At 35.4% G+C, this 51,082-nt stretch overlaps 5 protein-coding genes across 12 annotated transcripts; 3 read left to right on the top strand and 2 right to left on the bottom strand.

The window, feature by feature from the left end:
- The first annotated feature begins 9,381 nt into the window (after positions 1-9,381).
- LOC109003773 (mitochondrial uncoupling protein 2-like) lies at positions 9,382-16,203 on the top strand. Of its 4 annotated transcripts, none has more exons than XR_004801563.1 (10): positions 9,394-9,682; positions 9,961-10,179; positions 10,270-10,348; positions 10,424-10,471; positions 10,542-10,675; positions 10,757-10,855; positions 10,951-11,055; positions 11,805-11,879; positions 12,439-12,525; positions 15,827-16,203. XR_004801563.1 is itself a non-coding variant. In XM_035690295.1 (10 exons), exons 3-10 carry the CDS (start codon positions 10,069-10,071, stop codon positions 15,854-15,856), a joined length of 720 nt encoding a protein of 239 aa, XP_035546188.1. In that variant the 5' UTR covers positions 9,592-9,682; positions 9,783-9,853; positions 9,961-10,068; the 3' UTR covers positions 15,857-16,203. The 4 variants fall into 4 exon arrangements, 2 of the variants coding, with proteins under 2 accessions (XP_018837603.1, XP_035546188.1); XM_035690295.1 differs by lacking the exon at positions 10,424-10,471 and adding an exon at positions 9,783-9,853 and having other exon boundaries at positions 9,592-9,682; XM_018982058.2 differs by lacking the exon at positions 10,424-10,471 and having other exon boundaries at positions 9,382-9,682.
- Positions 16,204-18,181: 1,978 nt separating this feature from the next.
- Positions 18,182-22,253, top strand: LOC109003772 (zinc finger CCCH domain-containing protein 40-like). Its single transcript, XM_018982057.2, has 4 exons — positions 18,182-18,482; positions 19,636-19,905; positions 20,445-20,668; positions 21,099-22,253. Exons 1-4 carry the CDS (start codon positions 18,378-18,380, stop codon positions 22,048-22,050), a joined length of 1,551 nt encoding a protein of 516 aa, XP_018837602.1. The 5' UTR covers positions 18,182-18,377; the 3' UTR covers positions 22,051-22,253.
- Positions 22,254-23,730: 1,477 nt separating this feature from the next.
- Positions 23,731-31,616, bottom strand: LOC109003771 (alpha-glucan phosphorylase, H isozyme-like). Its single transcript, XM_035690294.1, has 16 exons — positions 31,311-31,616; positions 30,981-31,215; positions 30,138-30,317; positions 29,300-29,476; positions 29,134-29,219; positions 28,755-28,944; positions 28,258-28,350; positions 27,587-27,771; positions 27,342-27,459; positions 27,132-27,260; positions 26,760-26,978; positions 26,440-26,643; positions 26,191-26,349; positions 25,603-25,866; positions 24,657-24,847; positions 23,731-24,137 (listed from the first exon to the last, which is right to left on the bottom strand). The coding sequence occupies exons 2-16, from the start codon at positions 31,191-31,193 to the stop codon at positions 24,011-24,013; spliced, it is 2,535 nt and encodes an 844-aa protein (XP_035546187.1). The 5' UTR covers positions 31,194-31,215; positions 31,311-31,616; the 3' UTR covers positions 23,731-24,010.
- Positions 31,617-35,373: 3,757 nt separating this feature from the next.
- Positions 35,374-37,257, top strand: LOC109003770 (protein OCTOPUS-like). Its single transcript, XM_018982052.2, has one exon. It carries the CDS (start codon positions 35,566-35,568, stop codon positions 37,156-37,158), a length of 1,593 nt encoding a protein of 530 aa, XP_018837597.1. The 5' UTR covers positions 35,374-35,565; the 3' UTR covers positions 37,159-37,257.
- A 2,042-nt stretch (positions 37,258-39,299) lies between these two features.
- On the bottom strand, positions 39,300-44,464 carry LOC108979135 (protein NRT1/ PTR FAMILY 8.2-like). Of its 5 annotated transcripts, none has more exons than XM_018949729.2 (6): positions 44,244-44,464; positions 43,567-43,883; positions 42,679-42,878; positions 42,382-42,599; positions 40,908-41,461; positions 39,300-40,427 (listed from the first exon to the last, which is right to left on the bottom strand). In XM_018949729.2, the coding sequence occupies exons 3-6, from the start codon at positions 42,782-42,784 to the stop codon at positions 39,593-39,595; spliced, it is 1,713 nt and encodes a 570-aa protein (XP_018805274.1). In that variant the 5' UTR covers positions 42,785-42,878; positions 43,567-43,883; positions 44,244-44,464; the 3' UTR covers positions 39,300-39,592. The 5 variants fall into 5 exon arrangements, with proteins under 5 accessions (XP_018805274.1, XP_018805275.1, XP_018805277.1 ...); XM_018949730.2 differs by having other exon boundaries at positions 43,567-43,688; XM_018949732.2 differs by lacking the exon at positions 43,567-43,883.
- Between the last annotated feature and the right edge of the window lie 6,618 nt (positions 44,465-51,082).

Raw genomic sequence — 51,082 nt, 5'->3', positions numbered from 1 at the left:
CCGAGTAGATCTTCCTTAGATCGGTGTGTATATATATTTATCTCTCTCTCTCTCTCTCTCTCTTTGATCGGTAAAATTTACGTGGATTAACTTTCAATTGTGGATATGTTTTATATTTTGTTGTTTTTGTTTACCAGTGTGGATATGTTTTATTTTGGTTGCATTATGGATATGTTTTATTTTATTCTACATACGTTCTGGACAAGTTTGATCTGCAGTTCATAACGGTAAACGACTGATAAGTGTTTAGTGTTTACCTATCATTGTAAACAAATCAAATGCAACCATTGCATTGTGGGTATGGTTGAATTTGATTTGTTTACAATGTTTTATTTTGTTTGAATTTAGTTGAAGTCAGTGCATGATAGGATCTGATGTTGGGGATTTTGAGGCCATTGGTGGAGGTTGGTTCAGCGAGTTGGATTAGTTCTAATATTGGTAGGAGTGTGGAACTTTTCGGTGCAGGTGGTAGGGTTGGATAGACGACGATCTTCTTTTATAATATTTAAGACTAATCCTAAAGTTATTCACCACAACCCACAATCTTCTCTTCTTCTTCTTCTTCTTCTTCTTGAGTCTTTGTCCCTCTCTTCTTCATACATTCCTTCATTATTTTTAGCTCCTCATGTATCGACACTATAGTTATAGAAATAAGTTCATCGTGTCTCATTCGATCGAGGCCATGCCACAACTAGTGCACAACGCCGACACCATCATCATCAACTCTTAGTAGAACTTCATCCACAAAACTTCAAAACATGATAGTTAGCTTCACTACGTGATCTTGCAAATCATATTTGGTTGGATGTCCTCTCTCATACCTTGCTGGTCGAAATTTGGTTAATAATGTCCACATGCATTCACTATCATCATTCATTGCATCACCACCATCCCTATCACTGTAAAAAAATCAAATGCAACTATATATATTTTGTATAAATTTTGGACCATGTCACCGTGATGTCAACCTTACATTATATAAACAATAAATTGGATCCCATGTTACATAAACAATGTAATGATGTAATGATGATTATTTATGTTAATTGCTACTTGCTCTTTAGGCCAATTATGTTGTGCCCTCTTATAAGAACTTTGTCTTTACATGCATATGGATCATTTTAGTTTCTATCATTTAGATTTGTAGTTTGATCTTCACCATTTATATATTCTAAGAGAAATGATGCTACTTATTCAAAATTTATCATACTCAGTTATCATCGACAAATGTGCTACATTTTAAGTAATTTTCTAGTCAAATGGTTGACATTGGAGGTTATTTAAAAATACTACATGTCAATTGATAACACTAAATATGGTCTTAGATCTCACGAAGTATGAGTATTAGTTGGTAGTTGGTAGTTGGCAGAGACCCTTGTTTGGAGTTGTATCCTTATTAACTAGAAAATATATGGGCCAAATTAACCGAGTAATCTAAAATAGATAACAATTTTTTTTTTCTCCATACTCACTCAGACAATTAGATGTAGTTGTTATGCAGTTGTTGTAACTCCTTGTGACAGAATGTCATCATCAGTTTCTTCATTTTCTCTTGTTAATCGTACTTCGAGGAACAACCCAATGTGCACTTGTGGGAAGCAAGTTTCACTTAGAACATCAAATACACTAAGAAATTCGGGGTGATCATTCTTTGGATGTCCAAAGTACAATACAGAGGTAGAAACAATCTTCATAACTTTGACGTGCATTTGGGTTTGTACAAAATTTTGATATTTTACATACCTGTCATTTATTTCTTTATAATCAGGGGTTACTACACTATTTCTTTATAATCAGGGGTTACTACACTGCAACTATTTCAAATGGGCAGATAGCAATGAAGAAAGAGAAAAAGAACTTGTGAAGATAGAAATTGAATTGTTAAGGAATAATAAAGAGATTGTAAAGAGAGAGTTGGGAGTTTACAAATACCAACTAGGTATTCAAAGGCAATAAGCAGACATTTGGCATGAACGCACACTTCTTCATATCTTGGGTGGTTTCTATATTAATTTCATTATACTTGATATGATCATAGTAAATCCCCACTGAACAGGAAATTTGTACATTGTATTTTTTAAACCTTCTTGTGTATAATCTTGACCAACACATCCCTCACTTTGTTCTAATGGGCGTAGTTTTTGTGTTAAAATTTGTTTGTTTTAATGCTCCAAAAAGCAGCATTTTGTTTCCAAAATTCATCTTATGTTTAGCATATCAACATGTAATGGAAGTAGTCTTTGGAATCTCTTTGTTTTAATGCTCCAGAAAGGAACATTTTGTTTCCAAAATTTAAGTTTGTTAAGTGTTGCAAATACCATAAATCCATGTACTTGCAGAAAAGTTGTTGGGAACATATCCTAAAAATTTTAATTTTACTTTGAGGGGTCTTATTTTTACTCATTATTATTTGAACAAAAATAATTGGAACAATAGAAATTACAAATATTGTTTGGTTATACTTATACTGAATATGAAGAATTCTCTTCATTGGAGAGTTATGACATATATTTGACAAGCATGAGACTCAAGATCAGCAGAGAATTTTTCCTGCACAGTTATATTTGTTGAATGTTGTACAATTCAATTCAAAAAACCTCTTGATTATTTGAAAGAATAAGACGTCTCTTGCATGATTTTTGTGGCTTACTACCCCCAAAAGGGATTAAAAAAAAACTTCACGCCCATAAATCTCTCGCACTAACAAGGGTTGTTGATTCGAGATTTTTTCCCATTAATCAACATGTTCAGAGTGGCTCAGCCACTGAAGTATATATATTGAATCTATAAAACAAGAGGTTCTCTAATTCCAGAAATATATATCGCATAAAACAAGGGGTTATTTACTTCTACTCATGAACCAGATTTTTCCCAACTACATTGACTTATAGCCACGATTGTGTCCCAGACAAACTATTCGGCTGGGTTCCATCCATCCCAAGTTGCATTTGTGAATATAATATAACAAAATCAATCACTTTAAAAAGAGTGACAGAGTTAAACATAATTAATTACACTTTATTGAGTCTCAATCACTGCAACGTCAAACTGGGTTCTACTAGAGTCTAACACTTCGGTAGTGTTTTGGGAAGGCTAACAATAAATAAAAAAATTAGACCAAAATTACTTGTAGAGCAAGAAGCCATAATAATATAATTTAGCCAAATATAATAACACAATATAATTTAAAGGCAGTATGAACTATGAAGTATGTAACCTAAACATGAACACTCTTGAATCTCAACAACTGTTTGGCCAAATTAATTCCTGCACATGTCAACAACTTTTCTATCCATTCCATGCGACTACGAATCAATATAAAATCATATTACATCTAACAAACAATTACACAAGATAAAACTCAAACTGTGATTGCAACGTTGCATTGAGTTTACCTGTTTATGTTTTCCCTTCTGAGTAGCCTTCTTCTTCATGGGTTTGCACACTCTCAATTATTGGTTTTTTTTCCTTCTTCTGAAAGATGGTGGGCTACCTTTGCCTTTTACAACATGGGGGCTGAGTACTTTCTTTGAATTCCCAGTTGTACTTGTATCGACAGTTGTAACTGCAACGTTGGAACCTATTAGTGTAGTAAACCTCGTTCATTGCAGATAACTTGGCAATCATATCCTCATCATGGTCATCACGTGATGTTACATTTGCTACCACGTCGTAATACATCTTGATTATAAAGTGCATATTCGCTCACTTATAGCCTCGCATCAGCTATGTCATAATTACTTCTCATAACAGTGTATCTCGTTTTTATGTCATTCCTCTATTGATCCAATATGTACTTCTCCGGCACATAATGGACACGATTAGTTTTAAAAATGACTAATACATGTCTACACAGTATCCTTTTCATCTCTAACAATCCGTAGGAACATTTGGCCTCATAAAAGTACGCGTAATAGGTAACCTCCTTGAGAAAATCATTAATACGAATTTTATCTTCTACATGGTACGTTGCAATTACACCATCTTTTTTGTGTAAAGTTGGAAGACAGTCAAGCATCCCTATTATCTCTTGCTGAACTTCTCTAAATCTAAAGTTTGTGTACAACTCCTGAAATATGTTCTCAAGTAGAGAGATGGGGACCAGAGAATTGTAACATTGAATGAGTAGAAGTCCGCCTCATTTTCATTTTCAATCTTCTTTCTTAACTCATTATTGTACTGATTGACAAACTATTTTCAGTTTGTCTTAGCATGAATATGCACATCAAAGAAGGCATTCATGTTATCACTTCATTGTATTGTACTCATTCCAGTCCAGAAGAAATCTTTTAGGAATAACGGTGCCCAATACGTATGCTTCGTGCATAAATTCTGCAGCCAGACATTCTCCTGCAAGTTTACGTCGTAATTAACTCTTCCTAACATGTCTCAAACTCGTCAATTGTTTGAGAGTCATACACACACTTTAGCAATTGACTTTTCAACCCGATTTTGTACGCACCATGGGAACCGAGCTTCTCAAGTACTTTTTTTAGTATAAATTAAAAGTAAAATCTATATCAGGTATTTGGAAAAACGAGCTCAATGGCATTTTTCATTGCTTTATTTTGATCTGTAATAATAGCCTTCAAAGTTTTACCATCCATACAATTTAGGCAAGTTTGAAACAACTATGTAAATGCTTTTGTATCCTCATTAGAAATCAACCATGCTCTCAACAAGATTGACTGACCATGATGGTTTACACCCAACCCACAAACGATGCAAATGTCATCCCATACCTGCTTGTCAAATATGTAATGTCGAATGTCAAGACATCACCAAAATATTTGTATGTTGCCATACTTCATGCATCCGTCCAGAAAACATTCTACAACCTGCAGTCATCATCCAAGTCCATCATTGCAAAAAACCATCATTCTTGTGTTTCATCTGAACAAAATAATCACGAAGGACTCCAACACTACATTTTCCAAGTCAAATGTGACATGCCTTGTCGACGTAATAGCGGAATTGTAAAGTAAAGCAGTGGGGTCCAACTAGATTTGACAAGTACAATGATTCGACTGTATATAGCGGAATTGTAAAATAAAGTAGTGGGGGTCCAACCAACCAGATATGAAGATGGCGAAGAGCGGTGGTGGGGGAACCCAGGATATGAAGACTCAAGAATACTTACAATCTGAGAGAAAGACATGAGTGCCAAAGGAGGAGAGCACAAAAACTCAGATCTAACGTGAGTGCTAGTGGTGAGTGCATAAATGTGGAGACATGGGGGAAAAATGGTGGTAGAGACGAGAAAGACACCAACAATCGGCGACAATGGATAGTGCGTAAATGCGGGAGAAAAATGGAGCTTGCTGTTTGTGGGTTTGCGACGTTGCTTTGCGTCCGTTGTCTTCTTCTCTTATTCGTGTTTTTCATTAAAAAAAAAATGTTCCACCACGTTAGCAGGGGCGTGCAAGTTTGTGCGTGAAATAGACTGCATACAGTGGGGGTGAGCAAGTTCGTATTATGACTTATTTCATTCAATATTTGTCAGTTTTTTTAATTTAAGTTTTCAAGTTTTCGATTATTTTTTTATATATTTTAAAATGATTTTATGTTTTTTATAATAATATTTAAATTTAAAACTATTTTTATTAAAATCTAACAAAATATTCTTTTTGAAAAAATACAAATATGATTATTAAAATGATAAAATTAAAAAAAAAACAATTAGCTAAAAGAAAACTACATAAAACTCAAGGATTGATGATGCATTTAATCCTATTTTCCTAAAAAAATAAAGTGTCTTGGGTTAAATACACAATGATTTAAACTCATTGTCTTGGGCTAACTCATTGTCTTTGGGTTAACACAAAGATGATATATTTAATCTTATTTTCCTAAAAAAATAAAATATTTTAGGTTAACACAATGATTTTATTTTCCTAAAAAAATGTCTTGGGTTAACAAAATGAAAAAGTTACAAAAAATTTACTTATTTATATCTCAATTATTGATATGCTGAAAATTACTAAATTTAAAATTTAAAATTTAGTTTTCAAAACTAAACTAATAAAATGAGTATTTTACGTAAAATTATAAATGCATATAACACTACTCTTTTATTTATTCTTTCTATACACAACTTAAATAATCATTAGAAAAATTAATTATTTTAAATATTACTTTTAACTATCAAGAAATTTACAATATCTTTATATCTTTCAACATCTACAATATTTGTCGTATACAAATGTGATTAAAATTTATTTATTTACACAAATAGTAAAATTAACCCAAATAAAAATGAAAAAAAGGAAGTTAAAAGATAGGAGTATATTATAAGAATATTCTCAAGCATGTGGATAGGGGGCTGAAAAGAAAATAGATGAAGAGTGAATATGAAATGAGAGGAGGAGAGAGAAATCAAACAATAAAATATTTTTGGATTAGCAAACAATATAATTTAGGTATAGTTTGGTTATGCAATTTAAATGAAATAAGATGAGATAAGATATTTTATTGAAAGTTAAATAAAATATTTTTATAATATAATTTATTATTTTTATTTTTATTTTAAAATTTAAAATTTTGAATTATTTATTATATTTTATATAAAAATTTAAAAAAATATAATGATTATATAAAATGAGATAGTTTAATTTTGTGTGGCAAAACTTTTTCAAAATGTTAATGATATTGAGAACTGATATGACAATGTAGCTTAGCAGATCCAGCAAAATAAATGATCAGAGGACGGTTAGAAATTAGAATTATTTAAAATCCAGGCTTAAATTTCTATAGTTTCAGCAATGTCGGATGTCATTGGCCATCTTCTTGAACTCAATTTTCCTTGTGAAAGTGGGGATGGAGGATAAAGAGACAATAAAATAAGAAAAATTATATTTATTATTTTTACATATTTATATATTTTTTTCTTATTAAATACGTGGTATATGGATGATAAGTAGAAAATTTTAATAAATTTAAAAAGAATAAAATTTAAAAATTCTTTTTAAAAAAATACGATGTGTTGTTATATATGAGAATGACGAGTAACAAAACACATAAAACAATATCTGATTGTGACGTTCGGTCGAACAGTTGGGAGGCAAGTTAGAAAACGCGTTGCAGTTACACCAACACCAAATCAAAGTAATTCCTGTGTTAATGTTGAGTTTAACTCTTCGTGAAATCTATTTAAAAAAAAAAAAAACTCTTCGTGAAATATAATTTTCAATTTTACTTGCATAATTATACATGCTAATGTGTCGGTTATGGAAAATAATAAAAATTTTAAAATTCAAGATTTAAAATTTAAATTAAAAAAATACTGATAAAATGAAGCTATAATATTGCACATAAAATTATAGTTACATGCAGCTGTATTTTTTAATATAATTTTTATTTTAAAATTTGAAAAAGTTAATTTTTATTTTTTTTGTTTGAAAGTTTGTGAAAATTGTAATCATTAGATGAATAAGTTGAAAAATTATAAATTTAAAATTGAAAAAATTTTGTGTTTAAATGATGTTTAGATATTAAGATGAGATAATTTAAAAAATTTGTGAAATCAAACTAAGTCTAAGTAATAATTAGATGAAAAAAATTAAATATTTGAAATTAAAAAATATTTATGCTTAAGTGATGTTTGAGAATGAGATGAGATGGGTTCCTAAACAAGCCTGCACAAATTATTTTTATTTCGAATATTCTTATCCATTTTTAGTTCTAGGGTGTGCAAATCTTAAAACTGTAAATATTTACATCACACGATTTTACATGGTAAATCTTACTTTTTTTCGAAGAGAGTGTGTGAGACTTGCATACCGAGCATTCTTAACAACTTATGTATTATACAATAAATATAAATTATTTGAAGAATTGTTCAAAAAAGGAGTTCAATCCAATTATGTAAAATGAAATGTAAAATAATACAATTAGCTACAGTAACCCGCTACATGTAGCGAGTATTGTTCATGCTGTAAATATTTTTTTATTATTTATATTTTATTTACTCCCTCGTTTTCTTTTACGTTGATTTTTACAATGTAAGCAAATTCTTTTTATTGTTCATCATTTAAAATATATCTATTTCATTTTTTCTAAAAAATATCTTGGTAATATTTTTTAACCAATTTTTTCATATTTTGATTTTATTTTTAATTTTGATTTGGCTTATATATTTTTATTTTGTGTGTATAGGACTGAACTATATTACATTGTATATAAAAATATATTGTAAATATAAAAATATATATGAATATTGCAAATTTATTGGTATAAAAGAAATATTTAAAAAATAAAAAAAATATTATTTAAATGATATGAAGAAAAAAAATAGATAAGTTGATATATTATAAAAATCATCATGTAAAAAAAAAATTGGTGATATATTTTAAAAGATAAGATAAATAAATCACTGTGAATGCTCTAAGACCATATAGCATTACTCCCAATAAAACCCCAAAATTTTCATAAAAATGTGTGATGTAAGCATCGAGCATATTACAACATCTCAAATTGAAAAACCCTAGGTGCCTCTTCCCTCTAGCTCTCGTAAAAAATTAAGGGCTCCTGATTTGATTTTCGTTGGAGGGAGAGGCTTTGGCTTCGTCCTTCTCCTCCCTCTCATTCTCTCCTTCATCCATTCACTCACCCTGTCTATTAAGATTTATTTGCTTAGTTTTATTTTACTCGAAAAAGATAAATCTACAGTTTTCCAGTAACCTTCTAGAGACATACGCGACATAAACAAATTCACAAGTCGAAAATCATTCGGAAGAAAGTGACAATTTTGCATAAACCACCGCACGTGGTTCTCACGTGCCACCCCTTCCGACAACTCTTCTCGACACACACACACTAAATCCGGACTCACCACTACTAGACCTTTCAAATATGACATTTGTGGTTGAAAAGAGACAAGTGTATTTCCTTCACAGACCATCATAGATTTTGAACTCTACCAGAGTTGGTTTAAACTGTAACATATCATTTTCCGCATCTATCTTACTGCTTTCATTTTTTGTTTCTTTTTTATTAATTAAAATAAAAAGAATAGTTCATCTCTCAGACTTTTATCTGTAGAGGTTGAGTCATCTCTTCCTATAAATAGTGAGGTTGAGTCTTTGTTTAGGCAGATAGTATTGTCTTTTATACGTTTGTCTGTAGAGAGTATCAGTAATAGTAAATACCAGATCAATCACAAAAGAAAATAGTGTATTGATAGAGCTCTAAATGTAATATTTTAGTTTATGATATCATGTTTGATATGGGGACATATCAAAATATATCCGGTCATAGATATAAATTTATCTAATGAATGAACGATGATAATTTTCTTTTATAAAAACCAATTAAATATGAAAGAAGTGATATTAACAAATGAGATTAACAATTAAAATCAGCTTAAAAAATGATTAAGCATCCACCAAAATAATTGAAACGATGGTCACGAGGAGGACGTGTGAAAAACCCAGTTGCACGGCCATCAATGGTGGCCAGCCATTGTCGGCGTTTTTTCACGTCCCTTTCCATTCATTATGACTATTGAAATCATTCCATAAGGCCCTGAATTACCCTTCAGCTGTACCGAAACTGACTCTCCATTACCCAATCCCTGCTTTCCAGCCTTTCTTCGTAGCTTTCAATGGCCGATCTCAAGCCCCAGATCGAAATCTCGTTCGCTGAGATGTTCCTCTGCAGCGCTTTCGCGGCTTGTTTCGCCGAGGTACTTTGATCTTTCTGGTTTTGCTCAAGTTTAGTAGATTTGTTAATTTGATTCGTATTGTGGGTTTGTTTAATTTAGTACAATTATTTTGCGTGCTAAGCTCAAAGAGTTCACCTACTAATCCTTTAAGACTAGCCGGAAAAAACTCGGAGGGATGTTGGATAGTTATAGGTATTACTTATCAACCAGCAATGCCATAAATTTTTTGATACTCCTGGAGAGTTTTAGTTAGTGAATACTGTTATTATTCTACATTTGTATTCGTGGATCTTTTGCAGTTCTGTACTCTTCCTTTGGATACTGCTAAAGTCAGGCTTCAGCTTCAAAAGAAAGCAGCGGGGGTAGATGGAGTGGGTGTACCCAAATATACAGGCTTGTTGGGTACTATGACTACTATTGCTAGGGAAGAGGGCTTATCAGCACTCTGGAAAGGTCTTATTCCAGGATTACAGCGCCAGTGTCTTTATGGAGGCTTAAGGATTGGCTTATATGGTCCTGTGAGTTTATAATAGGTTATTTTCATGAATGTGATTAGTTATTTAATAGTTTTTTGGTGAAATTTTGTAATATTACTGCATATTGGACAGGTCAAAACATATCTAGTTGGCAGTGAATTTATTGGAGATATTCCTGTATACCACAAAATACTTGCTGCTCTTTTAACGGGTGAGTATGTTTGGTGACTACCCTGCTTGCTGTTCAAAATTTTATGCAACCTGATTAGCTTTTTGTTTTGCCTAGTGCTCAAACTATTGCCACAATTCCCTTGCTGCTATATTTGCTAAGTCGGTATGTTACACATCAAACTCTTATTTAGAGTCTTTAATTTGAAAATTTTATTCTATTTTTACCTTGATAGGTGCTATAGCAATTGCAGTGGCTAATCCAACTGATCTTGTCAAAGTTCGACTTCAAGCTGAAGGGAAATTACCAGCCGGGGTTCCTAGGCGTTACTCTGGAGCTTTGGATGCATATTTCACCATAGTGAGACAGGTTAGTTTGCATGCTATCATATATCCGCTTTCATATTTAGAGTCTCTTCTTATCAATTTCTAATTATCTTCCAAAAAATAGGAAGGATTAGGGGCCCTGTGGACTGGCCTTGGCCCCAATGTAGCACGAAATGCTATAATAAATGCCGCTGAACTAGCTAGTTATGACCAATTTAAACAGGTAATATTGTAATGCTAGGTCTTTTAAGTTGAACTTATTCTAAGTGGTTGTGTTAAGTTAACTCCAAAATGTCCTAATTTGCTATGCTTATGCAGATGATTTTGAGAATTCCAGGGTTCATGGACAATGTTTTAACTCATGTGCTGGCTGGTCTAGGTGCAGGTTTCTTTGCTGTCTGTATCGGTTCTCCCGTTGATGTTGTAGGTGTTCTTTTTCTGCTTCATTTCAGTTTTAGCCATGGATTATAAAGCTTGAAGTCCTCAAATAGTTCATTATCACCTTCATATACCTTTTAAATTTACGCGTGTAGATTGTAGGAAATCACCTTGCCACAATGTCTTTAGTATCCCATTCATTTCCATATTTCTGGAAGATCAGGCTTTTTTTCTGCTTTTATATCTGGCTCAGTCCTGCACATCTGGTTTTGTTTCTGAAAAATTACATCAGGAGTTTATTGAAATTTCGCAACTCTTAGGGGAAAACATAACATCATAGACGCGCTGCATATTTTGGATATTATATATTGTTTTAATTTTGAAAAAGCACTACACAATCAGTGTACATAACCAAACTTTTTGGGCTGGACTTGGGATGGACAAATTAGAGAACAAAAGTATCATGTGCTGTCTCTTGTGCATGCAACCTTGTAAACAGTATCAATAACTTCCAGGCATTCTAATAAGTTCATGTTGATGGTGGTGGTGATATTGTCATAGAAGTGAATCTGTTCAAGTTATCTATGCTTTTCCAATTTTTAGTTGTCGTTGCATCTGGTTTCCAATTGTGGCATAATCTGCTAAATTGTTCGCTGCAGGCTTTAAAGCGGCTGTGCTAGTGAAAGATTATGGTCAAAATTTGTTTCTTATCGTATGAAGAAATTTTTTTTATAGTTTTAAGGACAAGTTAGTCAGTCAATGTTGGCTTGGATGCCATGCTTATTATGTTCCAGGTGAAATCCAGAATGATGGGAGATTCAACATACAAAAGCACGTTTGACTGCTTCATCAAAACTTTGAAGAGTGAGGTATGTTGATTTGCCTCAGAAAATAGTACTTCTATTAACATACTTACAAATAATATTTGTTCTCTTTCGGATCTACAGAGCAGGAAAACACTTCATATTGACTTGTAAAATGATTGTCTATTCCTAGAATGAAGATCACCTAAGAAGAAAAAAGAAAGAAAGAAATAAAATAATGAGAAAGCTGTATTCTATCTTGTTAGAAAAAAGAAAGAAAGAAATAAAATAATGAGAAAGCTGTATTCTATCTTGTTAAATTAGAGCACAGGCATTTGCTATGGGCTTTTAGTAATAGGCTAGAAACAAGCTTCTGACAATAACTTCCCTTGGGTTCTAATAGTTGTCTTCCAGATTGCATCTTCTCCCCTTAAAAACAGGATGGAGGATGAAGTCATGAGTTCCATCCACTTTGAGAGTGTGTGTCATTTACCCATAAAAGAACTAGTTGAATTTGTGTTTTGCCATAATCTTGGTGAAAACCTTTACATAAATGTTTTAAAGAAAGTTAGAAACTGTCAGCTGCAGTGATAACTACTTACTCATGGACACTAATACATTGCAGGGATTTTTTGCCTTCTATAAAGGGTTCTTCCTTAACTTTGGTCGGCTGGGAGCTTGGAACGTGATTATGTTCCTAACTCTTGAGCAAGTAAGATATACAGAAGATGCTCATACTTGCATGTTGGTATTGAATTTTTGCTAAATGTTGGCACTTGCATTCAACTGATTCTGGATATCTTGTTTTACTTCCAGGTTATAAGTTGCTATAGAGTATACTAGTTCATTCTCTTTTGCATTGGGAAATGGTACTAAAATTTGGAACGTTGAATCATTTTATGCTAGATTAAAAGAATTGCCTATGCATGCTTAGCTAAATGCTAGCAAGGTTATGGTAGGTTTCATTCTTTTGTACAAAGCCAATCACTTTAGCACACTTGAGAAAGTAACATTAGTAGACTCGAGAAATTAACAATTGAATAAGATGAATTTGCCTAGATTTTGGCAAAAATTTGACCATGGCCTCGTGCTTTTCTTATTCGCACGCCTGAGAAAGTGGTCCGAGAGGGATGGAGGCCAAAGATGGATGGCCTTGGTTTTGATACTATTGAGCCTCAAGAAGCGGCGTGGTTAGAGAGGCCCTTTGAAGAAGGGGAAGTGTATGAGGTAGTGAGACGTATGGTCAAAGATAAAGCTCCCGATCCATATGGTTTCTCAATGGGCTTTTTCCACTCTTGTTGGGAAGTGGTGAAAATAGATTTAATGAATGTGTTTCAGGAAGTTTCATTGGTTGGAAAGTTTGAGAAAAGCATAAATGCCACTTTTATTGCGTTGATCCCTAAGAAGATGGGGGCGGTGGAGATTAAGGATTTTCGACCCATCAGCCTGGTGAATGGAGTGTATAAAATTATTTCAAAGGTTCTGGCTAACAGATTGGGGGCGGTTCTGGGGAAGATTATCACGAAAACACAAAATGCTTTTGTTAAGAGGCGACAAATCTTGGATTCAGTTCTTATTGCAAATGAGGGACTAGATAGCAGATTGAAGGCTGGATCTACAGGGATTTTGTGCAAATTAGATATGGAGAAGGCATATGACCATGTAAACTGGGATTTCCTCTTGTATGTGTTGGGTAGATGTGGCTTTGGGGTGAGATGGTGTAGTTGGATCAGCTGGTGTATCTCTACGGCCAGATTTTTAGTCTTGATAAATGGCTGTCCGACTGGCTTCTTTAGTAGCTCTCGAGGTCTCAGACAAGGAGATCCTCTGTCTCCACTCTTTTTGTTATCGTTATGGAGGCATTGAGTAGGATGATATCGGCGGTGGTCACGCATGGGTTGGTGGCTGGTTTTCCAATTGGTGACCCCAATAGGGGTACTATTATTTTGTCTCACTTACTATTTGCAGATAACACCCTTTTATTTTGTGAGGCTGATCACAACCAGTTGAGGACATTGAAGGCTCTGTTATTATGCTTTGAAGCAGCGTCAGGCCTGAAAATTAATTTTGACAAGTCAGAGTTAGTACCAGTGGGGAATGTGAACAATACTAGGCAGTTAGCTAACATTCTTGGGTGTAAGATAGCTTCTCTTCCCATTACCTATTTGGGATTACCTTTGGGGGCTGCTGCTAGGGCCTCATCCATTTGGGATTCTGTTATTGAAAAGATAGGAAGGAAATTGGCAGGATGGAAGAGATTGTATTTGTCGAAAGGTGGCCGGGTTACTCTCATTAAGAGTACCCTTTCTAACTTACCCACGTACTTTCTATCTTTGTTTCAATTGCCTGTCAGTGTAGCGGCTCGGATTAAGAAACTGTATCGTGATTTCCTATGGAGTGGGATAGGGGATGAATTCAAATTTCATTTAGTTAGCTAGGACAAGGTGTGTAGACCACTCTCGTCAGGTGGGTTAGGCATAAAGAATTTGAGAACATTCAATCGGGCTTTGCTTGGGAAGTGGTTATGGCGGTATAATTTGGAAACTGGAGCTCTATGGAAACTGGTGATTGATTATAAACATGGAAGCTTATGGGGGGCTGGTGCACAAAAGAGGTAAATGGGGCAAGTGGAGTGGGGATATGGAAGCACATTAGGCGCGGGTGGGGGGACTTTATTACTCATTCTAAAATGGTGTTGGAGAGGGGATCCCGTATTAAGTTTTGGGAGGACATTTGGTGTGGGAGTGAGGCCCTAAAGGAGGCATTTCCAGCTGTTTTCCGTGTGGCTCGCAACCAGGAAGCATCCATTGAGGACCTCATGATTATATCAGGGGATCATGTGCAGTGGAACGTGACATTTAGTAGAGCGGCACAAGATTGGGAAGTAGACATTTTTGAAGCCTTTTTCAGCCTCATATATTCTGTGAAGCCGAATAGACAGCAAGCTGGTAGCTTATGGTGGAACCCGACGGGTAAGGGCATCTTCTCAGTTAGATCCTTCTATAAGTCCTTTTCCCACACCACAACCATTCAGTTTCCATGGAAGAGACTTTGGAGAAATAAGGCGCCTCCGAAAGCGGTTTTCTTTACATGGACAGCAGTATGGGGGAAGATTCTAACCACTGACAACCTGAGGAAGCGACGGTTAGTTATACTAGACTGGTGTTGCTTGTGTAAGAGATCAAGTGAGACAGTGGATCATCTATTGTTACATTGTGAGATAACGAGAGCCTTGTGGGTGAAAGTTTTCAGTCGAGTAGAGTTACCCTTCGTGATGCCAGAAACTGTGGTTGATCTGTTGGCCAGTTGGACACTTCCGAGAGGCGTTCAACAAATTAAGGAGGTGTGGAAAATGATCCCGATCTGTATCATGTGGTGTATTTGGCAAGAGCGCAATGATCGGACTTTTGAAAACAAGGAGCGGTCGCCGGGGGAACTTAGAGCTTTACTTTTCCGTACTTTAATGTTATGGGCCATTGCTATAGATTTTAATGGCCTGAATATACATGACTTTTTAGCTTCCCTTTCGTTGACTTAGATAGGTTTTATCTCCTGTATCCATCTTGTGTACTTGGGTTTTTGCCTATCTCTATTTATAATATTATCGATTACTTATAAAAAAAAAAAAAAGTGGCCCGAGCTTAGCTTTTCTGTTTTGGAGGGTATCATTCATAGAGTATGGATCTGCTACTCGAAAGTGTGTCCATTGTGTCTGCCAGTGAGTTTCATTGGTCCAGATTTGCACACTGGTCTTCCATTTTTTTTGCAGTTTTGAATTGGACCGATGAGGCTCATACATAGTGAGCACAATTCTATAATAGCATGCCCATGTTTACATTTAAGTTTTAGCTGCCCTTGGAACTTATAAATGGTTCCCAAATTTGAAATATCCTCTACTTTTAACATTTGAGGCTTTTGTAGTGGCTTATACTGTTAAGCTACCTACTTAGATGTCATTTAAACCACTCTATAATTGAAAATTGAAAATGCTCATCATTTTATCTGCATGACAGGCCAAGATATTTTTTGGAGGGGCAGCATAAATCTATGGCTTTCCTGGTTGAGATTTAGCAAGCGAAAAGGCACAGCTATTGCTCGGAAATTGGAATTATTTTTTTACCTGAGAGATGATATTTGTCTGTCTCTCTGCATTTTTTGCTTCCCACTCAGTTATATACGAAGTCTTTTTGTAACAGTGAACAGATTGGCAAGCTATATTTGCGTGAAAGGGTATTCATCATCATTAGATTCGTTACTACAACAGACCCTTTTGTTGTTAGTACAAAAGCTGCTTTCCTCACCATGTCCCCATCAAACAACATATTAGTATATGATTACGTTTTGAACTGATTGAAATCAACCATTTTCCTCTCCAATAGATTCTTATCCATCTTTGAACTGATTACGTTTCAAAGATGATTACGTGTAGATCTCATCCATCTTTAGATTGATATTTAGATTGATAGAATTGTCTATTCATTAGTCATATTAGCCCAATGGTGATATCTCGAAAGTGCATTTCCTACATTTATCTCATAATGATTGGTGCAGGTCTAGGGAATTCAAGCCATTTGAATATATATATATATATATAATATATATATATATATATATACGATTCACCTAAAACACTTTTTTTTTTTATAGATATATACATGGGGTAAGGGGATTCGATCCTTATTTCTCTTTGAGAAATTAAAGTGTTACCAATTGATCCAAATGATCTTAGCACCTAAAAAACTCATTTATTTTATAATGGGTCTCACATTTTTTTCCCCAAAAAGACTTACATATCTTAGATAAATAATATTTACAATCGCAGAATGTGCGTCGTGTAATCTTTTTTAAAAAAAATGAGTAAATAAAGGATTTACATTAAAAAAAAATTAAATTTTAACAGTAGATTTCACTATTTTTTAAAACGATTGTGTAGAGTTTATGCATTTTATATGGCATTTCTCCACGCTTTAAACATCTCTAAATATATTTGAAGATTTTATCATTTAAACTAATAGATAAACATACAAATAGAAAAGGAAAATGTGAAGTATTATGTTTATAATTTCATATATGACCTTTTATTAGAAAATAGATAATTTATATGCATCTTATGACTTTATAAATATCTTTGTATTCTTTATCTATACATTCGTACAAATCTATATAAAGATTATTCATAACTATCACATTATGAATATGATTCATTCTTATTGTTTAAAATGTATAACGTGTTCTTGTCGTAAAATTAAAGTTAATACTATAAAAATAATAGATATAAATTTATATAAATAGAATGAATTTGACCCATTCTAAATCTTTGTACCCAAATGAAATTCATATAAAAGGAAAAATAAATAAATTTAAAGCCGACTTATTAATATGAGAAATGATATTTATAGTATATAAGTTTCGTGCATTCCATTTAAAAAAAAATGAATAAATTTGAGACTCACATAAAAAAAATAATTTTTTTAATGATAAATCATACTTTTCTTCGTAGAGAATATACGAGACTTGCACACCTTAAGAATTTGTCTAACATTATTCTATTAATACGACAACGTAAAAATCTGTTATATCAATTAACATGAAAAACTAATATTTTAAGATATTTTAATTATTATTATAGAGATAATAATCACTATACGAAGGTGTATCCCTACGTGTCTTAAAATCCCATCAATCACAAACACACACACACACACATATATATATATACACGCACCAGTGAGGTGATGCCCCTCGCACATAGCACCTGGTTAAAAAACAAGAAGGCATATTTTAATTGGTAAAAAAAAGAGAGTATAGTTTAGGTCAATATTAAAATAAAATATGAAATCAGGTTTGAATTGTCATGAATGCAATCAAACTCATATATATCTACGTATGATCGGCTTGTAAAAATCCTGTACGATAATAAAAAAAATATAAAAATGTCAAAATTTGAAATATATTTGTTAAATTTTTGGGATTTATTTATGGTTTTAAAATATTAGACATTTTAGAATTTAGACAAGATACACTTCTGAAAGTAAAATATTGATAATGACATAATATATATTTAAAATTATATGAAGATGTTACAATTTATTTATTTATGAAATTTATAATATAATCTATAATTTAACATGTGAGAAGTTAATTTCTCTTGATAAAAATATTATGAACAATTAGTATCGATTTAAAAAAAATACCATAGGTCATTTGAGATAAAATTTTTAGATGGGCTACATTTTGAAATGATCTATTTTTCATATCTAAGGCCTGCAAGTTAAAACCCAAAGCCCAACCCGTGTGGAAGCCCAGCCCAAAGAAAAAAAGCTCAGCGCCCCTTTGTTAAACGGCACCGTTTTGGCCAGCCCTAACTCTTTTGCCTCATCTGTTCTTCGCTCCCCTCCCTTCTCTTTCTTTTCTCCCCTCCCTTCCTCGTCCTCCTCTTTTTATTTTCTTCTCAGACAGACAAAGATCCCCCGTTTTCTCCCCTCGCTTCTTCGTCTTCTTCTTTTTCTTTTATCTTCTCAGACAGACAAAGCTCCCCCGTCGCTAACTTCGTCCGAGTCGAACATGGCCCATAGATTGCTTAGAGATCTGGAGGCCGATGGCTGGGAACGTTCCGACTTTCCAATCATCTGTGAGTCCTGCCTCGGCGACAACCCCTACGTTCGAATGGTATGATCCTTTTTCAATTTCGCTTAGCCGTGTTTAGGAGTTTTATTTGTAATTTGAAAACCCTAAGTTTTGGATTTCCATATAAAAGCTCTAAGAATTTGTAGTTAAATAGTTCGTGTGATTCTGATGGTAGTAAATTTTTGTAATTTGTAAAGCATGAAACTCAAAATGGTTGATTTTTTATTGTTTGTGTTTCTATCCAATATCGCCCGCTTGTTAGGTTCAGACGTTGTTTGCAACATGTATGTATGAAATTGTTTTGAGATTTAGAACATGCTTGTTGTTTGGTACTTTACTTTAGTAAGGAATGGCCTAAGAACGTTTACATGCTCTAGAATTCCTTTCTGAGGCTAATAAGTAATATGGTGTGAAAATATTAAAATCACACATTGCAATCTGATAGTTCATTATTCTTATTGTTAGATTTTCTGGAAAGTGTATTGTAACTTCATTCAAATTTGACATGTTTTATTATACAATAGGATTAAGCCCTTAAAATGGCGGAGTTCTCAACAATCAGTAGTTATTTGCTCTTTTCAGAAATGCTGTAAGAGGCTGTAGAAATTTGTTCCAGTTCAAGCATGAGCCAGCCAGATTGTAGGGAAGGTTCAAGAAAGAGGCATACAATAATCGAGAATATATAAAATTTAAATTGGATACTCCACATAATCCCTTCCCCCAAAATTTACCACCCAATTTGCAATCACCCATCTGAACTTTCAATTTTGGCCATCACACCTCAAATGACCGATACATTCCCTTCTGAAAAGAATTTGACATAAATACTTTCGAATTCAAAAATTCGAAAAAAGGATAATCCAAAATAGAAATAAAATTTATTTAATTAAACATAAAAAGAGCACAAATTTAAAAAAATGCAGCCACCTTTGGGATGATTGGAATGGTTGGAGCCACCCTACAAGGGTGAATGTGAATGTGGCTAGCCACTCTAGGCACTAGCACTTGGGTGACCAAACACTACTTGGGTTTTGTGACACCTAGGCTGTGTGATTGCTAATTGGGTGGTAGTTTGAGTGGGTTGTGTGTAATTTGTGCGTACATAGATGTCATAATGATGGCTTCAGTTTTGAAACACAGTTGGAAATATCCTTCAACTATTATTAAGTGTTGGTACTTGCTTATCTGGATGCAGACAAAAGCAGACTTTGATAAGGAGTGCAAGATTTGTACACGGCCATTCACAGTTTTTAGGTGGAGGCCTGGTCGTGATGCCAGATTTAAAAAAACTGAGATTTGCCAGACATGCAGTAAGTTGAAAAATGTTTGCCAAGTCTGCCTTCTGGATCTCGAATATGGTTTGCCAGTTCAAGTCCGAGACACTGCTCTTTCCATCAATTCCAATGATGCCATTCCCAAGAGTGATGTGAATAGGGAGTATTTTGCTGAGGAGCATGACCGCCGGGTACGACTTTTCATATTTCCAGATTCCTCTTACATGTGCTATTATAGTTGATTTTCATCTCCAGCTTCTGCTTTTTGCTGGCAGTTTGTTCTTCTACCTAGTACCATTGTCTATCTTCTTTCTCCATGACCTAGTTCTTCTTTTGTCTTAGTAACAACTGCCATTCCTCTGATGCTTTGACTTTGGGAAATTCCTTCTACTTTCATATTTAGAGCTCCTTGGCCACTGAATACCTATTTATCTGTTTCGAGATCATATGTTCTATTTATTTTCTCATCGTTACTAGTATAGTTACTTATAAAAAAGCTGTTTCTAGTATAATAGTATTGACATGAGACTTCAAATTTTCATTCCATTTGACAAAAGCCCGAGATGAAGTATATGCTCTCTCTCTCTCTCTCTCTCTCTTCCGCCCCCCCCCCGGTCCTCTCTGTTTTTAGTAGAATGCCACCAGAGCTTTTGGAAAGTTGAATGATAAAACCATATTGTCTGTATCGTCCTGTGGCCAAAAATTGACATAGTGTTCATACTTTATGCAGGCCAGAGCAGGGATTGATTATGAATCATCATATGGAAAGGCTCGCCCAAATGACACCATTCTGAAGCTTCAAAGAACAACACCTTACTACAAAAGAAACAGAGCGCATGTCTGCAGTTTTTACATAAGGGGTGAATGCACGCGAGGTGCTGAGTGCCCGTACCGACATGAGATGCCTGTAACTGGGGAATTGTCACAGCAGAATATTAAAGATCGTTACTATGGGTATGTCTAGTGGTTATAATTTCTTCCCTTTTTTGGAATAATGAGGCATATTTAATCTTTATATTATAATGAGGCATATTTAAGCTTGCTTATAAAAAAAATTGGGGCATCTTTAAGCTTTATATTATTGTTTAAATTTAAGCTGAACCCCCCCAATCTTTTGTGTGGTTATCCGTGTTTTCTTGTTGGTTGCATTTGATTTTCTCAAATTTAACTGTCATACAGCCTTCTTTGTGCCCATCAGGTAGGTAGTTTTTTACTCTATTCCCCATTGTGCCCAGTTTCAAAAAACCAACATCAAGTCACTAGCATGCTTTGCACAAATGCGTGCACTTGTGCAGTTGCAGAGAGAGACATCTTTCCACATGAGCATTTGATATGCATAAGCTCCATAAGTTCGTTGATGTTTTATAATCTTTAAAAATTTCAGAGTGAATGATCCGGTTGCACTGAAGCTACTCAACAAGGCAGGAGAGATGCCATCTCTGGAAGCTCCTGAGGATGAGAGCATTAAAACTCTCTATGTTGGTGGGCTTAATGAAAGGGTCACCGAGCAGGATCTGAGGGACAACTTCTATGCTCATGGTGAAATTGAATCCATAAGGATGGTGCCCCAGCGAGCTTGTGCTTTTGTAACCTACACAACCAGAGAAGGCGCGGAGAAGGCTGCAGAAGAGCTCTCAAACAAATTGGTCATAAAAGGCCTGAGACTGAAGCTAATGTGGGGTAGACCTCAAGCACCAAAACCAGAGTCAGAAGGCGCAGACGAAGCAAGGCAGCAGGCGGCAGTGGCCCATAGTGGGATGTTGCCTCGGGCAATTATATCCCAGCAGCAGGGCCAATTACAGCCACCTGGCAGTCAGGCCCAAAACCAACCGATGCATTACTTCAATATTCCTCCACCTCCGCCTCAGCAGGAGAGAACCTTTTACCCATCAATGGATCCTCAAAGAATGGGCGCCCTTATTCCATCCCATGAGGGTACTTCTAATGGGCCCTCAGGGTCAGGTGAGAACAAATCTGGTCCAGAGAAGCAGCAACAAGCCCAGCATTATCCTTTTCAAGCTATGCCGCCACCACATGGGCAATATCATCAGCAGTTCTATCCCCCATATGGATATATGCAGCCAATGCCTCCTTATCAGCAATATCCTCCACCATATCATTCGGGAATGCCACCTCCACAGCCTCCACCTGCAAACCAGCCTTATCAGCATTCTGCGCCTTCTGTTTCTCACCCTGGGTCTGCACCACCAGCATCCACTGCGCACACAGGTTCTACACCACCAGGATCTGCACAACAGGGGTCCAGACCTTCTGGATCTGCACCTCCGGGGTCTGGACCTTCGGGGTCCTCTACACCAGGGTCATCGCAGCAGTGAAACTATTTTTTCCTGTACTGTTTTTAGCTTTGGGATATATGAAACGTACTTCTCATAAAGTTGACTGTAACTTGCTCGCATCCAGGATACAAATATATTTTTGCTTGCGGTTGCGAGTGAGTCTATATTCAAGAGTTGTATTATTTCTTGTCTCAGGATTTGTGCATTATAACTATGGATTTCTCCGGTTTTGTTGTCTTCCACACGAACCCTAGAGGTTGGCTGGTCCTTGGTGTGGTATGCTCCTTCCAAGATTGAGCTTCGAATTTTTCCAACTGGCCATTGAATTGGGAGAATTTTCTTTAAATTACTCGGTGTACTTGCATACAACATCTTGTCTGAGTGTCTATGTACTTCTAAAATTAATATATAATTGAACGACAGTTGTAAAATAATCGTAAGTTGAAAATTTCTGTTATTCTCTACCTTAAATTGATGCTGAAGCGATCACAACCAAACAGAGCAGCAATATCTCAAAAGATTTACTAGAGAAGGCTGGTGACATTGACGTGAATTTCACACTACATCAGAGAAGGCTGGTGCCTACACAGTTAATGTCAGTTTTGCTGAGAACCGGTTTGCCACGTCGTGGTTAAGGAAAAATAAACCGGCTGCAGAGTAAATTTATTCAAATATAAGGATATGAGATTACCGAATTACAAGAATTACGTCAGTTTGTAAGTTTACTTTTATATAATTCCTTCATATATGTAACACTTTTCATCTCAAAATACAAGCAGCCTAGATCGTAGTAACAAATTGGGGAAAAAAATACTTATGCTAAGAGCATTAGTTATGGCCTCAACAAACTTTAGCCAAAATTTGATTAAGAAATTCACTTTTACAAATTTAGTTAGTCATTTTTCATCATCATCAAATAACAGGCTCAACAAATCTTTCACTATTCTAATAAAATATTGATTTTGAACATTTCATTTATTTTAGTTATAATTGTAATTTAAATATTTATTCATTATTAAAAAACTACCTATTAATTTTCTAACGTTCATATTATTTCAATGACTACATTTCTTCAACGGATATATTTTTTTAACTTATATTTCTCCAACAATTATATTTCTTCAACGGCTATATTATTTCACTATAAAACAAAACATTTCTTCAATAATTTTATTCACTTCAACTCAAGTGAATATTTTAGTCTAAAAGAATTATTTGGCTAGTTCCTTTGGCTCAACAAATTTAGCTAGTGATTTAACTTGAAGTTAAAATTACTGTTGATTTGTTGAGCCAATTGTAGCACATTATCTTACACTTTAGCTATTCTTTAGCTATAATTTAATTTTGTTGAGCCCATAACTGGTGCTCTAACAATGTGTTTGAATCCGGTAATGGCAAATTAAATAGGTAGTTGAAAGAGATCCGTATATTGTAGGGATTCCTAGTTTGTCTTTGTTTGGATAGTGAGGTATTTTCAAATATTCTGATAATTCCTCACTACTATTTATTATTTTATTATTATTTTTCACATATCTTTCACTATTAATTACTATTCAATATTCTATCATTACTTTTTCATTACATTTTCACTATTATTCATAAAATACCTGATAATACCTTACTACCTAAACATGTGAGAATACGTCACTACCTCACTATTTGGTTTCTCTTGTGAAACCAAATAGTTATAACTAGGATACGAGGATACTCACAAGGACAAGAAGTTAATCAACAAAATAAGATTACAGACCCCTTAACACGGTTTCTCAATAAATAATAGGAAATTAGGTGTATTCGGATACCCGTTCTAAGTAAAACAATCATGGTGGAAATTTATTAGCAAGCACCTGAGCGACTTTGTCTCTATTGTTGATAGATGTGGGACCTTAATTTATTTTGTGCTTCTTTATTTCTCATCCTTCTGCTGCTGCTTATTTCTCATGCTACGTTGTATTATATGAAGAAGACAGGAACAAGATGGGGCTGTCGATGAAATTATTTATGGTACGGGGCATCCCGTAATGTTCCAGATTTCTTTGGCATACTGAGCGATTGTCCGGTCGCTGCTGAATTTGCCACTCCCAGCAGTGCTTAGTATAGACATCTTTAGCCACCTTTTCCTATCCCTGCAGCCAAAGACATTGATTATGTATCATTTGTTACAACCTAGATGTCAAAGTTCAGTGCTGAATGAAGATCAAAGTTACACTAACATTTACGGGTCTGCTCATTTGAATGGCATTAAGATTCCAAGTTCAGAAATGGTCTTAGATAATAAATTACTGTTGTTTGCAATAATCAAATGAAAAGGAAAAAAAAAAAAAAATAGAAGCTCGGGCTAGGCTTGCATATTTAGTACAGACACTAATATGTTCAGGACATTGGATCGAGGTTTGCATTTAGTACAGACACAAATGATAGGGAATCAGTTTAATGATCCATACAGAGGCTGTAGTTTCGTAAATAAGGGTGAGATTGATTTATTTGGTGGGACTGATTTACTTAGAATGGTGAAGGGAGCAGCCCAACTAGCCAAGCTCGAGCTGTTTACTAGCAGCTTACATATTAACAAGTCCAACCTGTCCAAGTTTCATTCTAGGTAGGATGTATAGTGATGTTATGGCTGAGGGGTGCTGAAATCTTACTTGTAAGCTTCATCTACTTTTGCCTGAGCATCCATGTAGCTTGGGAAGTCGTGACCTACAAGAAAATAATCACCACGACCATAACCGGTGTTTCCCTCTAGCGACTCGAGGAGTGGGTTGTAGTCATAACTTCCAAATGCTCCGCTCCTAATAAAGTGCTTGGCCTCCTCAAACCGGGGGTCTGGTTTGAACTGTGTCATTGACAAAAAGAGCCAACCATATAAGGAAAGGATTGGCAGCAAACCGGTAAGCCTATATATTAAAATACAGATAAGGAGAGGAACAGTAGAATATACTGTAAGAAAAAACCATTAACTAATGAGAAAGAATAATGATAAGCAAACGCTAGCTTTTTCTGTTTTATATGTCTGTTTCTAATTGTTGCTTGGCAACACTTTTGGAGCAAGTTAACAGAGTATTAGCACACCTATGGGATAGAAGGACTAGTTTTTAATCATAGGTCACTTTATGGAAGTACCATGTGTAGATTTAATATCTAACGCATGAAATAACTTAATTTGAAACCATGTCACTAGCAATTCTTTGTGGTATTTATATGTTTATGGATCTCAGAATACCAAAAGTTGGCTTTACTAAGCCACGGGCTTCAATTTATATCAATTAGGTTTTGGCAAGTTTTTTAGCCATTCAAGCTCTGTGACACTAGTACCATTTCCCTAGTAGGAAAAAAGCATGTTCATTAATCTATAAGAGTGAGAAGCTTTTATATAATTTACTTCTCCTGATATAAAAATTGGGGCCATTGGACTAGGGGGATTTTCTCTTGAATTATCCGAGGTGTACTTTCGGGAAACTTTTTGTCGAGAGCCTATGCACCTCCAGGATTAGTTGGGACTTTGTCCCTGATACCGGTGCCAGCAAAAAAAAAAAAAAAAAAGATTAAAATTGACTTATACCAATTATATGAAAATTGCAAAATTCATACCAGTCCATTCTCTCTTTTCTTACGCAGCCTTGGAACTTCATCTGCTGTTGCACCAAAGAGGAAAAAGTTCTCCTCCCCAATTTCCTCTCTGATTTCTACATTAGCTCCATCCAGAGTACCTATAATGAGACAGCCATTGAGTGCAAATTTCATGTTGCTTGTACCACTTGCCTCCATGCCTGCTGTACTAATATGCTGTGACAACTCACTTCCTGGAATAAGTATCTCTGCTACAGATACATTGTAATTTGGAACAAAAACTACCTGCAAAATTTTTGTCAGTTATGAGCAGACAAAGTCTATAATAAACCTTGAGAGCAATAAGCGCATATGCAGAACATGTAAAACGAGCAAGGCAATCTAATAAGAAAGATTGATAATACAGAATTAAGAACAGATAGCATACCAAGAACTTAAACAAAATCATTTGTCCTGAACTATATAACTGCATATACAGTTGATCAAAGTAGGTAATAATTAATCAGGCCCTGATGTACACGGGCTCATAATGCTGCTTATTATGAACCAACCTTGTCAACAGCATGGGTATGATAACTTTATATGGAAAGTCAAATCGAATTAAATTACCTTCAAATATCTATTTATATCGGGATCATTGTTGACAACAGCACCAACATCATTAACCAGCTTGACTATTCTTTTAGCATTTGTATATGTTGCAAATGCCTTTCCCCCGAACATGATGGTGCGAGGAGTTGTGTTCTTTCGCTCTTCGGCACTCATCTCCTACGAGAATGCAGTTCCAAGAAAGTTCTCATAGATAGTACAAGAATAATGCAAAATCAAGGATGATTGTGAGTGGGATGTCTTTTTTACCTTTAACTTCTTGTACCTATAAATTGCTCCCAGAATATTCAGAAGCTGTCTTTTATATTCATGGATGCGCTTGACTTGTATGTCAAATAGGCTATGTGGGTCAATGCTCTCCCCCGTTACTCGTTCTATATACTGTGCCAAACGCTGCTTATTAGCCATCTTGGCAGCAAACCATTCATCTTGGAAGTCTGCGTCATTGGCAAACTAATTGGAGAAAGCATCAGGAATGAATGATGAAAATTTGACACCACAGGAGGCAGTCCAAAAATGGAGAAAAGAAAAAAAATATTCCCATGTTTGGAATATTTCTTTATATGTACCTGTTGAAGACCTGCAAGTAGGTCAAGCTTGGTGACCCATTGTTCAGATCTTAACCTTTTGGTTATTATGCTACTGAGCTCAGGACTGCAAAATCGAAGCCATCGACGAGGAGTAATGCCATTGGTTTTATTTTGGAACTTTTTTGGCCATATAGAAACATAGTCTGCAAATAACTCAGACTTCAAGATATCACTATGTAACTGGGCAACTCCGTTTACCTACAGAGGGGTAACCAACAATAAATTACTAAAATTTTCAAAAGAAAAATTAAGATCAACGGAAGAAAGATGAGATCAATAGAACACGGAGTATATTCCATAGCCAACAATATGGTATATACTCTGTAGATTCTCAAACAATGGACCTCTTACCGTATGTGCAGAAACCACGCAAAGATTTGCCATTCGCACTACTGGCTTTTGGGGATTATCATCCACAATGCAAATACCAGAAAGCTTACTTTCAAGGTCAGTTCGTGTCTTACGTATCATTGCAATGAACTGCATGGAATTTGCAATTCAGGAGTCAACATACAAATATTATATGCGAAACAGACAGTAGGGGGGACGTAAGCGATATACTCTCTTATCAATTTCTTCTATGATCTCCATATGGCGAGGAAGAAGCTTCCACATCACAGCTGGTGACCATTTCTCAAGAGCTTCTGGAAGGACTGTGTGATTGGTGTAGGCAATAGTCCTGGTTCAATCATTTCAATCAGTTAATATATAAAATTGAGCTACAAACATGCTGAAGGATCAGAAAGAAGGTTGTGCTGCAACAACCCCAGTTAAAAATATTCTAACAAACATAAAGCACAATGCACCTTGTTGTGACATCCCAAGCTTCATCCCATCCAAGTCCTTCATGATCCATTAGTAATCGCATCAGCTCTGGAATCGAAAGTGTAGGATGAGTATCATTCAATTGTACTGCAACCTTGCTAGGAAACTCTGACCATTGCCATGATCCCTTCCCTAGTTTCCTCTCCTTAAATCTGAATATAATGTCCTGCAATTCATCAAAATATTAGAGCCAAAGACTGTAAAAACAGCATAGAGTTATCACTAAATACAAGGAAAACTAATTTCCAAAATTCCAACTAGAAGCCTGCCCTTGCCGACATCTGAGAGTTAAATGCTCAAGGCATCCATTATGCACTACAAATTTGCATCATCTGAGTATAATTCCCTGATATCACAATTTAAATGTTTTGGCCTCCATTGATTTTTTATGTTTAAGAGAGGTTATCGTATGCATCTTCATGCACCATAACCAACATAATATGAGTTTGTATCTCTGTCTCAGATGTATGTTTTTTTTGCAAGCATCTCTCCCTTAAATAAATGGTTTCTTCTTACTTCTTGATTTAGTTACTAGGAGAAGTATCTTATTATTTTTTAGAATTTTGGTACCATGTCAGGTCAGCACAGTTGAAATGAGAAAAGTCATAGCGATTAGAAGAAAGAATGATTTAAAGAGAAGAAATTAGATAACCTGAAGTGATGCACTACAAAGAAAGAATTGTTGCTTCAGCCGTAAGAGCTTTCCATTTTCTGTGGCATCCCCAGGATACAGGACAGCACAAATCTGCAAACGAAGAATTTAGCACCAATTCATTTCAGGACAACAGAAAGAAACATGGACGAGTGCTAACTATAGCATCCTTAAATAAGAGTAGCTTTCGCAATCATATTAATCAATTCAAGATCTCGTCATAATTATAGATTTAATTAAAAGAAAACCAAAACTTCCAGCAAAAGGAGAAAGGCAAAGGCTTACTACAGCATGAAACTTATTTTTTACAAACTAAATGGCACCTGCTCTTTTTTACAAGGGTTTGGTCCACAAGTGCTTTCTAGACAAGTCTTTTCATTAAAATAAAATTATTAATCAATTATCCCATCAATTCAGGAATCAGTACGGTTGTGCAACCGTCTCTTCTTTTGGTGGGGCAATTATATTTTTCATTACAAACAGTAATTGATACCAACCTGTTGAGCTTGAGAATGAAGCTGTGCAGCGGCTTCATATTGTCCATCATTAAACTGGAATAGGTTGAAATCCTCAGCACAAGCTTTTGCTTCCCAGAGACGAAGACTAATAGTATTCTTGGTTTTGTATCCTGGAATTGGCACATCGTAAGCTAGAGCTTGCACCACCTCTCCACCTACCCATTTTCGGCTGTAACACAGAAATGTCATCAGTGAACTTAGTTTATTATTTTGTCATGTTTGGCTACGAAGACATTACGTCATAACTAGACTAGAGTGTATGATTTTTGGTCATACAAAACGTCATAACTAGACTAGAATATATGTGTGTGTGTGTATATATATATTAACTAAGAAAATAATTAATTCTCCAACTTACGATCCATCAGGAGTAACGTCCACGTGGCCAAAGAATCTGACAGGATAGACTATGTCATGCCTAACAACTTCCCATGGACTAAACTTCTGCATAATTTCCAAAAAAAATGTCATGAGCATTCCACCAATTACAAACTATTTGACAGAATTTGCAGGTTAAATCAAACCTCAAGCCAATCCTCGGCACTTTCTACTTGGCCCTCCTTGGTGATCCTCTGCTTGAATAGTCCATACTTGTACCTTAAACCATACCCCCATGCAGGCAAATTTAATGTTGCCATTGAGTCTAGAAAACATGAAGCAAGCCTTCCAAGACCACCGTTTCCTAGAGCTGCATCTTTCTCCTACAGAGATTCATTTCTGATGACCATAAACCTATTGCATGTAAAACTAAATAAAACCATACTAGTGGAATCAGATTTATGTTTTGGGCGTCCACAAGTTTGGGATGAGGCTCTATGATTATTGATCATGCCCACAGGGTATTGGTGCCACTTCATTTTCTGTGGAGAGTGGAACCCATTTTAATCTCCTTTCCTCTCTCCATGTTGATGAGAGGAGAAAATCTTAATCATGTGGAACACTAAGGCTTCCATATTCACAAGAAAATTAGAAAAAAGGGGTGACATTACTGATCTTTTGTGCCAAGGATTATCCACAACCAGATAAGACCAGTTGCATCTCATTACCAACTAGAATTGTAAAAGTGTTTTGCTACTTATAAGCTAGTGTGTGAATACACAAACTTACTAATCACTACAGGAACCATTACAATTATAAGAAAATAAGTCAAAACACCAAAACTTTTATATCTCAACTGAAGTGGTAGGCTTCTACATTAACAGTGTGTTTGGTGCGTTAATGAACAGATTTGCAAAAAAAAATTGTTTCATTGAAAATCCTCCGTATTGTTGAACAGACTGCATAGAAAGAGGCTCCATAAAACAAGTCTTACATGTTGTTTTGTTTTTGGAAGCATAATTACTGGAGAAAAAGGAAAACTACCTGCTCAGCTATTTCCTCAAGTTCATGCCCCAACTTTTTCAGAGCATCACCATATGCATCTTGAATGTTCAGATTCCCAATAGCATTAGTCAAAGCTCGTCCTTGGAGATACTCCATTGATAAGTAGTATGTCTGTTTGGGATCAACTTTGTGAAAATGACGGTAGGTCTCATTCCATTGCTGTAAAAGTGATTAAAAATGAACAGCAACACCATTAGTCCAGCTTTTGCGGATGACTAGATAAAAGTAACCCTATACTTAGTGCTGAGAATGGACATAATCATTAGATTAAACTCAAAACCAGCTGCAAACTTCCTTCATTTCACTCTAGAAATTCCAATGGTATTATCCTATTAACAATATAAGATCACAATTTACACATAAACGACATCAACATACAATTAGAATCCAAGAGCTTATTCACAACGCACAGGTCAAAACTTCACCAAGAGTACTTTCAGATTTTTGTAATTTAGAAACATATTGAGCTATTCGATTGAAACAAATGACATAATGCTATAGTCAAATGATTACGGACTAGACTTAAAAGCACCATGTCGTGAAGAAATATCCATAACAGAGTCTCCATGCTCGTTTTGAGTTGTTTCTCCTACGCTAATATAGGCTAAATGCTTGAATTTGTATATGATATCAAGATATACTCAAAAGACGAAAATGACAACACAAACAGAGGTAGCACCTATACAAGCTATCACAAAAGGGAGTTTGAAATTACATTTATAAAACTAATACTACGTACACGAAGAAAGCAGACTTGAATGCAATTTAGGAAATTAGCATGATATTAACTATAATAAAAGCACAGAGGTTCAGAAATCGTACTTGTACAAGACGATCGCGAACGCTCTCGGCCGTCGCGTAGTACGCTTGCTCCGGCTCGAACTTGAAAGGAGAGAAATGAGGGCTGAACTGAGCGTGGTAACTGATATTTGACGCGATTTCAGCTGGCTCCTCGGCCAGAGGCTGTGCCACGGCAGGGATTTTAGCAGAAACGTCATAAGCAGGGGAACCATTAGCTTCTGCGGTAGCCGCCATGCCTAACAATCGCTACTATAATCTGTAAAACAAGATTTCTAACAATTGAAGGACAGCCGTATATCAAAGAAGGGTAACGAAATACACTGAACTGAGTCTTGTAGTTGTAGAGCTTACACTTGCGAAAAAAGAAAAGAAGAATATAGTCTGGAATGAAAGCACAGGGAGAGAGGGATTAGTAAACTGAAAAATATCAAAGAGTAGAAGCAACTTGAGGGGAAGATATTTCTTCTTTTCAGGTACAGTCCGATAGAGAGAATATGCGAGGTTCTATGATATTAAAGGGGAAATGGACAAAGAGAGATAGAAAGAGAGTGAAAGGAGAGGTTTTGGAGCGTTTGGAGGAAAAGAAAAGAAAAATATCAGGGATGGAAGAAGACAGGTACTGAAACGAAGGTGAATGACAATCACATGGGAATGGAGCCAAAGAGAGTGCGTGTGTATGGGAGAGAGAGGTGGTAGACATGGCACCTCACGCTTGGTGGAAGATTAGGCGGAATACACGTGGTGGCATTCAATTTAAAGCGCGAAAAACGAGAGTGAATCTGAGCTGACGGCTGATCACAAAAAGTCCGTTTGATTAGGGAGTTTACCGGTCCGTTTGAATAAAGTATTATTAAATAATTTTATAATTGTATAAACACAATGTAATTATTTTTAAAAAAAATTAAAATTTATTATTAAAAATTAATTTTTTATATAAATCTCATATTTTATTATTTTTTTAAATGATTACGCGATTGTTACATAATTATTCACAGTTACATATATATTTTCTCTTAAAAAAATTATAATAATGATATAAAATAAGATAATTTAGTTTTACGTAATCAAATCAGTCCTAACGCATTTTGAATAGATTAACGCTAGTAGAACACTCTTTTTAATAATTTCTTAATAACATGCTTCATTTAAAAAAAAAAAATGTATTGTATTTACGTATTCTATAACTGTAAATATAATTTCTCTTTTAAATATACACCCACAATTATTTTTATAATGGTATTTAGGGATGTTTAGAAAATTTTTTTATCTAATCTCATCTCATTTCCTTTTCAAACATCATTCAACTATAAATACTTTGAAACTAATCATTACAATTTTTTCAAACTAATCATTATAAATTTCTTAAACTTTTCAAATAAAAAAAATTCAACATTTTCTAATAAAAATAATATTAAAAAATAATATTTTAATAATATTTTTTATTCAATATTTTCTCTCTCATTTCTCAAAATCCAATAAACACTTAACTCAAATTATCACACTACTATTCACAAACTATCTTATTATTATTTACAAAATTTTTATCTCATCTCATTCCTAAACATTCCCTAAAACTAAAACAATGCTACACAACCTCTCAAATCTCCACACACCATATTTTTTAAAATCTTTAAATTTTAAATTTTCTTTTGATTTTATTCTTTTTAAATTAATTCAATTCTTTTATTCATTATTCATATATTAAATATTTGATAGAAGAAAAAAAAAATTAAAAAAGTGTGATGTGTGGAAGTTGTGTGAATAGTAGGAGGTTGTGTAGATTTTTTCCTAAAACTATATTTTAAATTGAGAGTTTTCTATAAAATAATATTATTTTAATAAATTATTTATTATTTAAAATAAAATTATGTAAATAATTATAAAAATGGTCGAATATATATCATCTTCCTTCATAAAATCTAAGACCCATCAGTCATTTTCTTAAGAAAAATTCAATTGTATTTTCAAAAGTTTTAAGATGCCATGTTATTTTTTCTAATTTAAGAAATATTAACTTCTAAAATTAGAACTCATTTTCAATGGAGTGGCATGCTTGTATTAATTGATTATAAAATAAGTTTAAAAAATAATTATAAATGAGTTTTGGGTGTATCAATACCGTTTTACTTTAATAATTGACCTATTACTTTTAAATATATTTTATTTATTATTTTTAGTGTATTTTTCAATAATTGACCTATTGCTTAGTAATACTGAAAAATCATTATGGTAATCAAGATACTTATAAAATGATCATCATCCATTACAACATTATCATATGATGGTATATATGATAAAAAGTCATTATTTCTATTCAAAGATATGAGTTGGCCAAAATTAAGCACTTTCACCTTCCAAATTCCTCCCATGAGAACCATCATTCTATAAACCTCAAGGTGTATGGTTGAATTTTGTACACAATCAAGCCAAAATGAGCTGAAGGAAAGTAATTTATACTCAAAGGAACTAAAATATCAGTTTTTCTAGTTGTTGACAAATCATAACCTTTAACTACAATTCTTACACAAAAAACGATACAAAATACTAACTAATGTCTTGACTTCCAAAATACCAAAAGGCACTAAGGCAAGAGTTTTACTACTTATGAGGATACAATTATTTAAAAATATCAATGAATAATATTAGATGCAGTCTTAGAATATGTAAATCTTAAAAAAAAACAATTCATCATGAAAAGGTTGATTTTTTTTTTCCTTAGATCTAAGATTTCTCATAATTTTTTAAAAATGAATACGTGAAACTTGCATATTTTAAAATTTGTACAAATAATTTTCCAATATTAATATTCCTTTCATACTAACTAATGCCGCATATTTTAATGTTGACGGTAAATTTATAATGTTAATAAACAAATTTATATATAAATTTTTTTCTAGAAAAGAAATGTGGAATCAAAGATAATATGGTTTGTTAGTCGAATATACAAAATTATATAAAATTGTACCACACTAGAACAATTTTTTTTTTTTGTTGGAACCACTCTAAGATAGGATTTTTCGAACTCACATTTGCAGAGGAAATTAGAACAATTTAAACTACATTATAGACATTTTTGTGACATCCATATGCTCTTCTCCTCCAATCCAAATTTGATAGTTTCTTTTTGTGGGATGAAAGTGACACATTTTACGTAATGAAATAAAAGTGAGATGACAATATGGTATATAATATTACTCTATTTGAATAATCGTCTTCAACTCAATTAAAACCTATACACTCAAACCCTCCATGACACGTTCCACCACCAAATTAATTGACATATTAAAAAGAAAGAAAATTTCGTATAATCTCACCGGAATAAAATAGAAAAAAGAAATCGACGATTTATTTATTGAAATTTCAACCTGAAGAAAGTAGGAAAAGCTTTTTCTTAGATCAATGGTTTAGCTTCCACTCAAAGTGACAATCATGAGCTTTTCTTTCTTCCTTTTTTGCTTCTTTTTAAAGAAAAATCCCAACCCCACCTAATATTAACTCTATGATAAAATTATTTACAATATAAATTGTGGATTTTATATTAGTTATTAACTTATATTGATAACAATTATTATTTTTATATTTTAGTGCTTAATTATCCACTCATATGGAATCTATTCCTATGAACAAAAAAAGTGTGAATAAAAATAAAATACGATTTATTATGAACTATCATTTGATTAAAAAAAATAGTTATAAAAAATTTTCAATTAACTTTTTATTACATTATTTCCTTAATTTAATACCTGAGATTATTAAAAAAATTAATTATTATTTTAAATCAAATTATTGAAGTGTTATCATAATAAAAGGAAGTTACAATGAAAAAGAATGTTATTCTTTATTTAATTAATGTTAGATATAATTTTAAGGTGTATAAATTTTACTTATTTTATTAAAAAATAGAAACTATCATTAAAATATAATTTTTTATAATCTTAAATTTATCATTTTTTTTTAAAGAGAGTGCAAAATTTTGATAATCATATATCGTTTCTCCTCTTATTATAATTAAAAGGACAATGTTACGTCCATCGCTCTCAGCTCCCGTTAAGAGCTACCGTTAAGTATAATTGATATTTTATTTTTATATTATTTTTTAATATTTTTTTTAAAAAATAAAAAAATAAAAATAAAAATTTTAAAGTAAGAATCAATTATAAGAACATCATTTTACTAATTAAAAATATACGATAAAATCTAAAACTGGTATTATTTTTCCGAACAAGTGAAGGGGTTTTAGGCAGGATTTTTTAATTGAGAAAAGTTACGTATCAGTCGAAAGCCGGAACACAACTCGCATCAATTTTTTATTTTTTTACACTCGATACGTTGAATGTACTGTAACTTCCGGCTGATTAAAATAATTTCTCATCCTAATTCAGCGCTGCGTGTGTTTCCTTCCATTTCTAACAGTCACACTCCCCACTCTCTGCTCACCACCCATCGCTAAGAAAAAACAGTACCTTCTCCCCCGATTCACTAGTCCCTGTCAGTTCCACTCCCCTACTCTCTCTCTCTCTCTCTCTCTCTCTCTCTCTCTCTCTCTATATATATATATATATATATATGCAATGCACCGACTCCCCGCCGCTCTACTCCCCCGGCCATGACCTCCGAACCCAGAAGCCGCCTCTTCAGCTGCCACCGCCACCCCAGCAGACCCGTCACCGGTTTCTGCGCCTCATGCCTCCGCGAGCGCTTCGCTTCCATCCATCCCGCCCCGCTCCAGGAGATGGGGGCCTCCGCTGTGCTCCGCCGCAGCAAATCTTTCTCCGCCAAGGACTCTTCCGCCGTCGCGGTGGCATCCGAGCTGCCAAGCCGGAGGTCCTGCGAAGTTAGGACTCGGAGCACGCTGTGGGAGCTTTTCAATCTTGATGACGAGCGCAAGGCCCTGATTGGGAGGTTTGAGGTGGGATTAGGGGACCTCGGATTAGGACTGAGTGAGGAGGACGAAAATGTGAATGATTGTGGAGGAGAAATTAGGGCTACGGAGAAGGTTCTTGCTGATATCGGCAATGGACTAGAGAGTGAGATTGTGGAGGAAGGGATGGAGCTTAAGACGATGAAAGAGTTAATAGATCTCGAATGGCGGAGCCAGAAGAGTGGAGTAAGGGATTTCAAGGACATTGCCGGGAGTTTCTGGGAGGCGGCTTCAGTGTTCAGCAAGAAATTGAGGAAACGGTGGCAAAAGCAGAAGATAAAGAAGCACAATGCTGTTAGTAGTCGTAGTTTTGTGGAGGTTGAGAAGCGGAGCGGGAGGCGGTGGAGAGAGACCCGATCAGAGATTGGCGAGTACGGAGTGGGGAGGAGATATTGCGATACGGACCCGAGGTTATCGGTCGATGTGGAGCGGTATTCGTTCGATGAGCCGAGGGCTTCTTGGGACGGGTGTTTGATAGGAAAGGCGTATCCGAGGCTTACACCAATGGTAGCCTTGGAAAAGAAAATGAATTTGGGGAATGAGGAAGAGCAGAGGAGTCCCGGTGGTTCAGCTCAGACGAAGGATTACTATTCAGAAACTCCGTGTTCGCAGAGGTGGAGGAGCTTTGATCGTTCCAATTCGCATAGGAAAGGGATGGTATCAGAGTTTGATGGCCTGAAATTGGTATCCAATGCAAATGCGAATGAGTCTCCACTGAGTACGGATTTATTCTACGGGGCGAAGTTGGGCATTGCAGTGGAAACTGATGCGAGGAATGGAAACCCGAAATGTGCGAAAAATGATGATTTGGGGAGTATCGAGTCTGTTCCGAAAGATGCTGCTGCGTCTGTGGCAGGTGCGATTAGTAAGAAGGGTTTGAAGAAGTTGAGTAAGTGGCCCAAAATACGGAATATTTTCGGATTGATACAGAGGCAGAGGCAAAGCCAACCTAAATGTGGTAATGAAGAAGAAAAGTACGATGAAGGAAATGTGGCTGATCAGCCATTTGGGGAGTCTTGGCAGAAGCTGAGGCGGGTGGCCATTGCAGAAGCAAATGTGTCTGTGAGCCAGAAGCTTATCCGCTGCTATACCGTTAGCTGTAGGAACTCCTACAGAGTGGCGGGATTGCAGCAGAACAGGACCGCAAGATATTCGCCAAACAACCTTGATAACGGCCTGTTGAGGTTCTATTTGACACCGTTGAGGAGCTATAGGAGAAGTAAATATGGAAGGGGTAAGCTAAAGAACACGCATTCAAAAGCCAGGACCCTCTTGTAAAGGTGCATTCATCTGCTCTTGAAAGACATTAACTTATTGTAAAAAGACATATAAACGTGTTTGTTCTTGTTCATGGAATAAATGCCCATTACATTGCTATCGTTTTCTTAGAGTTAGAAGGCTGAAAACTTTGGTTTCTGTTAGTGTTAATGATATTGAGAACTGATATGACAGTGTAGCTTAGCATATCCAGCAAAAGAAAAGAAATGATCAGAGGAAGGTTAGAAATTAGAATTCTTTAAAATCCAGGCTTAAATTTCTCTATTTTCAGTAATGTCGAATGTCATTGGCCATCTTCTTGAACTCAATTTTCCTTGTGGAAGTGGGGATAGAGGATAAAGAAAGAAACGGAACTGGCGAGACAAGAAAACAATGTCTGATTGTGACGTTCATTCCAACAGTTGGGAGGCAAGTTCGAAAACGCATTGCAGTTACACCAACACCAAGTCAAAGTAATTCCTGTAATAATGTCGAGTTTAACCCTTCGTGAAATATATAACTTTCAATTTTACTTGCATAATTATGCGTGCTAATGTATCGATTATTGAAAATAGTGAAAATTTATAAATTTAAAAAAATACTGATAAAATGAAGGGCACATAAAATTGGAGTTACGTGCAGCACGTTAATATATAGAAAGATGTTAAATATATTTAAAAAAAAATTATAAAAAAATTTATTTTTCTACATGTTAATTATTGATATATTGAAAATCATAAAATTTAAAATTTAAGAAAAAAATTAACAAAATGAGTATTGTAAATAAAAATATAAGTACATATAATACTCTTCTAATATATATTAATTAGTTTGGATATTGAGAATATCTAACTACTATTTATTATTTATTATTATTTAATATTTTATTATTATTTTTTGATTATTAAAATACCTGAAAATCCTTCGCCACGCAAACCCAACCCAAGCCCGTTTTCTTTTTCTCTCTCTCTCACCCGTGCTGCCCCTACAAATTGATAACTTCATATTATTGTGCCGCTCATCACCTACACCCCGTAAGCTTTTCCTTGATGGCTCAGAATCAGTTGGTAGTTCCTCATTTATCTGCAAACAGAAAAATCAATGGGTTTCTGCTCACGTGCTTGCTGGATCAGACTAATCTAATGTGGGCCTAACAGTCCTCATAACGTGTATCTTTAGATTAAAAAAATAAAATTATTTGTAAACTTATTTATTAATAGACTAAATACAACGTTGATGTGAAAGTCTATCACATTGATAACTATTCATTTTTATTTTAAAATTTCTTTGATTGACGCCAAAGTCTATCACAGTCCTCGTAAAGTTTCTCACTTTGTTTAACGGTAAAAATGTAGATATAAATTGACAGAAAATAGTGCTCCCTAGATCACAGGTACAAATTACAATAATGCACAGTAACTTCTCTAAAGAGAGTATGGTTGGTTTGGATAGATAAGATGAAATGAGATAGTTTAAATAAAATATGAAAATTAAAAAAATATTATTTTTTAATATTATTATTATTTTAGGATTTGAAAAAGTTGAATTGTTTATTATATTTTATATAAGAATTTAAGAAAATTGTAATGATGAAATCCAAATGTGCCGTCATAGTCATAGGATTAAAGTTGTTTATATAGCAGTTTGGATTTTCACTGACCATTTGGTTTTCTGAGCTAAAATAGATGAATGACTACCTAGAAGTTGTACATGTGGAATTACTTAGAATTCACGTCTTTTTTATAAGCTGTATTCGATTGAGATCAAAGACCAGTGATTTGGGTTTCTTAATGGCTTCACTTTGTAGAAAATCTCACACCTTGTATATAAATGATGCAATGAATCAAAAGAAAAGAAACATAAAGGGTAGTGCATTCAGTACTTTAATTAGCTATCCTTAATGCCGACCTACACTTGCATAGACGTTCTGATTTGCTACAAAAGGGTAGTGCATAAACAAAAGCTTGTCCCTATTTTTTCTTGGAAGCTGAAGTTGGACAGTCCGATTTTTCATATTTTGCTCTATATTTATCAATATATCCATATATCTGAGATTCTTAAGGTCTTATTGTAATATCTGAGCAACTTGTTCAAAAGCATAGCAAGAAAAGAGCTACTCGTTGCCTGTAATTTGAAGTGCTTTGTCATCAAGGGAATGCACGTTGGTTAGAAGCTAAAGAGAAAATGCTGACAATCATTGAGGCAGCAGTAAATGTTCAGATAGAGTTTTTGTGGTACATTGATTTATGAAGCGAGAAACATTTGCTTAATCTATATATATTGCAGTTCACTTTCTCCTTTCATCCTATTCGCTTCATTTTTGCATTTTCTGATGAAAGCAAACATAAGAGTACTGTTATGCTTGAATATACTTCCAACTGTGTTGCATGCATAAGGAGATGATACTCATAAAGCTGATTGTATATACAAGTGTTTCGACAACCAGAGTATCCGATCACTGGAGACTTCCCGCTGTCCTTTTGTATGTGTACCATTTTGAAATGAAGATAAAAGCTATCAAATTCAGCACACTCAGCACAGCCAAGAGCCAAAAGAAGTATTGGAGATGACCATAATTCAAATTGTCTGGTATCCATCCAAGCTTTCCGTTTTTAGTACTCACTTTGGTAACAATGGTTACAAGCAGAGAACTCAAGTAGCTTCCCAGAGCCACAGTGGTCAATGAGAGAGCAGAGGACAAGCTCCTCATGGCATCAGGTGCTTGTTCGTAAAAAAATTCCAACTGACCAATGAAGGTGAAAACTTCTGCACAACCTATGAGGAAATACTGAGGAACTTGCCAAAATATGGACATGGGGATGTACTCAAGTTCGTAGTAGTTGTGTCTTCTAACCATTTGAAGCCGAACAAGCTCCAAAACTGCTGCAGATATCATGGAGAAGATGGATATGAAGAGGCCAATGCCCATTCTCTGGAGCTGAGTTAGGCCAGTCTTGTGACCAGTGTATTTCCTAGCTAATGGGATAATGATTCGATCATAGATTGGGACCCAAAAAATGACACTAAGGGTGTCGAAGATTGACAGAGATGCAGATGGGATTTTGAAGCTTGAGTGGCCAACATGAGGATCCATGGTCTCACCTTGCAACACGAATAAGGAGCTCATTTGACTGTAGACAGTGGAGAAGATGATACCAGTGGTCCATATCGGCAGCAGCCGTATAATAGCTTTGAGCTCCTCAACTTGAGTTACTGTGCAAAGTGCCCATGGATTTGGTGAGTCTTTTATGTGATCTTTTTGTACCTCGACTGCCGCTTTGTCAAAGAAACTGAAGAATACAACATTGGACAAGGATATAGACTAATTCAGGGAAAGCTGACAAAAATGAGAACTGAACCCACCCAACCAAAGAAAAAAAGACTGTTTCTTACATTTGTCCAAAAGCATCGTGGGCTATTATATATAGTTTTATTTTTTTTCCAGGAATCGGATTGTAATGTGGGTGACTTTGTAAAATTATGGATATGAAATCCTAGCATATCATTTCTGATTTTATGCTATTAGCTTTCTTTCTTGAAGATATAATTAAAAGCTCCGGGATATTCATTAAGATATGTTGCATGAGTCGGCTAATGAATTAAGATTAAAATCCTGTTAAACTAAAGGGACAAGCAGATTTTGCTCCCAAGTTTTGCCGAACGAGGTGGACTAGAGGTCTTTCTACACTGGGACAAGGCCATGAAAATGCAGAGAACTAATTCCTTTATCCTTGCTTATTAGCTCTCATTGACAAGTCTTAGAAACTAACCTTAAATCTTTTGTGTGATCAAGCTTGCGGCTTCCTGTGATAGTTGATTCTGCATCTGTAGTCTCATACAAAAGGGACTTGTCAGCAGGTACCTCAATTTTGTGTTTTCTCAACGATGCCACCACCACCTGACAGATGCGTGTCAGAGGGCTACCGCCAGGTTTCTGGTTACGATACAATCGAGTACCTGAAAAGAAACTCAATACAGCGATCGCCATGGCCACTGCTGGGATGCCAAAGCCCCATCCCCAACCCACATTGTTTTGTATATAGACCAGCACAGAAGAAGCAATGAGAGCACCGATATTGATCGAAAAATAGAACCAGTTGAAGAAAGAACCTTTACTTTTCTTCTCAACCTCATCATTATCATCAAATTGATCAGCTCCATAAGATGAGACACAAGGCTTAATCCCACCAGTGCCCAGTGCAATCAGGTAAAGTGCCACATAACACAGTGCAGCTTGTGCATCTGTTGCACGACAATTATCTTTTCCATGACATGTTGGCTTTAGCCCAGGGACTGATGCTGAGAGTGTCAAAAGCGTCATTCCCTGGGTAAATTACAAACAGATTTCATCACTTGATGAGCAAGAACATGCAACTCATAGATGAGCTTTTTCTGAAAACTGAGGCCAAACGTGTGGGGATTCTGAATTATGTATCACTAGTCACCCGAATCATGGATGACATGGCCCAAAAGGAGCAAAACTTTTGCTTCAAAAATATTACATAAATGAAAGTAGACGAATGCTATAGATGAAAGAAGGCGTAGTGTTCCTGATCTTAAAAACTCTATGACCTTACAAATTCTTTGAAATATATGATCATTTAACACATAAATGGAAGACGTATCTCAACAGGAGCAGATGCTATTGCTTTGAAAACCATATAACTTATAGACAGAGATTGTAAGCCTGGATAGAGTAGATGAAAGAAGGGGTGTTTAGAAGTGTAATGCAGGAAGAACGAACAAATCTATCTGATTTCCTTTTTAATTGGCCAGTGCTTCTTCATAAATTCTTAATATTCTTATTACGAAGTTCTGTCAAATACTACCAGAAGCAAAATCATTCCTAATTTCAGATTCCCATGATGGAGTGTTAAGACTGCGTTTGAATGTTGATCTGAGCTCAGTTCTTTATAAATAGTAGTGAGTTGAGTGGTGGAGGGAGTTATGTGGGTCTATCTAAACTGAGTTTAAAGTATGTTTGAATGTTAATATGAATTTAATACATTTTATGGAAAGTTGAAAAATGTTGTGGGTTTCACATATAAAGATGTATTAAGATGAAAAAGGTTGTGAGTCTCACGTGTAAGGAGGTTTTGAATTGAGGCGAGTTTAATAATTTGAGAGTTGAGTGTTTAGATGTTAAACTTAGTTTAAAATTAGACTGAGCTCAGTTGAATTTTGCAACCAAACGCAGCTGCATGAACTACTGTGCTTAAGACTTTCAAGTGAACCAAAACTTACAATAACGTAGATAATGGAGAAATAGGCGATAGTACGATATCTTCCAAGATAGGCATCAGCAAGAAATGCCCCAATCAAAGGGGTGAGATAGCATGTTCCGCCCCAATTCAAGTTGTTCCTAGTGGCAGTAGCATTGTGCTGATGGAGTTGTTTCTTAAAATAAAGCACAAGGTTGGAGCTCATCCCATAGAACGCCAATCGTTCACAACATTCATTTCCTGTTGATGAAAGCTGAAATTGATGAACATCTTATTTCCAATCATGAGTTCCCACTAGTTGTGTTAGGAGATGGATTACCTAGAATGAAGGGGCAGGCCTTCCAGGTTCCAGTTTTACTTCTATCAGCCGGATTTCCAAGGTGATCTACTGTCCCATCTTTCGTATATTTATCATCTTCGGCCATGATTTTTCAGAAACTTTCTTGTGTTTGCTTGTTCTTTCCAAGGGATTTGGTAAAAACTGATCAACCCACACCTTGAACTTGAGCTAGAAGTGCACTAAACAACAACCATGAAATGCATTAATTTTCTTCACAAAAATGATAAGTTGTACAGCTTTTGTGGCTTATTAGGCTCACTTCAACAAAATTCTTACTCCAGATTAATGAAGTAATTTAGCCGCAGGCATTCTATTTAATCATTGCACTCTGATGCATAGGCACAATTCTGCTTAAAAGGAAAGGAAGTTTGAAGCTTTTTTAGAATTTTAATTCTGACTTTTCTTGGCTTACTTGGATTCCAGAAATTTACCAAGCAACCCTTTTTACAAGCTATGCAATAATGTGAAGGCTAATCACAAAGATTAAGAATATACAGAGGCAATAGATGAAACATAGATGGTGTTAGGCAGATAAAAATCCTAGGAATATGAATGTCTTAGGACATCAGCTTCACCCAAAACCTTGAAGTATACGTGGTTTTAGCCAGTTATTTCTCAACAACTCCTTTCTTTCTTTCTTTCTTTCTTTTTTTCTCTGAACATGTTATATCAACCACTCGCATACCAGGATTCGGGATCAGCTCGTACACTCCAGAGATGCTATTGGAAATTATTGAAGAAATTTTCCACCATGGAGACAAAGATTATTCATTTACTTTTTCTTGAATTTAGGAGCAGAAGTTCAACAATGAAGCACATACAGTACTCACACAGACAAGAACATACTAGGATGAGGGGGAACCAAACCTGGGACTTCACAGTTCATTAGATTTATCCAGAAGAGCAGTAGATGCCCCAAGACCAAGAGCAGAACAAGTGCTGTAGATAGAGAGAGAGAGCGTGCCCAGAAACTCAACACACCAAAAACACTACAATTCAGGATGACAGTCAAAGCCAGGTGATGTATATGAAGTCATGAACAAAGTATACCCATAATCTATGATACTTCGTTATTTTTTCCTCTGGCTACCGTCCTTGGAATCTTTGACCTTGGGGATAGCAATAAATGCAGAATATCACGAAGCCAATCAAAGATGACTTTATAAGTGCCCTGATCTAGCAGACTAGCATATACCAGTTGAAAGAGCATGTTACTTTTGAGCCCTTTGACATTTCTATGATAATAATGAGAGATATTTAAACGTAAATAGAGAAGAGAGTATGGTGTGCAGTGACTGCTGAGTGTGAACAAGAATACGGCATGCCAAAAAAAATTCCCACTTCAGTAAAAGTAGCCGAAACCTGATTGCTATCAACACATCATTTTTCTCTGATTAGAAGATAAAATATAGGGCGAGTCAACATTAACTGCATATTTTCTATTTTTTTTTGGGGGTCCAAAGCTCTTTCCACCATTAAAGCAATGAATATTACCATATATTGTATATGCTTCATATCATTGAATGGATGAATATAACTCTTACCTTATTTATGTATAATGATGCTGGAAGCCTGGAACACACTGGACATAGTGAAATTTGTGAGTGAAAATTCCAATGAAAAATAAGGCTTCTCAAGCAGTTCCAATCCTAAGAAGTAACAAGTTCCTTTAATGGAAGAAGCAGGGAGGATGGGGTTGTAATGACTGGACAATAAGGACGTTGAGTTCTAGGGGTCCCTCCCATTCTTAGCTGTATATATGCTTTTACAAATCCCCCGCACCCAGAAGGACAAAACTCAACAAGGACGGCTTCTTATGCCATATTTAATTGCTCTCATATATATATATATATATATATATATATATAGGTAGATTCCTACGGAATACGCTGTCTCTCATTTATAATATATGATTCTATCTCCGTGACGTTAGGTCCAACAATTTTGGCAAAGATAGATAATTTAGATTAGATAATTATGTAATAAGAAATGATATTTGCATTACTAGACTGTATAAATTTCACGCACTTCCTTTAAAAAAAGTGAGTAAATATGAGATTTATATGAATTTTTTTTTTTTTTTAATAATGAATCTCACTTTTTTCAAATGGAGCACTGAAGCCTGCAAACTCTAAAATTGTATCTAACATTATTCGTATGTAATTTAAATGAATAATGATATTTATTCATCTATTTTACGGAAACTTTGCAATTAATTCATACGGCAGTAACACTTTATTAAAAATACTAATTTTTTTTATTCCACGATCAAATTTTACATAATTGTGTATCATTTAGAGTAAATTTGTATGCGATTAAATTTGGAATTATTTCAAGTTATTATTCTTTAAGTGAATATGTTATTGCAACAAGAAAAATAATTATTTATGATTAATTATTTATTGTGAAAATGATAATTTCTTATCAAAATGAGTCAATTAGTATTACGTCATTCTCGTAAAAAATTACTCGCCACAAATATTCGTATCTATATAAGCATGTTTGATGGTAAATAGATGTAATCGTGTTTGGACTCTCAAATCAAAGGCATAGATCTTTTCTTCAGTGTGAACAAACATATTTGAAAGGGACTCTACGAGCTTGCATGGGCGAGTGTGGAAAGAAGAAAAATGCCCACTTACGTACGTTGAATTCTACGACCAAATGACAAAAAGAGAAGAACAAGAAGAGGGGAGGGAGGAACTTGTGTTCAATTGGACTAAAGAGCAGTATTCAATGCATTATTCGCAGTATGGACTATTAAAGACAGCCACAAGGGCTTGTCCCTCTCCATCAATCTCCCTCGTGCCACTTGACAAATTCCAAAAATAGTTCACATCATTTCAGACCATATGTCACGGTAAGTTCAAGGGTTTCAAGTGATAAAGAGAGATACAAAAGATTCGATGTCCTTGATAATTAAGAATGGCACAAAAACATATCCTAGCATTACCAAAGATTATTTACAATAGGGTGGATTGCAATCCAATCTCAATAACTTTTTTTTTTTTTTTTTTATAAGAAGAGGACGGTATCTCAATTTTATTAATTGCCCTCGTTTATAGTAGAGAAATACCATGATAACATGCAGGACACTTGAGATTTATAAATATTCAAAAAAACCATCTCATGCATCAAAACCAGTTAAATAAAAAACCCCTATACAATAAACTAAATAAATAAACCAATCTAAGCATGCCTATTTTTCTTTTGCTAAAACAGTTAAATTCTAATGCTTGGAAGACTAATCTTGTCTAAACAAATCATGCCTTTTAACTTCCTTGGTAAAGATTCAATTGTAGCAAATCTTCTATTAAGACCCTCCTCTCCCATACGTGCAAGAAAATCTGCCGAACTATTCCCTTCTATGAATTGATGCTTAATGGTAAAATGAAGACCATAGAAAGCAATCATCAACTCATCCCAAAAATCCCATAGGTACCAAGCCGTGCACATTTGATTTTGTAACCAACTAACCACAAGACTAGAGTCGCATTCGATTGTAACCTGTGAGAAACCCATCTCTTTGCAAACTCCAACACCCACTATTAAGGCTCGTAGTTCCACTTCATTATTAGTACCATGTCCAAAATGAGTAGAGAAAGCACTTATAAAATTCCCTCAATGGTCTTGTAAAATACCCCCACCACCACAGTTACCTGGATTACCACGACGGCTTCCATTCACATTTAATTTGATCCTACCTCGTATAGGTTTATTCGAAAAAATGAGCCTCCGTCTTCTTTTTGGATGAGTAATAAAAGGCACCTTGAGTGCTTTAAGAATGACCTTATCAGTAGACCATTTTTTAACCATAAGTGAAGAGAGTTTATGCATCCATACCTTCACCACCACCTACACTCCCATTGCCGATTCCTGCACCCCCTCCATCCATGCTTTGCATCTCTTTAGCCATAATCGCCAAGTGATGAGTGATGGTAACATGCCAATTAAGCTACCACGATGACTTTATTTTTTTGCATAAGAAAACCACAACCTTATCGTCGCCCACCGTGTTGATCCCTCCAAACTAGGAACACCAAGTGCAATTGAGGCCAATGCCCACACCTGAGATGTAATGTTTCCTGACTGTAGCACGTGTTCCACCGACTCTTCTTCCCATTCTAAACAGCAGTCACAGCGAGATGCAATTGGAATGCCCAATGCTTGGACTCAAGTATCAACTGCTAGTGCACCAAACTTGGCTTTCCACATACAAATGGATATTTTCTTAGGCAACAACGTATGCCAAATCCAATCCATACCAGGCTGCTTAGCTCCCTTTATGCGAATTAGATCCCAAGCACTTTTTGACGAAAATGTTCCATCAACTTCCGGTTTCCAGACGGTTATATCCTCTCCCTTTTTGCCTGCGACTATTTCTTGCATAATTTCCCAGCCTTTTCCAGACCAACCAGCTCCATAAGTTTATTTTCGTCCCAAGAACCATCAACCCAAACATCTTTAATTTTGAGCCCCTCACCTCTCAACTCAGAACTACTGCATAATGGTCCACTGTTCAGCCACTTATCATGCCAGAAAGATGAGCCATCGTTCTTAACTCACTTGAATGTTGTCAACCACATTTGGTAGCACAAGAAGAATAGCTTTCCAGAAACGGGAAGCAGTATTTATGGGTTCAGTAGTCATCACATGGCCCTGTTTGACATATTTAGGTCGGAAGAACTTAGTCCACAAATTATCCACCGTCAAAAGTCTCCAAGCGAATTTCATGTGTAAGGATCATTGTACATTCGAAAAGGTTCTAAGCCTTAGGCCACCCTCTTTGACAGGTTTGCATAACGGTCACAGGCACACCATTTCCTCTTTGGTTTACCTCCAATCTCCCCCCAAAGAAACTTAGACAAGACAATATTGATTTTTTTTTAAGACCACCATAGGCACATGGAGTACGGCCAAGAGATAAGTAACCATGCTAGAGAGAACGTGCTTCAGAAGAACAAGTTGAGCACCTTGAGAAAGCAACCTTAATTTCCAGCTGGCCACTTTGTTTCAAATCTTTGTTACTAGAGGCTCTAAATTGCGAGAGGTTAGTCGTCCTGACACTAGGTGAACTCCCAAATACGTCACTGTAAATTTCCCCTCCACAAATCCTGTCAATCTCATTAAACTCCACCGTCTAGACATATCAATTTTCTTTTTTTAAAAAGAGCCGACTTGTCTTTATTTATTAACTGGTCCAACCATTTCTCATAAATTTCCAAAACATTACCAAGTCTTCGCATTGAGCTTTTTTCACCATTTACAAACACCAAGAGATCGTCGACATAGAGTAGGTGGGATACCAATAGAGCACCCACTGGATGTGAGAAGCAACGTATTCAACCTTCCTCAAAATTTTTACGTGAAGTCTTGGTAATACTTCTTCCATAAGGATGAATAAATAAGCTGACAAAGGATCACCTTACCTTAATCCCTGGGAAGGTTGAAAAAAACATTTATACGTCTCATTCATCATTATAGAAAACCATGGAGTTGTCACGTAGCTCATCACCAACCATCTTCAAGAACCAACCTCCCTCCCTTTCGTTTGGTTTAACAGCCTTAACTTTTCACAAATAAGTTCTAGGTGAGAGAAGTTCTTGCGTACACTTTAGTTTGCAGATGAATAAGTTTTCCAATATGAAAAATCCTTGAAAAGCCAACTACCATTTCAATTTTCTAGTCTGCAGTTTTCTCGCAGCACTAAATGTATAAAAAACTAGCCAACTCTACTTATTCTCCGAAAAAATTCAACTATATATTTAGTACTAGAAAGGTTGCTCACTAATATATATTAGCACATTTTGATTCATGACATAATTTTCCATACATGTAACTCCCTCTGAATTGTAGAAAATGTTTAGGTTAAAAAAAATGGTAAACTCTCCATGTTGGGGGTCAAATCAACAACCTATAATTTAGTCTAGAGATAAAGCCGAAAGTCAAGCCAAGAGATAAAAATGAAAAGAGATAGGGTAAGTTGATTTAGATTCCTAAAATGAAAGAGACTCAGACTTAAAAAATGAAAGTAGTTCATGTGGCAAGTTAAACTCAATCATTCCAAGGAAATAAATCTCTATATAAAGAGGAGATCCCAACAAATCTGACAAGCTAGACAACTTCTCTAGGCATAGACTCCACCATGCACAATAACTCCAAATAATCTTCTCTCAAGGGAGCCACCGTCTTCAACCTCTAGAAATCCTAAAATTTTCAATTATATTGAGAGATATGTGAGGTCATGACAAATATGTAAAATACATATCATTGTGGATTTTGCCCCAAATAACCTGTAGATTTAGGCATTACGCCGAACCACGTAAATCTTTGCATCTCTCTCTATTTATTTTTATATGTTTATTTATTATTTATTTCATGAATAAATGCGAAGAACACTATATCGAAGCTAGAATTACCATCGTGGGCTGAGGATGATTCTTTCCTCGATTTCGGCCTATTGTGCAATTAAGGCATTAACACTCCCCTTTTTTGAAACTTTGGGAACAAGTCTTCAAGCTTCACAACCGCCTCGCACAGGTTACCTTTAGGAGCAAGTCGACAGGCTCCCCAACTGCCTAAGATGGACTTAGGGGTCGACGGGCTCTTTGACCACTTAGTGCGGGTTACTACCAACAAACACTAACAGCAAAACAGGAACACCAACAAAAATTTACACCAAGGGGCAAAAAGTCCACTACCACCAACAATAGCAAAACCGATCACAAAAATATACTCTTTGTTGACAATAAACGGTCACATGCAACCAATAAAGTCCACTACTACCAACAACAGCAAAAACCAATCATGGAAATATGCATTATTTACCAGCAATAAACAGTCTCTCAAGCAAACATTCACACAAATAAACAAACTCAAAGCTGAGCTCCACGCTCGCACTTAATGCGGTCGAGTACATCTCCCTCTAAATTTGTCGTGCTCGCACCTAATGCGGTTGAGTACATCTACTGCCGAAGCTGAGCTTCACTCTCGCACCTAGCGCGATCGAGCACATCTCTCGCATATCTCTCCAAGCTGAGCACTTCACTGCTTGGAATGAAACAAACAAAAAGCCAGGGACCAATTTTCGAAGTTTATTTTTTCTGCAGATTATTGACATGAAGATTCTTAATGCCTTCTTATTGTGAGCAAATCAACCTTAAGAATCGCATGCATTTGTTTGGGGTTAAATCAACAGACTATAATTTAGCATTGAGATAAATCCGAAAATCAAATCAAGAGATAAGGTAAGTTGACTGAAACTCCTAAAAGGAAAGAGACTCATGAGTTCTAAAAGGAAATGAGTTCACAAGGTAAGTGTGACTCAATCACTCCAAGGAAATATACCTCTATATAAAGGGGAGATTCCCACAAATTTGACAAGCTCGACAACTTCTCTAGGAACAGACTCCACCATGCACAATGACTCCGAATGATCTTCTCTCAAGGGAGGCACCGTCTTCAACCTTCTAGAATCCTAAATTTCTCCATTGTATTAAGAGATGTATGAGAGATATGTAAAATCACCTATCATAGTAGATTTCGCCCCAAACAACCCGTGAACATGCATTATACCGAACCACGTAAATTTTCATCTCTCTATTCATTTTTATACATTTATTTATTATTTATTTCATGGATGAATGAGAAGAACACTGTATCGAAGCTCAAATTACCATCATGGGCCGGGAATGATTCTTCCCTCCCTTCTGGTCTGTTTTGTAAATTAAGGCATTAACACTCCCCATTTTTTAAACTTAAAAATATAAATATCACAAGGAATTATGGCATTCTAGCCAGTTTTCCATGTTCATATGTACAAATTTTCCTCTCGAAATTATCAACCATCCACCTATTATGTAAAAACAACCTTTTAGCAGTCTCTCTTTGTAAGTTTGCATTCCTTTGTACTTAGGCCCAGTGCGCAACAATATGTGCACAACTTTACCATCACTGGCTAGATAGGCACACTATGGTGGTATGCACACATACTTAGGCCCAGTGCCAACCACATTCCATAGAGCTTTGTGTTGGGTTATAGAGTCTGTTTGGTTTTTAGCTGAGAAGACGTCAAGCCAAGTGTTCACTCAACTTTCGCTAGACAAGGTGTTTGTTAAAGGTCAAGCAGTGAGATACCTTGAGGTGCGCTCGAAAGTTGGCTTGAGCAAAACTCAGGTAGAGAGTTCGCTAGAGACTCGCTCAGTGGTCGACTTGAGTGAATGTTGGACGGAATATTCGCTCGAGGTGTGCTTGTAACGTCCTGGTCCCGGAGATCTGGAGAGTTAGCTCTTGTAGCCTAAATCCAACTTCCATAACATATTTAAAAACACCAATATTCCCAAAAAGTACAAATCCATTTATTCAGAATCCGAAAATTGTAAAC

The sequence above is a fragment of the Juglans regia genome, chromosome 5 (assembly GCF_001411555.2).
Source record: "Juglans regia cultivar Chandler chromosome 5, Walnut 2.0, whole genome shotgun sequence".
In the NCBI taxonomy this organism is placed as follows: domain Eukaryota; kingdom Viridiplantae; phylum Streptophyta; class Magnoliopsida; order Fagales; family Juglandaceae; genus Juglans; species Juglans regia.
The sequence above is the reverse complement of the archived record's forward strand: the minus strand, read 5'-3'. Positions and strand labels throughout refer to the sequence as shown.

Excerpts from the sequence above, each read along its gene's own strand:
- LOC109003773 (XM_018982058.2), top strand. The coding sequence starts at position 9,602 with ATGGCCGATCTCAAGCCCCAGATCGAAATCTCGTTCGCTGAGATGTTC. Across the intron at positions 10,676-10,756 it reads ATTTCACCATAGTGAGACAG|GAAGGATTAGGGGCCCTGTG; the intron begins GTTAGTTTGCAT and ends TCCAAAAAATAG. Across the intron at positions 12,526-15,826 it reads TGTTCCTAACTCTTGAGCAA|GCCAAGATATTTTTTGGAGG; the intron begins GTAAGATATACA and ends TCTGCATGACAG.
- LOC109003772 (XM_018982057.2), top strand. The coding sequence starts at position 18,378 with ATGGCCCATAGATTGCTTAGAGATCTGGAGGCCGATGGCTGGGAACGT. Across the intron at positions 18,483-19,635 it reads ACAACCCCTACGTTCGAATG|ACAAAAGCAGACTTTGATAA; the intron begins GTATGATCCTTT and ends ATCTGGATGCAG. Across the intron at positions 19,906-20,444 it reads CTGAGGAGCATGACCGCCGG|GCCAGAGCAGGGATTGATTA; the intron begins GTACGACTTTTC and ends TACTTTATGCAG.
- LOC109003771 (XM_035690294.1), bottom strand. The coding sequence starts at position 31,193 with ATGGCGGCTACCGCAGAAGCTAATGGTTCCCCTGCTTATGACGTTTCT. Across the intron at positions 29,220-29,299 it reads GTGCCGAGGATTGGCTTGAG|AAGTTTAGTCCATGGGAAGT; the intron begins GTTTGATTTAAC and ends GAAATTATGCAG. Across the intron at positions 26,979-27,131 it reads GCGTGGTTTCTGCACATACG|GTAAACGGAGTTGCCCAGTT; the intron begins GTAAGAGGTCCA and ends ACCCCTCTGTAG.
- LOC109003770 (XM_018982052.2), top strand. The coding sequence starts at position 35,566 with ATGACCTCCGAACCCAGAAGCCGCCTCTTCAGCTGCCACCGCCACCCC.
- LOC108979135 (XM_018949729.2), bottom strand. The coding sequence starts at position 42,784 with ATGGCCGAAGATGATAAATATACGAAAGATGGGACAGTAGATCACCTT. Across the intron at positions 42,600-42,678 it reads GGCCTGCCCCTTCATTCTAG|GAAATGAATGTTGTGAACGA; the intron begins GTAATCCATCTC and ends TTTCATCAACAG. Across the intron at positions 40,428-40,907 it reads GATCACACAAAAGATTTAAG|TTTCTTTGACAAAGCGGCAG; the intron begins GTTAGTTTCTAA and ends TGTATTCTTCAG.